This window comes from Brassica oleracea, chromosome C7, assembly GCF_000695525.1.
Source record: "Brassica oleracea var. oleracea cultivar TO1000 chromosome C7, BOL, whole genome shotgun sequence".
Classification (NCBI taxonomy): domain Eukaryota; kingdom Viridiplantae; phylum Streptophyta; class Magnoliopsida; order Brassicales; family Brassicaceae; genus Brassica; species Brassica oleracea.
The window spans coordinates 36,940,164-37,004,862 of record NC_027754.1 but is presented as its reverse complement, the minus strand read 5'-3'; the positions used below and the strand labels follow the sequence as shown (position 1 = coordinate 37,004,862).

General features: G+C 36.4%; 10 protein-coding genes across 18 annotated transcripts; 6 read left to right on the top strand and 4 right to left on the bottom strand.

Annotated features, from left to right (window-relative positions):
* Positions 1-6,983: 6,983 nt before the first annotated feature.
* Positions 6,984-8,623, top strand: LOC106306288 (putative protein TPRXL). The gene has a single exon (XM_013742850.1). The coding sequence runs from the start codon at positions 7,129-7,131 to the stop codon at positions 7,747-7,749; it is 621 nt and encodes a 206-aa protein (XP_013598304.1). The 5' UTR covers positions 6,984-7,128; the 3' UTR covers positions 7,750-8,623.
* A 7,237-nt stretch (positions 8,624-15,860) lies between these two features.
* On the top strand, positions 15,861-20,829 carry LOC106307062 (probable sucrose-phosphate synthase 2). 4 transcript variants are annotated; one of them, XM_013743913.1, is made up of 14 exons: positions 15,861-15,955; positions 16,114-16,321; positions 16,405-16,494; positions 16,654-16,895; positions 16,975-17,038; positions 17,122-17,814; positions 17,921-18,037; positions 18,153-18,284; positions 18,395-18,571; positions 18,831-18,884; positions 18,960-19,022; positions 19,119-20,027; positions 20,121-20,248; positions 20,382-20,658. In XM_013743913.1, exons 2-14 carry the CDS (start codon positions 16,124-16,126, stop codon positions 20,656-20,658), a joined length of 3,144 nt encoding a protein of 1,047 aa, XP_013599367.1. In that variant the 5' UTR covers positions 15,861-15,955; positions 16,114-16,123. The 4 variants fall into 4 exon arrangements, with proteins under 4 accessions (XP_013599367.1, XP_013599365.1, XP_013599366.1 ...); XM_013743911.1 differs by having other exon boundaries at positions 16,082-16,321; XM_013743912.1 differs by having other exon boundaries at positions 15,861-16,045.
* A 1,164-nt stretch (positions 20,830-21,993) lies between these two features.
* On the top strand, positions 21,994-24,883 carry LOC106301603 (probable glycosyltransferase At5g25310). Its single transcript, XM_013738051.1, has 4 exons — positions 21,994-22,535; positions 22,640-22,815; positions 23,636-23,984; positions 24,062-24,883. The coding sequence occupies exons 1-4, from the start codon at positions 22,290-22,292 to the stop codon at positions 24,728-24,730; spliced, it is 1,440 nt and encodes a 479-aa protein (XP_013593505.1). The 5' UTR covers positions 21,994-22,289; the 3' UTR covers positions 24,731-24,883.
* On the bottom strand, positions 24,806-28,415 carry LOC106301602 (ACT domain-containing protein ACR2). 3 transcript variants are annotated; one of them, XM_013738047.1, is made up of 9 exons: positions 28,190-28,415; positions 28,032-28,100; positions 26,851-26,947; positions 26,708-26,759; positions 26,516-26,630; positions 26,365-26,432; positions 25,575-26,285; positions 25,391-25,495; positions 24,806-25,298 (listed from the first exon to the last, which is right to left on the bottom strand). In XM_013738047.1, the coding sequence occupies exons 3-9, from the start codon at positions 26,919-26,921 to the stop codon at positions 24,930-24,932; spliced, it is 1,491 nt and encodes a 496-aa protein (XP_013593501.1). In that variant the 5' UTR covers positions 26,922-26,947; positions 28,032-28,100; positions 28,190-28,415; the 3' UTR covers positions 24,806-24,929. The 3 variants fall into 3 exon arrangements, with proteins under 3 accessions (XP_013593501.1, XP_013593502.1, XP_013593504.1); XM_013738048.1 differs by having other exon boundaries at positions 24,930-25,298; positions 26,851-27,493; XM_013738050.1 differs by having other exon boundaries at positions 24,930-25,298; positions 26,851-26,938.
* Positions 28,416-29,899: 1,484 nt separating this feature from the next.
* Positions 29,900-30,976, top strand: LOC106303221. The gene has a single exon (XM_013739553.1). The coding sequence runs from the start codon at positions 29,900-29,902 to the stop codon at positions 30,974-30,976; it is 1,077 nt and encodes a 358-aa protein (XP_013595007.1).
* Positions 30,977-35,964: 4,988 nt separating this feature from the next.
* On the top strand, positions 35,965-37,535 carry LOC106306112. The gene is made up of 5 exons (XM_013742587.1): positions 35,965-36,273; positions 36,357-36,456; positions 36,540-36,639; positions 36,754-36,830; positions 36,939-37,535. Exons 1-5 carry the CDS (start codon positions 36,183-36,185, stop codon positions 37,192-37,194), a joined length of 624 nt encoding a protein of 207 aa, XP_013598041.1. The 5' UTR covers positions 35,965-36,182; the 3' UTR covers positions 37,195-37,535.
* LOC106306111 (EIN3-binding F-box protein 2) lies at positions 37,231-40,045 on the bottom strand. Its single transcript, XM_013742586.1, has 2 exons — positions 39,822-40,045; positions 37,231-39,602 (listed from the first exon to the last, which is right to left on the bottom strand). The coding sequence occupies exons 1-2, from the start codon at positions 39,844-39,846 to the stop codon at positions 37,762-37,764; spliced, it is 1,866 nt and encodes a 621-aa protein (XP_013598040.1). The 5' UTR covers positions 39,847-40,045; the 3' UTR covers positions 37,231-37,761.
* Positions 40,046-41,705: 1,660 nt separating this feature from the next.
* LOC106303736 lies at positions 41,706-43,615 on the bottom strand. The gene is made up of 6 exons (XM_013740047.1): positions 43,404-43,615; positions 43,190-43,312; positions 42,615-42,868; positions 42,382-42,469; positions 42,024-42,090; positions 41,706-41,934 (listed from the first exon to the last, which is right to left on the bottom strand). Exons 2-6 carry the CDS (start codon positions 43,243-43,245, stop codon positions 41,881-41,883), a joined length of 519 nt encoding a protein of 172 aa, XP_013595501.1. The 5' UTR covers positions 43,246-43,312; positions 43,404-43,615; the 3' UTR covers positions 41,706-41,880.
* Positions 43,616-45,563: 1,948 nt separating this feature from the next.
* On the bottom strand, positions 45,564-49,486 carry LOC106302179 (phospholipase D zeta). 4 transcript variants are annotated; one of them, XM_013738711.1, is made up of 5 exons: positions 49,351-49,486; positions 49,121-49,227; positions 47,551-48,769; positions 46,530-47,237; positions 45,564-46,400 (listed from the first exon to the last, which is right to left on the bottom strand). In XM_013738711.1, the coding sequence occupies exons 2-5, from the start codon at positions 49,214-49,216 to the stop codon at positions 45,955-45,957; spliced, it is 2,469 nt and encodes an 822-aa protein (XP_013594165.1). In that variant the 5' UTR covers positions 49,217-49,227; positions 49,351-49,486; the 3' UTR covers positions 45,564-45,954. The 4 variants fall into 4 exon arrangements, with proteins under 4 accessions (XP_013594165.1, XP_013594163.1, XP_013594166.1 ...); XM_013738709.1 differs by having other exon boundaries at positions 49,121-49,234; positions 49,351-49,401; XM_013738712.1 differs by having other exon boundaries at positions 47,551-48,760; positions 49,121-49,234; positions 49,351-49,401.
* Positions 49,487-62,136: 12,650 nt separating this feature from the next.
* LOC106302209 (ethylene-responsive transcription factor SHINE 3) lies at positions 62,137-63,772 on the top strand. Its single transcript, XM_013738746.1, has 2 exons — positions 62,137-62,309; positions 62,995-63,772. Exons 1-2 carry the CDS (start codon positions 62,230-62,232, stop codon positions 63,482-63,484), a joined length of 570 nt encoding a protein of 189 aa, XP_013594200.1. The 5' UTR covers positions 62,137-62,229; the 3' UTR covers positions 63,485-63,772.
* Positions 63,773-64,699: the final 927 nt, after the last annotated feature.

Sequence of the window (64,699 nt, the reverse complement as noted above, 5' to 3'; positions counted from 1 at the left end):
TTTAACCATGATGATATATGTATATTGTTACATGTCCTATCGTGAAGCTGATGTATAAATAAGTTCCGTAGAAGTATGTGTTAACTTTGTGGACTTGTGCAAGAGGAAGAACAAAGAGAATATGTGGGTGGACCAAATCACGACTATGCAAGCATTTCCTAGATCTGAGTTATCGTTTATGAGTGATGTTGGCATCATACTCACTGGCGGAGAGAATGATTTGTTGAATGCTACACCGGCAGAAAATGATGTCTCGCTAATACATTATATATTCATGTGATATTATCTGCTAAGTTTTATATTATACACATTAATTATTTGTTATCCTTTTACATGTAATCACTCACAAAGACGTTGTCTCTAACACATATCTTACTTATTACTATAACACTTAGTGACGCTACAAAATGTTAACCAGGAATAAACCATTTGTCAGATTGTATATTAGTCCCATCAGTCATACATAACTGAAGAAGAATAATTCCCCGTATATATTTCCTCATCTATTTTCCTTATGTTTGACCTCCAATTTTATATGCTTTCGAAACTAATAGGACAACTTTATTCTTCATATTATCAGTTAAGTGACAAATTATAATCATGTCCTTTTTCTGTCCAATTAACTGGAACCGTAAACCAATATATTTGGCTGGTACTTATAATGTTAGATGAGATATAAAATGTTAGAGTCTAATGTTTGATGATATAATCAATGTTAGTGTCTAAATTTACTAGTAAACGATAACAATATAAGTAAGTATTATGGTATGTATTATCTTTTATTTGATATATTCGTATGTACGACCAAAGGCAACTGATATACCATATGTTAAATGATATATTTTCAGGTTAACACTTTGTAGTGTCTACTAAGTGATGTAGTAGTCACTAAGAAATGTGTTAGCGACAATGATTTTATAAGTGACTCACATGTAAGGAAGATAACAAATAAATAATGCGTACAATATAACTTAGCAGATAATAACATGATTAATTATGATGGTTGGTATTTATAATGTTACCTGATACACATAATTTTATAGGGTAAAGTTAGATAATATATAGAATATTAGTGTCTAAGTTTACAAATAATCTAATATGCTTCATTAAGGATTAGTAATATTTATATATGATTAGAAAACGCATTACATTTCAATCATATTAATGTTTAGATCTGTAATTGTTCTGAAATGTGTATAGCAAGGACTAACAAATAACAATTTTGTATAGTCCCCAAGCCAACTTGCAATCTCATCATATATAACAAATATGTGGTGTAGAAACCTACTGGGAGGGTGCGAGAATCAACCAAATTGTGTGGTGGGGAATGAAGCTATTGACAGACCTACAAAAGAACAGTGACATATATTTCTAGAAGAGATATCTAAGAAAATCTGCAAGTGATTAAGCTTTTTGACAACAACGTGGCTTAAGTATAGGGACATTATCGGTAGAACGACACAAATTTGGCTACAGCGATTTGAGTTTTTAGGCGCGTGAGGTATTTTCTTAATTTTGTCTTCTTTTGTGTATTTTCAGCAAATTGTCTCTACTTTAAAATTGACATATAATATAAATTTAGAACATATGAATTTTCTTTTAAGATACAAAAAATTGTAAAATGAATTATTTCATTTTATTAAATTAAAAGGTAATTTGATCTTCTGTGTGTTATTCTTATTTGCCTATTTAAAAAAAACTATTATAATTTGATGGAAAACAATACAATTTAGAAATACATAAATAGTTATATAAACAGATTATAGTTACAAATATAAGAGAATTATAGATATTAACTTTATTTATTTGAGAAGCTAACAACTGAAACATTAGATATTTTTTTTGCATATTTTTTAAAGTATATCTCATATATTTACCATATTCAGAGTGTTGCAAACATAAATAACAAAATATTTGAAAACGAAAGATTAAATTCGTATATTGTTGCAGTCATAATCTCTGAATGTTTTTCTTTCTCCTCCGCTAGCAAAGAAAACAAAAATACAAAAACAGAGTTTGGTCTTTATGACACCTCAAATGTCCAAGCACAACCTTCCACTAAGAAAATATTCTTCCACATGTTGTTACAAACCGGTGGTGCTCTTGATGGATTAGTAACCCTTGAAGGTTTTTTCTTACATTTTTGTGCCTCTAATCTTTTACCCAGCCACCTGCTTTGTCATTAATCTCCACGTTCCTCAATCTTCTTGCTTTCTTTTTCTTCTTACCATCACTCTTGTCTTTTACAACCACTGCCTCTGCCGCAGCCACAACCAACTCTGCTGAAACAAATAATTTTTTTTTAAATAATCACTCAGCAAAGACGAATCTGATACAAACAAATACTTGTGACATGAACAAAACTGTCTAACAATCACACCCACATTGCATTTCAAAATGCACCTTCAAAGATAGATTAGTCATAGAAATAATGCTAATGAGAAGACCAAATAGATAAACACTCAATTAGAAGTCGTAAAACTTTCACAAATAAACGATCAAACATAGAAATTAAAAATTAACCTAGGAGCAAGGAAGATGCATTCTTTACCTCAAAATTTCTAAAGAGCATTAATTTAGATGACACCCTTGTGTTCAAGCTCTCGGTTCCCTCAGCTGTGGCCAATACTCCAGCCATAGTGGTTTCCGAGATGTCACCCAGTTCTCTGACTAAGAGCATCGCCCGAGCTCCTGTTGTACATTAGATGAATCTGATTTAATATTACTATATATACTCATAAGACGTATCGAACATATGTAGAAGAGCATAAGCAGTTACCTTATAGACTTCTCAAGCAGTGGGTCACCTTCAACAATATTATGGTAAGACTTTGTCAAGACTGTGTACTTAAAATAAGGATTCGAGTCAAAGGATAACTCAAGTTTGAATCCTTTAGGCTTTTCGGTCATGCACCATCTAAGTGATTTGAGAGCCTAATCAGTAATCAGGCTCTGTGGCCTGACATCAAGGACATTAAGCTACAGTTATTGTCTTCGGAAGTGACATCATTGTTGTTCAAGGCCATCAGCCAAAAACGTGGAACTCCTTTCTCTGCAATGTGTAACACATGGAAACATGTTAGATAGTTTTTTTCTTCTATATATTTAAGGAAAAAAAGACACAGTATTCCTCAAGTTACCATCTTGAGTATCTTCCTCTCCTTGGCCCATAATCCATCTTCGTATCATCTGGAGTTGGTTTGACATCTGGAGTTTCATTCACTGTCTCGTAAGGCTGCGCATACCGAGACAGAATTCAAGAGAAAGTTTAAGATTATATATATATATATATATAACACTGCTGCAGATAAGTAAGATAAGGAAAATAAAAAATAGAATATACAGAGATGTTCATGGTTTTCCATTGCTTAGATATATTGGTTTTGAATTTAAGAGATGAAAATAACACGGTCCCACATAAAACTTTGAATTTCTCACTAACAATTACCTTGATATACAAAGCTTGATATATCTTTTCATACTTGGCTTCAAGAACAACACAATCAGGAGATATATCCATGTGTTAATGCAATTAGTTTGGGGTTTTGATTCTTGAATAGAGATAATATAGGAATAGAAAATAGAATCACTACATGTTCGTAGATGAGCCGCATCTGTACAGCAATCAGACACTTCCGTCTGCTGTGTGCAATCTCCCGAAAAATGGATGTGGTTGAAGATGATTATGGTCTCTCCCTACCCGTAGCAACGTCGTTAAAGACCACAATGGAGGGTTCTGTCGTCGTTGATTTTGATGTCTTGTTAGCCATGGATGCGATAGCTGATACTTATTCTTGTATGGGGGGTGAATTTTATTGTGGGAAGCTCAAGAAGGTGAAGAGGACACCTGTTTTGTACTGGAAAATTAATGAAGGAAGATTGATGATTATTATGGGAGAAAGCGTTTCGCCAGAGATCGCTAAAACTGTTGTCGTTAGGTCTTCTTTTGGGAAGGCGGAGAAAAAAAAGAATTTGGGTCACTTAATGGGTGCAGTGAGTCTAAGCTGGGCTTCGACATATTTTTTAGGAAATTCACATCTAGTAAAAATTGTGGATTTAGTTAATTGACATTCTGATGTGTACCATTAATTGGCTCTAAATATTTTAGGTGACGTGGCATAGTTTAGTAACTTCTAATTTAGTTCTTTTTATATAGTATAGTAGAGATCTCAAACTTAATTACTCAAAGATAATTTTTTCATAAAGTAATCATATAGTTATGAAAAGACTAAATTCTAAACGCATGTGACTCTTGACCCCAAGGCCTCGAGGACTGCTTTAAGACCAGCAGTTGGAACTTCGAAGCAATGTAAGAAGCTTAACCACTTTGCAATTAACTAATCTTTCTTAATTAACACTGGCAGGTAATAATGCACCGAATTGAAGCGACCGGATACTCCATGATTTGGGCTTCTAAAAAATGATTATATTTTCATTGGTCTAACTTGTTTTTCACATTTGTCTAGCTTGCACATATAAGTTCATTAATAATTAATTGAGTGGTAATAGCCAAACTAGCTATCTTATTTGACTAACCTTGCTAACCTATAGATGTTTGCTACGTAAACCAGCCTCAGTATCAATTAAGATCTGCTCACATTCCAACCTAACTCACTAGCAATGATTAGAGTATGTATAACTTATTTAATATCTCATATACAATAATATGCCAACCAGACACAAAAGCACTGCAACATTAGTATTCTTGTTATGTAATAACCCCAATCAAAATTGAGATTATTATAACCCGTTCATTTTGTTCTAAATTAAGAGACCCTCTGTATTTTGTTTCAACAAACATTTGTGCCATGACATCTAAAGACATTTTCTTTCTCTTGTCACAACTAATTAAATTATTCATGAATATAAATTCAAAAAGACATAATTATTAAAAAGTCAGTTTTCAATTCTTTAAAAAGGAATGATTTTTGATATTCTAAAATTCAGCTGACATTACTTTACACAAATTATGTGATAATGTCTAAATTAAAATCCCAAAAAGGACTGACGGTTAAGAAGATTAGAAAAGAGCATAAGTGGATTTTCCCCATAGTATTTTGGTAAAGAAGATTACGACCCAAAACCTGACAGGCTAACACATAGTGGTGTTAGAGTCACGCTCCCATCCCTCACAGCTGGGAACATTCATCTCCACCATGTGCTCATTTCACTCTTTCGCTAGACCATTACTTCACATTTAATATTCTGAAAATAACATTATTACTCTACTATTAAAAATGATGCTTAATTACTCGTTTACTTTTGAAGTAATTAATAACGAGCTAAGGAAGATGCCTCTACAACAAAGAAGATATTTTCATAAGAAATTGTATATAATAATGCTACATATTTTGATTTTGGTTTTGTATCATGGGGACTTACATACTAACGTAAACCGTTGGAACAACATATGATATATATATATTGCATAAATAAGCATGTAGATGGTTCGGTCTGTCAACCAAGAAGAAAACCCAGGACCAAGGCACAATTTCGAAGACCGACTCATAAGTTTGAATCTAGTTTAAATTCCAGAAAGGCGGTCTCTTTAGTTATTAATAAACCTACGTTCGTACTTTATTTGAATATATTTTCTAATTAGTTTATCATGGTCACAAATTGTCATTCAATATATTTCCTAATTGAGTTTATAATGGTCACAAATTGTCAACTTATTCTCGCGTCTTTTTATGCTGGATACGACTTTTTCTTTGCTGGGCTGGACATGGAAATGCCTAGTTGTTAACTTGTTATTATATTTAGGGTTTACAATTTGGAGACACCAAGGAAGCATCTACATTTTACCATAAAAATACTAAGAATGCAAACAAAGAAGGTTCTAATTATTGTAGACTGAGAGTTAGCACTCTTTTTTATATTTGTTTCGATGAAACTACAGACGGATTTAGGAAGCTAAAACATATACCCCCAAATGAATAAAGAACTTAACTTTTTACCAAAAAAAAAAAAGAACTTAAACTGAGTTTTAAGTTTTGAACGCATGCATTTTAATAATTCATACATTCAACCTAATAAACTTGAATATGAAGCTAGCTTTATTCATTTCATTTAGAAAAGGTTACTTCCTATAATTCAATACGTTTTGGTTTTGTTTCGTTATGCCAAACTCAATTTATTATCGGTGTGCAATTGCAACTCGAAGATGATTCTGAACATTATCTATGTTTCTTTGTTTTGTTTTTCCATACCAGCCAAATGTATATGTAAATCCACAGTTAGTTCAAAGAAACCGTGGGCGCGTTTTGGAAGCAAGTTTATATAGATATTGCGGGTCACACGCTCTCTATTGTGGTGGGGGTTGATGATTTTACGCGAGACAGGTGTTGTTGGATCTTTGTTTTGGTCGAAAAAGAAAATACCAAATAGCCAAATTTGCTTTGTTTTTGGTTTACTAAACATAAACATACAAATCAAAATCCCTCAAATGTAATTATTAAAATCTTATTTTATCAATCTGGAATTAGAGCCATTACATCAAGCAATAAATTGCGAGGAGATAAATATAGAAAAAAAATGAAAAAAACTATCAGCTTCAAGAAAAGGTTGTCTTTGTGGGACTCCTTGGGCCAAATGAAAATGAAAACTTGCACCTTGCGATTAGAGAGGACAATGGTAGTTACGTAATTTCCTTCATATTTTTTCTAAAGGGTAGTTTCGTAAATTGAAAGCTGACCTTTTCTGGAATCCGTCTACGTGGCGGCCACTGCAAGTGCCCACAAAAACACTCTGATGAATCATCTCAATCTCAGCCGTTGGATCAGAATCCGATTCTTTTCCGAGACGGCAATAACCAGGCAAGTTGATAAACAAAGAAAAAAAAGATATCCCAAACCCAATCTCTTCTTAACCATGGTTAAGTCAGTTAACCCGATAAACCAAATTTCTCAAAAGGTCACGAACTTTCTCAATAATTACAGAAACGCCATTCATCCTCTTTCAGCTATAAATTCGCATTCTGATACTCGCTAGGTTTGCCGAACCAACTGTCCTCCGGGAACCCCTAAAGAGAAAAAAAGCCTAAAAAAATCCTCATCTCTCGCCGCCTTCTTCTTCTTCAAGAAATCTCTTTCCTCTTTCAATTTGAAATTCCCAAAAAAAAAAATTAAAATGGTGTTTAATTCTTCTAAAGCCAGATCAAGCGGGCCGGTGCTACGCTCTGTATCACCGTCCGGTCGTTTCTACGGCGGCGTATCATCTCCGTCGTCATCAGGTTTCGCTTCCTCAACGAGCTCGAGCTTCTCGTCTACATCCTTTTTCAGCAACAGCCGTCAGCAGCATCATCCCCACCACAGATCCGCGTCTCCCACCCGCGTTAACCTCTTCACATCAACGCCGGTGAATCAGTCGTTCCGTTACTCGATCGATAACAGATCCGTTTCCCCCAATCAATCCGTCGCCGTTTCGAAGCCGAATAAGATCCCCGATTCGAGGAGGAGGTGTATGTGTTCGCCGACGACTCATCCCGGATCCTTCCGGTGCAGCTTGCATAAGAACGTGGCGAATCCGCACGGTCAAGGCTCGGCGGCGACGTATTCGACTAACGGTTTGAACATGCGTAGATCGGCGATGACGAATTCGCTGGTGAGGATCGGTGGCGTTGAAGGTGAGTGGGTGAGAAGAGCGTTGACGACGCTGATAAGGCCGTCGTCGCATCAGCTCAAGAGGCGATCTGCTTATCAGCCGAGGCCTAGCAGGCTATCGGCTATGTCGAAGGCGGATGGTGTTTGATCTGGTTATCAGGTTTGTTCTTGTTTCTGAATCATCCACAGTTTCTGGATAGATCCGGCGAAGAAGTCTGGATCTGAAGCGAGTTGGATCTGCGCGGATGGGCCGGGTCAAACCGGACGGAGATATGTAAAAAACGGAGACTGAAACGACACCGTCTTTTAAGACTTGTTATGTTGGGTGAAGATGAGATTGTACCTTAGTACTCATATGATTATCGAAGCAGATAATGTTTCCGTAACCAGAAAATATCTTAGAACAAATTAAAAAAAAAAAATCGAACAGCAGTGTTGAATTGCGTAATTAAAACTGGATATGGAACAAGGGACTTGATATGTTTTTTGGAATCCCGTTTGAGATTTGCGTTGTTTGCCTTCACCGTTATCTGTTCCGTCAACGTTCTCTACTGCCGTAGACCCGTTCCGTTTGCCGTTAACCGTCGTCGTGTGGCTCGTTACGTGTTACGTTATGATTCCCAGGTATGTTGTTCGTCGTGTGTGAGGTACGTATCGTTTATTCTTTTTTTTTCATTTGGTTAATTCCGTTTTTTTTTTTCCTTTTGAACGGTTGATCTGTTTTGTTGTTGTTGTGTTAACGTGTTTTTCAGGTTTTGTACGAAGGGGGAGAAAGAACATGACTTAGGCTAACCGTTACATTCAACACTAGTTTTTGTGGACTTTGAACATAAGAAGAAACTGGACTGTAAGAAAAAATCAACATTTTGACCTTGGTACATTTATGTGGGACAATAAGAAGCTCGAGAGAACAAAGAAAATTAGTATCGCATTTTGTGAATCATAGACCTAAGTTTTCGAAAGGAGATTCTTGAAACCACTAAGGCGGGTTAACATGGCACTAGAAAAACTATTCGAAGAAATCAATGTACAAATCTGAAATTCATATACAGCTCAGGTTATTATGGAAAACAGCACACAACATGAATTAAATTTAAGAAAAATAACTAGAATTAGAATATTAAGATATCAGCAAAAAGAAAAGAAAAAAAATGTAAAAATAGTGGCAGAGACGTCTTATATCTGGAGGGGGTATTTTAAGCATCGGTCAATCCATAAATCACCCTGATTAAGATTATAAATACTGTACTTGCTTAGCTTTGATTTGTTTGATCAAATCAATATTATTTTTCCATATCTCTCAAGTACGATGAGTGAGCTTCTTCTTCTTATCTTTTCACCACGGTAGATGAGGCCTTTCGCTTCAACAAGGGTTGTGAATCAGACACGTGAACTGAAAAGCTACATCATATTCTTGTCGATTTTTTTTAATATATTTAGTTTTGGTCTTTGGAACGGATTTGAAATCTGGAACCTATGCAATAGATATCGTTGTGTATAAGCACTGTGTTTAGACGAAATTGCCGATATTTATTTTAATATAATGAGACAACATATTAACATAAACTAATAAAAATGAATAGTTTAGGATTATAATAACAATGCAACCAATTCCTTATCAACATGAGAGTTGTATTCAAAGATAAGATCCAACCGACCTCCTAACAAAAGCAACAGTAGGTGGCTGATCATGTAGACTGGACCATTATCTTGTATTATGGACCTATATGCCAACATAATTTAGATGCGCCAAGGCTAAAGAGATGCAGTTACAGTACACGGGTCGCGGACGAAGAAACCGCGGTAGAGGAAATCTTGGACGCAGAAGCGGCTAAATGTATTTTATCCTACCACTTGTCTTAAGTGATTCAAAACTGATGTTTTCGATTGTTTATGGGTTTGTTATTATTCACTTGTTTCGTAAAAGCTTGTTGGACTTTATGATTTCGATCGTTTCCTGTAACTGTTTTAATAATAATAATATTAAAAAAAAAAATTAGATGCGCCATTATTTTCTTCCCAACGTATACATCATCCGTGGGTCTCTCTCTCCCTTTTACTTTGGCCTTTCTATCACAAGTTTTAACGTTGAGAGAGAAAGAGAGAACACATAATTCTTAAGAGGTCTTTGAAACATCAAATCATATTTTCATTGTTTTTTACTCCGAAAAGAACCAATATTTTGGTTGATTCTTTTCAGAAATTTTGCTTTATTAAAATAGTTAAGAAAATTAATAGTACATGATGTGGAATGGATGCTATCAGTTTCTAATCCACTAGATAACAGCTCAGCACAAACTAAGCAAACCACTACTTGTCTACTCACTTGTCCTAATAAAATGTACAGATTAATACTTCCTTCCGTTTCATAAAAAATGTCACACAAATTAAGAAATTGATTGAAATACATTAAAGTTCATATTAATTACACATATTCAACCAATAATATTTGAGATAAATAAAATTATTTATAAAATCAATGCATTTATAATTAATTTTAAGCTGAAAGTTGCATTGAAATTCTAAAATAACACTTTTTTTGTAACAAGAAAAAAAAAATGCTAAAGTGACATTTAATATGAAACAGAGAGAATATTTATTTTTATGTAGTATACGACATAAATTAGATGTACATATAAAAGTTATAGAGAAATTTTCTAGGATAGTCATTTTTAAGTTTTTGTCACAAAACTAGCATTCAATGAAGAAAATGACCAAAATAAATTTTATTAAAGAGTAAAAATGTATTTGGGGCAAAGATACACAGTTCTTAGGAGCACATTTAGAGTCAAAAATTTTGTTGCTCGTAAATTTTAATGTTAAGAATTAGAAGCACATAGTTGTAAACATGTTTTTTTGGTTGAATAAAATTTTACATTCATTCGAAAAAATGTATTTTTACCCTAAGATTAACTAATCTAGAATTAGGGTTTAGAATTAAGGGGTAGGGTTCTGGGGATAGGGTTTCAAATTTTAAAAAATAAAAATTTAAAATTTAAAAATTTAAAATAAAAATGGACTATTTTAGTCATTTTCTTTTTTGGACGCTATTTTTGTGACAAAAACTTTTTAAAAAAGCTATCTGAGAGAATTGTCCAAAATTATATTTCTTTGGTGACAGTTTTAGCACCTAAGAACATGTTTATCCGGGGTCTTTAGTGAGGTTCTTAGTGCGTGGACCCCTACAAAATCCTTAAGGATCGGTTACAAAAACTAATAATTAAGAACCGATTTAGTGAGTTTTTTACACTGTTTGCGGGCCCCACTGACTCGTGGCGGCCCACAATTAGTTTGCTTTTTAATTTTTTTTTTTTAAACAAAAAAAACCTAAGAGTTTCTTAGGGATAAATATGCTCTAAACGCCCTTAATAAGTACTGTCTTAGCTGAAAAATATTTGAACTGATGGGCTTGTCCAACCAATGATATAGCTTGCCCTGCAATAGATTATCGTGTTAATTGCTATCAGATTTTTGTTAACGTTCAACTATCCGAGTTTAAATTTGATATAATGGGTGTCCATACCCAAGGTAAAATAAAGGATAAAAGCAACCGAGTAATAGATATGATCGGATAATGTCGTTGATAATGATGTCAGGCGATAAGTTTTTGCTATTTACATACATTCATGTACTTTTTATTTGTCCAAACGAAAAACAAAGCAAAAACAAAATCTATTAGGTTTAGTGACGGAAAATAGGCGTTGGGATGTGAAAGGAGCCATGACCCCATGATGACCCACAAACCACAAGAGTTCAATGACACCACATGTGATGTCTGGTGAGGCCACAAAGAGATAAGGTTTATTGATTTTATTATGGTTGGGTTTGGCCATTTTCACCACCAAGAGTCAAATCCTTTGAACGTAACGTTTTTTCATGTTTTGGAGGCATTACTTTTAAGGTTTTATCCTTAGAAGTTATAAGTTACAACTCTTGCGTATGTATGACCTGCGTACAAATATTTATGATCAGGTTTAAACATTTCAATCACCTATTTTTAATCGATATATCATGTTGTTGACAATTCTATGTGACTATGTCATCCCCTATATATTAATCCTAGAGCATTACAACATGTTTTCGTAGCTACGTGTCATAACGATAATGATTCTTAGAATTGTTAGAAAAATAAATTGGTCCATATAAATCTATACTATGCTTTTTATTAAACTAACTATCAAATTAATTAATAGTGTAGAAAAGAATATTTTTTTCTTTTCTTAAATAAAAGCTACGGAATTACCTAATATAGTTAACATATATATGACAATTAATGATTATGAATAATACATATTTGATAAAAATATTTCTTACCTCTCTCTTTTTTGTTTAATTTATACTATTAAAAGAAATTAAACAATCACATTAATCATGTAATAAAAACAATTATATTTTTTTCTTATATGTTATATTTAAAAATTTTAAAAACGACTATTAATTACTAAAAATGGTAAAAATCTCACATTAAAAAATTTGTGATCAATGGTTTAACTTTTTTTTTGTTCAAGCAAGATACAAATGATCATATATCATAGGGTGGACGTTCGGATACACGTTCGGGTTTGTATCAGATATTTCAGTATAAAGGTATAGAACCCGTTCAGGTATTTCTACACTTCGAGTCGGGTTCGGATATTTTATGTTCGAGTTCGGATATTTTGGGCCGGGTTCGGATATTTAAATTTTGAAGAAAAAATAAATATATAATTCATTGTTTAAATTTTTTATATTTAAATTATATTTTAACTTAATTGTTTTTTAATTTTTAAAAGATTAAACTATTAATAGGTTTGGAGATAAAACTTTAAAAATAGAAAAACACTAATTTAGTTGTTGTTTTGAAATTTTAGATGCAACTTTTGTTAATGCAATAAACAAGAATTTGATATGTATTTTAAGTGAGTAGCAAATGATTTTGTCTATAATTATATGTATATTATCTAATTTTGAGCAATAAGAATCATTAATATAAATATTATGAATAAAATGAGAGAAATAAACTAGAAATATAGAGTTAAGTATACTTATGTTTGGTTATCTTCAGATATCTATTCGGGCTCGGATATTACCCGTTCGAATTCAGATATTGTCCGAACTGGTGAAATAAGTAATTTGTTTTGTTGTTATAATTGGATGATTTTTAGACCGAGCTGGTGAATATATACTCGACAAACATTTATATTTTGAGTCTGCACTTATATTCTATAACAACTTGATATATTAGATTTGAACACTAACCTGTTAATATAGTTTGCCGTTGATTTTTTTTTCAAATTTTGATTCTTAGATATGTATATGGTGTGAAACTAATTTTTACAGATTTCTATTTTTTTTAATTGACACTTATGTAATTCACTAAATCCATAAAAAGAAGTTAAAAAAAAGAAACTTAACTCGTATCAATGAAGTAAATAGGAGAACGAAAACACAATTCTATAGAGGTAGAAAATAAAATCACTTATGGAGAGTCAATAGTAAACAAATCGAGAGCAGAAAACCTAATCTCATTTCATCATTATACAATCGATGTTGCCTATTTGGTTTTGGTGATTTGTGTCAGCCGCAAAACTTAATTTCTTTTTATGCATATGAAGTCTTAAAAATAATTAAAATGAGATGTAATACGTTAACTCTTCAACAACGATGATATATTTAAGAGACAAATATTTTTATTCATCATTTTATAATCGATAAAGATTGTAGTGTTGCATCGTGTTAAAATCATTTCATAAAAAAATATTATAAGAACTCACCCATCCGCGCGGGTTATCATCTAAGTGCATCTTATAATAAAATAAAACTTGACATCTTTTTATTTGATAGTTAATTAACTTAAAACAGTTTTGGACCTTTTGGTTTATTAAGAAGTTCACGATCAAAACATTTGTTTAAATCAACACGTAACATTTTTGGATTTATTTATTTTTTAATAAAGTGAAAAGCTTATTGGGTATGTGTGTTGTGGAAACTCCAACGGATCACGGTAGTGAAAAGCCCATCTATAAAAAGATGTATCAGGAGAAAATTGTTGGACATTGGGCTTTTAAATTAACACGTATTTACAAGGAGCACTAATCTTAATCGAAATCAAAATTATAAATCCTCACCCTAACATCTTTATCTAATAAAAAAATAAAACAAAATCCTAACCTAATGTTATTTAAATAAAGCATCCCAGTGGGTTATAAATACAAATCAGGTTGATGGGAAAGACATACCAGACGAAAAACAATCAATAAAGCATTAGATCCCTAGTTTGTTGTTGATCATGGAACCCGGACTGATCGTCCTCATCGTCTCCATCAGCGTTATATGCTCTATATTAGTTATAGGTATGATATACGACTGCATAACGATCACGAAGAGTCGTCGAGTAGGTCGTGGATCTCATGGGAGTGGACAGGAAGTGCAATATGACGACGAGCTTGGTCTCGCTCATCAACCAAAACCCACCCAATGATTGAATATTATATTTCACTTTTGTTATTAGGGTTTCTCATCTTGAGTTTGTTTTGTTTCATTAGTTTTTTTTCCTTCTCATTGTGTGTTATTATTTTACTTAATTGAGAGATTATCGTTCTACTTAAAGAAAACATGTGCTTTTCTGTGCTTTCCCCCAACACATGAATAAAGATTGAACTATGAAGGAATGCATCTTAAATTTGCATTGTTCTAGTATTATTTTTTGGACTATTGTTTCAAATCCAAAGTAAATAGGTGGTTTAAAAATAGAAGTGTGACAGCTTATGTGATACCTGAAAAAGCGCAGACGTAAAAGTACTTAACAGGAGACGCACACTTTTTGCTTTTAAACTTTATACACCGAGTACGCAACGCAGTACTTAACTGAAAAAAAAACTCTTAAAACTTATATACATTACTCCCTCTCTTTCATTATAAGTGTCGTTTTAAATTTCGGCACACGGATTAAAAAACAATTAATTTTGTACATTTTCTATAAAAAAACATTATTACCTATACACATAAACATATTCAACCAATAAAAAACTAAATTTTGCATAAAATTAATAAATTTTGCATTGAAAATCGAAAACGACACTTATTTTGTAACGAAAAAAATTATCTAAAACAACACTTAATATGAAACGGAGGGAGTATTTCTTTTTCTTCAACGAAATAGTTAACCCTTAGTTATTAGTATGGAAATTGCATTCATTAACCAAACAAAAAAACTATAATTCACTAACTAATCAAAATAACATCTTCTCTTCCTATATATATATATTTTTTTTTCCGTCAATATGTTTTTAATATTAAAGGATACGGGCCAAACCCAAGAAAATTACAATAAAAGCCCAGAATAAAAACCCAAACTCGATAACCAATTGGGTCCATAACCCTCCGGCACAACTTGAGAAACCCTAATCTCATAACCGGATAGAGCCGCCTCGAATGTCCAGCTTTTTCAATGCGAGGACACGTGTTGCCATCCTCGACGACGAGGGGGCACGTGTCACACGGGCGTCTCATCTCCACCACTTCTCATCCTCGCCGGAGATCAGCCTTCAGATCTCTCGACCAAAAGGAGCTCCGCAGCTCCACCAAACCTCACCGCAAACATCTTTGGGCCTCTAAAACCGGAGAGAATCGATCGCCATGGCGAGATCTCCTCCACCACCGTTCACCGCAACCACCCAAAGAAAATATCACATGCAACATAACCGTTTCCACCGGAGAACTCCACTCTCCTCCGACGAGAGCATAAACAACAACCTAAAATTAAAGCGATGAGATAAAATTAAACTAAAAGGACCAAACCCTAAAGGACTAGGGGACGAGATTCGGCGACGCGAAGCTGTGATAGCCTTCACCCCCGGGGACTAGAGCCGACGACGGCGGAACTAAGGAAGCTTCCCCGCCACGACGCGCCGACTTCTCTTCCTATCTTTCTATCCTCTTTCTACAAAACTAATTTATTTATTTTCTTTCTTTGGCTATAAGTTATTTCGCAAATAAGCCTTTTTTTAGTATACAAAAAAACAGTTAACCCTAGCTGCACTCTCTTGAGTTATATTGGGTTACAGATCAAAGGCAAAAGCCCAACAGAAAAAAGAATTAGATACCTAAGACGACTACTAATTAGGAATTAGCAACCCTAAACGCCAAACACAAAAAAAGGAAGACGCGGCCCAGAAACAAAAGGCCCTAATTGTTTTTTTTTTTTAATTAATTTTAAAATCGAAGAGTATAAATGAAGGTAAAAAATAAAACTTTCTCCCTTTTTCCAGATACATCTCCCAATCACTCCCTCCCGCTTCTCACTCATGCGTAGGGAAACTCGAAGCTTCCACTTCCAAAAAAAACTGATCTCTCTGACTCTCTCGATATCCTCTGTAACTCCATCTCCCATCTCTCTCTTCCTACGATCGCTTGATCCATCTCCCTTTCCTCGTAACCTGCATTCATATTTTCGAAATCAAAGTGTAATTGATTCTGATCGGACGAAGTATATTCTGCAGGACCGGCTCTAGTTTTTCCATTTCTCGTTCAGATCGCGGAGAATGGTGGGAAACGACTGGGTGAACAGCTACCTGGAGGCGATCCTCGCCGCGGAGCCGGGGATCGGCGATTCCAAATACAGCGACTCCAAATCCTCGCTGCTTCTAAGAGAGCGTGGCCATTTCAGTCCCACTCGTTATTTCGTCGAGGAGGTCATCACTGGATTCGATGAGACTGATCTCCACCGCTCTTGGATTCAGGTATACACTTACACTACACTCTCGTCTCATCCCTCTCTTTTGATTTTTTTTTTTACTTTTATCGTTGGATTGGTTCTGCACAGGCTGCTGCAACTAGAAGTCCGCAGGAGAGGAACACGAGGCTTGAGAATCTCTGCTGGAGGATTTGGAATCTCGCTCGCCAGAAGAAGCAGGTTGATCATGATAGTTGTTTCAATCTTTTTGATTATTTGTTTCTGTGAATTGTGTTAAAGAGTAATCTGAGATACTGTTAGAAGAATCGTTATTGTGTTTACTCTTTCTTGATTTTTTTTTTTTGTCCTTAGTCAACATTTGTTGTGTGATTCACTTAGGTTGCAGGGAAGTATGCTAAGCGTACTGCTAAACGTCATCTCTTGCGAGAGAGAGCACGCTTGGAGGCTACTGCTGATATGTCAGAGGACTTATCCGAAGGAGAGAAAGCTGACGTGCCTGGTGAGATTCTTACTCCTACTGATAGCAGCAAAGGGAGAATGTCTCGGATCAGCTCTGTTGATGTGTTTGAGAGCTGGTTTGCTCAACCCAAAGAAAAGAAGCTCTACATCGTCTTAATAAGGTATATATATATGTTACTTGATTGAAATTTTCAACACATTAGAAGCTAATGGTGGTTTTATTTGGAGCTCTTCTTGCAGTCTTCACGGTTTGATACGAGGTGAAAACATGGAGCTTGGTCGAGATTCTGATACCGGTGGACAGGTTGGCTTTCTGCAATGTTTATTTCATTCAACTTGTATTTTTTTTTTTTTTCACACAGCGTTTAACGTTTTACTGGCAAACAGGTGAAGTATGTTGTGGAACTTGCAAGGGCTTTGGGATCAATGCCGGGAGTCTACCGGGTTGATTTGCTGACCCGTCAGGTATCAGCACCGGACGTTGACTGGAGCTATGCCGAACCTTCTGAGATGCTTAATCCTCTGGACACAGACACAGATCAGGAGCATGGAGAGAGTAGTGGAGCTTATATAATCCGTATTCCATTCGGTCCAAAAGATAAATATGTAGAGAAAGAGCTCCTCTGGCCTCACATCCCTGAGTTTGTTGACAGGGCGCTTAGCCATGTCATGCAGATGTCCAAAGCTCTTAGTGAGCATATCGGTGGTGGGAAACCGGTTTGGCCTGTTGCTATTCACGGGCACTATGCAGATGCAGGCGACTCCACCGCACTTCTCTCGGGGGCTCTAAATGTACCGATGGTTTTCACCGGACATTCTCTTGGTCGTGATAAGCTAGAGCAACTCCTGAAACAAGGCCGGCCGAAAGAAGAGATAAATTCTAACTACAAAATAATGAGGCGGATTGAGGCAGAGGAGCTGTGCCTTGATGCCTCTGAGATCATTATCACTAGCACAAGGCAAGAGATAGAAGAGCAGTGGCGTCTTTATGATGGTTTTGATCCAGTTTTGGAGCGGAAACTCAGGGCCAGGATGAAAAGGGGTGTGAGCTGTCATGGCAGGTTTATGCCTCGCATGGTGGTAAGTATCACCTCCATCCTGTCTTCTTAGTTACTCTCTGCTACAGGTGATTTCTGTTTCTGAACATTTCTTTGTGTTGATTGGTAGCTTTGTTGTCTTAATGTAGGTGATTCCTCCAGGAATGGAATTTCATCACATTGTACCACATGATGTGGATAACGATGGGGAAGGAGTAAGAGACGATGAGAATCCACAATCTCCTGATCCGCCAATTTGGTCTGAGGTTTGTAAAATCTTGGACCAATAAACACTTTTTGTTTCATCATGTCGTGACAGTGTTACCTGCAAGTTGTTTCAGTGCTACCTTTATATTTACTGTAAACTCTTCACTTGGGCAGATTATGCGTTTCTTTTCTAACCCCCGCAAGCCCATGATACTCGCTCTTGCTCGGCCAGACCCTAAGAAAAACTTGGTAACTCTAGTCAAAGCATTTGGAGAATGTCGTCCATTAAGGGAACTTGCTAACCTTGTAAGTCATCTTCTTTATCTTCTCTTTCGAAGAAATCTATGATCCGCTTTTAGTTTTCATGGGCAATGTTTCACTTTTGCACATTTTTTTTGTTTCTCTTTTAATTGCAGACTTTGATAATGGGAAACCGAGATGATATCGATGAATTGTCTAGCACCAATGCTTCGGTGCTCCTTTCAATTCTGAAACTGATCGACAAGTATGATCTTTATGGTCAAGTGGCAATGCCTAAGCATCACAAACAATCTGATGTGCCAGAGATTTACCGCTTAGGAGCCAAAACAAAAGTAAGGTTCTAGACTCATTTCAAATACAGTTCTTACCGATACTTTTCTCTTCATAGCTCATTTCTGTCCCAATTTATCCATCGTTGTGTCTTTTGACTCTTTAACTGATATAGTAATATGGGTTCTGAAAGTATAACTTTACTTCATAGTCCATTCAGCCAATAAAAATTTTCAACGTATAGGATGTTAGCTTGTATTTCTGCAGCTGTTACTCTAAAGCAGTTTGTTCATCCATCTTATCTCAAATCATTTTTCTCAGGGAGTTTTTATCAATCCAGCTGTGATTGAACCATTTGGACTGACTCTAATTGAGGTAACTGTCTTTGTTTTCTCTTAAGTGTTCTGTTCTCTGTCATTCTATCTTTTGACCAAGCGATGTGCCTAACAGGCAGGAGCTCATGGATTGCCCATTGTTGCAACAAAAAATGGAGGTCCTGTCGACATTAACCGGGTTTATATCTCCCCATATTACAGAATAACTTTACATTTGTGATCCTATACTTCCATGAAATAAACCTTCTGATAAAATGGTCTAATTAATTGACAGGTTCTTGACAATGGTCTTTTGGTTGACCCTCATGATCAGCAAGCTATAGCTGATGCTCTCCTGAAACTAGTTTCAGACAAAAATCTCTGGACAAGATGCAGACAGAACGGCCTAAAAAACATACACCTATTTTCTTGGCCAGAGCACTGCAAGACCTACCTGTCTCGAATAGCAGCGTGCAAGCAAAGACATCCTCAGTGGCAGAGCACTGATTTTGAAAACTCTGACCCTGATTCACCTAGTGATTCCCTCAGAGACATCAATGATATCTCTCTGAACCTAAAACTTTCCTTAGACGGAGAGAAAGGAGAAGGTAAGAGCACCAATTTAGATGCTGAAGAGAACTCTGGTGAAAGAAAATCGAAGCTAGAGAAAGCTGTTTCAACACTGGCGCCAAAGAGCACATCGACGGACAAGGTCTATGGAAGTGGCAAGATTCCGACACTTAAAAAACGGAAGTATATCTTTGTTATCTCCGTGGACTGTGACAAAGCCTCAGATCTTCTTGAAGTGGTTAAAACAGTTACTGATGTGGGCGGAAGAAACGGGTCTTCGATAGGATTCATCCTCTCAACTTCAATGAATATATCCGAGACTCATTCCACGATTCTTTCAGGAGGATTAAACCCTCAAGATTTTGACGCCGTGATCTGCAACAGTGGAAGTGAACTCTACTTCACATCATCTGCATCTGAAGACAAGAACAAACTACCTTATGCGCTAGAATCAGATTACCATTCACACATAGAGTACAGGTGGGGAGGAGAGAGCCTGAGAAAGACTTTGGTCCGTTGGATCAGTTCAGTACACGAGAAGAAGAAGGGGCAACATGATGGCGAGATTCTATCGGAAGATGAATCTTCCTCATCTAACTATTGCCTATCTTTCAAAGTCAAAGAGCCGACTTTGGTAAAATAAAACTCGATAATTATACAATATGTATTCCCTCAACTTTGAGTATTCCTAACGTGGTGGGTTGGCTACATATGATGCTCTTGGCAGGTACCTCCGGTAAAGGAGCTGAGAAAGTTGATGAGAGTTCAGGCTTTGCGTTGCAATGCAGTATACTGCAAAGGAGGAACTAAGCTGAACGTAATCCCCGTCCTTGCTTCACGATCTCAGGCCCTCAGGTATCTTCTGACTCTACTAGAAACATAGATGACTTCAAACGCTAATTTATGCATTGAAGTTTGCATTTCAAGATCTAGAACCTCTCTCATTCTGATCACCACACCAAAGAACTTACCTCTCTGGTTTCTTCAGGTATTTGCTGGTGAGGTGGGGAGTGGATTTATCGAAGATGGTGGTTTTTGTGGGAGACAGCGGAGACACGGACTACGAAGGGCTGGTTGGAGGAGTGCACAAGACAGTAATAGTCAAAGGTCTAGCTAGTGATGCAACCGCACGTGTGCTTCATGGCAACAGAAGCTACCCACTAGAGGACGTGACTCCAGTTAACAGTCCCAACATCACCGAAGCGGAACAATGTGACCGCGACTGCATTAAGGCTGCTCTTGAGAAGCTCGGCGTAAAAATCTGAGATATGAGGTTGCGTCCTTTGTATGATGATATGATGATAAAACATTAAAGGTACTCAAGTATTCTTCCTTTTTCCTTGACTAATAAAACAAGTACCGTATGTTTTTTTCTTTATAAAAACTCGAGGGATCATTGGAAATATAAGAGCCACTATATTGAGTTATTTCCACAATATATAGCAGCTTATACATTTAAATATTTATTATTTCTTCCGCTTCATTTAATTGTCCTTCTAGGTTTATGCACATAGATTAAGAAAACATATGATTTTGTATATTTCCAAAATAAAATCACACTTAGTTATACATCTAACCATATTTTAACCAATAGAAAAAATAAATTGGAGAATTTTATTAATAAATTTTGTATTGAAACTCTAAAACGATACTTATTTTAAAACAAATTTTTTTTCATACATTGACAGTTAAATCGAAACGGAAGGAATAGTAATTTGTATGAATACACCAATCCCCAATGATGTCTAAGGAGCTTTCGCTTTACGTAACTAATCTTGGGTAAAAAAAATCATATATCCTCTGTGCATCCCTCTGCCATGTGTGCTATTCATGAGAGCACATCTGCCGTTTAAAACAATTTATAGAAAAAACAGGATTTAGTGGGGAGAAAAACGGTGATGCGGGGAAAATAAAGATAAAACGTGCAATACACACAAGTCTTAAACTTTGTTGTTCCAAAACCAAAAAAAAAAAAATATATTTAAATGTTCTCATTATAAAGATCAGTACTTGGATAAAGATATAACTACATTAATTCTATGGAAACTTTCTACGAAATTTGTATTGTTTGGACTGTTTTCTACTTTTCTTTTAAAAGTTTTAGGGAAGGGTGTGTTGCTGAATGACTGAATTTTAAAAGTTTCAGATTAAAGTTTTAAATGGTAAACTGTGACGGTACAGACCTAATAGTAATCAAAATCTACACCGCACTTCAATTAATAGTAATCAAAATCTATATATAAATATATATTCATTTGGTTTTGCTAATATTAAAACCATACTGCAACAATTTTTAAGTTTGTACGAAGCTTTCAATAAATTACGTCCAAGTGACACTTTAGGTTCTTCAAATTTTTCTTAAAACTTTATATTAAATTCTTAAATAATAACATGTAGGATAAAACCACATTAAAAAGTTGAACAACACGTACAAGAAATTATGAAATGATATATAGAAATTAAATTCATTCCAATGTGAATTCTCTTAAGTTTCTCCCTAGATGGATAAAAGAGGGTAATAAATGCTAAGAAATCAAGTAGAAAATTATAAAAAGGTATAAAATAACACCTTATATATGTTTCTCTTTTATGCAGTCAATGTTAAGAGACCAATTAAAAAAAAGGGATAATAAGAACACATGAGATGAATCGTGTGGATTCATTCAAACGGTGCAAACTCGTATTATATAATTATAAAACACTTGTAAAAAAACTCCATTAACAACCAAAACCAAACTTCCTTCTCTCCGCGCCTATTCATCTCGTCACAAGGAGAGAGAGACTCACTCACTCACTCACTCTTCTTCTTCATCTCTCTCTCTTTCGATTTTCCCGGGAAAGGAAAATAATCGAACGCAGTATATGTCCTTCCTCTTTCGGAGAACAGAGAAGTAAAATGGATAAGCATCAGTACACGAGATTCTGTTTCCTATCGATCTGCGTCGGATCAATCGCACTCGTATTCGCGATCTCTCGCTGCTCGATCTCCTTCTTCGACTACTCTCTTCAGAAACTCGAGTTCTCTTTCCCGGAAAGCGAGCTGCGACGAAGCTTTTACAATGCGGGGGACGAAAACAGAGCCGTGGATTCTCGTGACGTCGTCTCTCAGCAGATCCTCTCCGTCAGATCGAGGAACGCCACTGTAAGCCTTCCTTCATCATCATCATCATGATCCGTTTTTTTTTGTTAAATTCGAATTATCGTTGCGGTCCGGTTTAGTCATGTGAATGTGTGTGTTTGAATCAGTTGCGGAGTAAACCGGAGAAGAAGAATAAGCTAAACCGGAGAAGAACGGTGGAAGTAGGACTAAGCAAGGCAAGAGCTTCTATACGAGAAGCAGCTTCTTCTAACCGTAACGCTACATTGTTCAGCGTTGATCTTCCCAACGCACAAGTCTACCGTAATCCCTCGGCTTTATCTCAGTAAGTTTATTATTATTACTATCTTTTTTTTTAAACTAAATTATTATTATTATATTTCATAAGTAAATATTTAAATTAGAGAAACTTTAGATTCAAGACAAAAGAAAAGGTCTTAAGCCTTCCAAAACTCTGAGTTAAAAACTTTGCTTTAACGATCATTTTTCTTGCTCACGGCTAATATTTTTTCTGGCTTTGGCGTAGTAATTATTAAAAATAACCCTTCTAAGTGACGCTAAGAGTCGATATGAGTGTGGACCAATGAAACTCAAAAATTCTAAATTTGGTTATTGTTTGTATCGAAAGAGTTCACACACCGCATAGACACCACTAGTTTTTGTATCATAGTCTCTGAAAAAGTATATACTAAAATTACTTATTATTTTCATGATGAAACCCACTCACTGATTCAAGAAACTCCTTTCACAAGCAAAATTCAATTCATTTTGAGAATATATATAGACTATATAGGATATGCTATACAAAACTTAGGCGGTGCAATTTAACTCTGCTACCGGATTAAGGTCTGTTATACGTCACTTTCTTTGCACATTTTGGCATTTTACCAATTGCGGCTCAGCAGCTATATTATTAGACTGCAGTTACAGTTTTATACTTATGTCATGACCTGCTTAATAATTGTATGGTGGTCCATAAACACTTTTAGTCAACACTTAGCTTTTTTTCAAAAAAAAAATTAACTTCAAATGCGCGTTCCAAGTGTCAGATAGCTGCAGCATGCAGTAGTATAGTAGTATCAAGGCAACAAAAACATTGATCTGTGAAAGATGCTGAATTTTAAAAAAAAAAAAAATTTAAACAGGAGTTACTTGGAGATGGAGAAGAGGTTTAAGGTGTATGTATACGAAGAAGGTGAGCCACCGTTAGTTCACGACGGACCTTGCAAGAGTGTATACGCGGTTGAAGGCAGATTCATTATGGAGATGGAGAAAAGTAGGACTAAGTTCCGTACATACGACCCTGACCAAGCCCATGTTTACTTCTTGCCCTTTAGTGTTACTTGGCTGGTCAGTTACTTGTACGAATATAACTTTGACGTTGAACCTCTCAGAACGTTTGCTTCTGACTACATCAGATTGATATCTAGTAAACACCCTTTCTGGAACCGAACCAGTGGAGCTGATCACTTCATGCTTGCGTGTCACGATTGGGTAATTTAACACTCTTATATATTCATGCTTGCGTGTCAAGACTGGTTGTTTTTTTTTAATCGTTGATCCTAATGCAGGGACCTCTCACTTCAAAAGCCAATGAAGATCTCTTCAACAAATCAATCCGAGTCATGTGCAACGCAAACTCATCAGAAGGGTTCAACCCCGCAAAAGACGCGACTCTCCCTGAGATCAAACTCTACGGTGGTGAAGTTCATCCCCAACTCCGCCTCTCTAAAACCCTAATGACTTCCCCAAGGCCACACCTCGCCTTCTTCGCAGGTGGAGTCCACGGTCCGGTCCGTCCCATTCTCTTAGACCACTGGAAACAACGTGACCCTGACATGCCCGTGTTCGAGTACCTTCCAAAACACTTGAACTACTACGACTTCATGAGAAGCTCAAAGTTCTGTTTCTGTCCCAGTGGCTACGAGGTAGCTAGCCCTAGACTCATCGAAGCCATCTACTCCGAGTGCATCCCCGTCATCCTCTCCGTTAACTTTGTCTTGCCCTTCAGTGATATCCTTCGCTGGGAGACTTTCTCTGTACAGGTCGACGTCTCAGAGATTCCGAGGCTGAAGGAGATTCTAACGTCCATCTCCGATGAGAAATACCAAAGTCTTAAACGTAACTTGAGGTACGTGAGGAGACATTTCGAGCTCAACGATCCACCTAAGAGGTACGATGCGTTTCACATGACGCTTCACTCCATTTGGCTACGTAGGCTTAACTTGAGGCTCACGTAAAGAGAGAACAGATACGTTAGCTCGTATAAAAAAAAACATTTTGTTAGCTTTCTTTTAACTCATGCTTCACAAGTGTAGTAGTACCATAACGTCTAGTATATATAACTGGAGAACATACATTTGGTGTTATTACTATAAACCAATGGTGAGTTTATTGCAAACTTTCTAATCTTTTATACCAAACTACTTGAACTATTAATCATTTGGTCGGGACGAAGTTGTGTGAAAGTCGCTCTATCTGCGACCTTAGGATCTCACCGAGCGAGAAACGGTGTACTTGTGGTTGCTGTTGAGGTGCAGCCAAGGCTAGCTGTTCACGTCTGTCTTCTGGTCTGTCTTCATTCTTAACCTCGAGGTGGATAGGTCTCATCTCTTTCTTCACTGACTCCACAAACTCCATATCGATCTTGTTCCCGGAAATGTCTCTGACGTAAAAAGCGTTGAGAGACTTCTGTCCCTGTGTCTCCACGTCTGCACGAACAACAGTCAAGCCGTTCTCACGTAGCACACGAGATATATCAGAGAGTAAGCCAACTCTGTTCTCTGCACATAGCTCCAACTTCACCCCCTGCATTACCCACACACACACCACACATACACACCACAACTTGTTTTACCATTCTTAACTAGAGAAGTCAAGAAGGTCTTTTCTCTTTTTACCTCGCAAACACGACGTTCTATAGCAGCTTCAAGGCATTTCATCACACGCTCCTTCTCTCCTTCAGTGTTCAGCGCACGTCCATCGACGTGTCTGATGAAGTACTCCTACAAGGTTTTCAAAAAACCAAGACATAATAAACATTCAAACCCATCTAGAGAGATGTTAAATGTTCTTTGTCCTAACCTGAAAAGCATCAGCACCATCAGACCGTAGAGCAGCGTGGAAGATAACGTACTGCATATCAATCAAAGTACATATCGTATCAAACATGAGTCTCCTCCGATCTTTAGACTTCACCGTCACTATCGAATACCCTCTATCTTCGCAACTCCCAATAGAAACACTCGTCGTCTTCCTCTCGCAGTACTCCACCTTAGACGAAAACAGCGACAGCGACGAAGCACCACAGAACGGCTCGTCGAAGTCTCTCACAGAGAGCATCAGCTGATGCAGCCGTCTCTCCACGTTGGAGTTCATACACCCTTTGCCTTGTCCAGCAAGAAACCTATCCGTCTCGTTCTCCTTGTGCCCCACGTGCGTCGAGTTGGAGGCGGGATCCGCTGTGGCGCGGATCACGGTGCTGAGGTGGTCCTCGATGGAAGCCAAGCGGCTGGGGTCGTCGATGGGGGCGTGAGTGCTGTCGTCGGAGACGTAGGCGATGCAGGCTAAGCGAGCGTTGTGGCTCCAAGCGTGAGCTTCTAAGACGTTGCAGTGTAAGTCGGCGAAAGCGGCGAATATCTCTGAGAAGAGGCCTGGTCTGTCTGTTCCTGTCATCTCTATCGCTGTGTGCTCACCATGATCAATCAATGGTGGTTCCAAAGGATTGTTGTTTGCGTTCTCATTGGCTTCACTGGCTTTTACAGAGTCTGACTCTCGCCTACTCGTGCCAATGGCCTACATTACAAAACCACTCAAATCATCAAAGACAATAATATAAGTTTAGTAGTGAAGATATATAAGTTTAGGACCGAACATGTTTGATGTGGTTGATGACGGTTTTATCAGTGAGTTTACTGCCGTGCTCGTCTTTAACATGGAAAACTGCAAAACGAAAGTAAGTTAATCTCTTATCAGACTAATCAAGATTACATAGAATGAGGAAATGAGGAAAACTGGATAGGTACCATCCATGAACCATCCGCCATCAGAAGAGATGTAACTCTTGGTGATGATAAGATTCATGTCTGTCAAGATCTGCACCACTTCTAGAAGAAGTCCTTGCTTGTTCTCACTATTCACCTATATTTCATTATTAAACCATTTCAGATCAATGTACCAATGGATCCAATATGTTGCATGTAACCTTGTGTGCGTACCTTCACAACGGTGCAATCTTGGATGCTGTCGTTGTCTATGTAGACCCTGCATCTGTAAAATTACACACACCAAAGAAGGAGACGGTGTTGAAAAATTGTTCTTTGTAGGATTTGGAACAGAAGGAAGAGAGCAAAGAGCTTACGGTGGACCGTAAATGCGTTCACCAAGATTGTCAAAATCAGGATCAAAGTAAGGCCAGCAAACTTTCTGCATTGTCTCTACCAAACAATCTGTGATTCCTGTATTATAATTAGGACAAGAGATGCAAGATGAAGAAGGAAGAGGTAACAGATTCTTTATATAACCCAGCAGATGCAGAGAGATGTGTGTATCCACCAGATATGATTTTGTATATAAGCGAAACCGTTTAGGCTAAAAGTGTAAAAGAAAAAGAAGAAGTTTGGTGTTTTAGACAGAGGAGGAAGAAGAGATGTCCACCTTCGAATACAAAGGATTTGACAAGATAGTCATTTTACTATGTTTAGGCTAAGGAGGGATTAGTATGTTATAACGTGTGGAAGAAGTTAGTTCTATTATAGATACATATGCAATGATGATAATGACAAAATCATTTCTCGATTCGGTTAAATATATATAGGGGTGGGAGTAGCAAAGAGTATAGGTCAAGAACTTGTCAAAGGTCAAATACAAGAAACGGTAAGAGACTTTAGTGAAAAAAAAAAAAACAAGGTGTTCCATGTTTTCTTGCTTCTTCTCCTCTCTTGTAATTTATCAACCGCCACATGTTTCCCTAAGTTTATGGAGCAATCAGAGCTGCAGAATCTCTGTTAATAATATACTAAAATCATTTTTCTAAATTTAGTAGAAGTGAGAGATCTTTAGCTCGATGTGAATAATCAAGAAGTCACACACACAAGAACGTGTGATCTCTTTACCCTTATCATTTGTACTATCTAATACTATGTAGTTAGCACTTCCACTGCATATATATATATATATATATACAAAATACTAACCTAAGAATGTCATATTAACATGAAATGTATTCATGATGAAACCAACAATCCAAATGGTTAATATACCCATCTCAAATAACTTCTCTAATCAAAAACTGAAAAACCATTACTTAGAAGAATCTGAACATGCCTTCAAATTATAACGTTGATGAACCACAGTATATCAGAGAAAACTGCAAAGAAAACAATGGGGGTGTGGGTGTCTATCATCTAATCTCTACTTAAAGCCAACAGCAAAAAGGACATCCATTACTTAAAAGAGGCCATGCACAGATACACAGCAGCCACTGACAGATAGTTCAGATCACATAACTGAAGAAGAATATAAGTGGAAGAGTATCCTTACTTGAAGCATAAAGGAAGCGTTGGTGTGAAGCAAGTGAAGGGCATAGCGATGTTTAAGTCCTGCGAGAATCTGCCATGAAAATTCACTTCAGTTTTTAGAGTAAAAGCAGCTTAAGGCAGAAAGTAGAAACATCAGTTCTTATACTTAAAAGGAGAAACCTTTATAGATCAGTCTCTTCCCCCAAGTCTTAAAGGAGAAACCTTTATATATCAGTAGTCTCTTTCCCACACAAAAGGCAAAAAGCCAGTGCTCGAATCAAATCGAAAAACAGAAGAAGCAAAGGCAGTGTGAACTTATTTATTACGTAGAATCAAACTCCGTTTCTTCTTCACACTTGAATTAATCTTTTGCCTTCTTTCAGGAGCTCTGGTTTGCTTTTCCGGTGAGGCGGTGACGCCGTGAATATTTAATTAAATAATGACGCCACCGATTAATTCTCACTCTAATGTTGGGCTTCACATTGTTCGGGCCCATTAGTAGCAGCTTTAGTGAAAACAAATAATACAATTTCAGGATTTAAATCGTTACAGTAAAGGAGCTCTTGAGAGAAATTAGGTTAAACAAATTGTTGTTAAGAATATTAAAATACTTAAAACGGTTCATAACATTTTATATACTGTAAACTGGGTCGATCTTTAGTTTGTTATACTTTTCGTGGACTTGTATAATTTCTTAGTGAGTTTATTCTTCTCCTGGTCTATTGTACTTTTTACTGGTATGTTCTTTTGAATAAAATATTATTTGAGTTTGGCGATGTGCAAGTCTTGTAACGGTGGATTCCATATATATATAAAGGTTGCATGATAACATGATAAGCTTTCTTCTTCAATACTATTTTAAGAGTTACATAAATATCTTGGGTTATTATTGATAACTCAGGATATCCGATGGTCGAGGCCCAATCGTTTAGTCTTCTGGAACATGTCCATTAGAGCATGTTTAATGAATGGTTCTTAGGATGAGGTTCTTAACGAAATATAAGAACCCGTTTCTTAATTTTTAACTAAAAAAAACTAAGAACCGGTTATTTAAGAACCGATTTTTAGTTTTTTTTAGTTAAAAATTAAGAAATAGGTTCTTATATTCCGTTAAGAACTTCACCTGAAGAACTCCCCCATTAAACATGCTCTTAGCGGCAGATAGATTTGATTGTTCGCAATGAAAATTAGATAATTATGTCGCTTGACCACCCAAACGGTAAAGTTGAATCCTGTAAGTTTCAAATCCAGAATGTTTAACACTTTTCCAAGTCCGCCGTGCATGTTTGATTAATATCTTGTGTTTTTCTTTGCAGTCATCACAATACTAGCAAGACCAAATTATTACAATAACATCTAATGTATCTCTGAAGATATGATACACGTAACAGATGACGAGATATATTCGTACTTAATTCCATTCAGTCGACCATCTTTAAATCAGACAACTTGAATTTTTTAGAACACAGCAAACTTTGTTTTATCCAACCTTAGATGCTCTCTTTAACAATTTATAATATTAGATTTTTGTTTTAATTTGAACACGTTGTAACACAGTTTTAAAGGATTACTGTTTGAAGCCAAAGATTAAATTCAGGAAAATTTATAAGAAAATAAAATGTGAGTAAAGTATCGTAAAAGAAAGAGTATGTGACAAAGGCCAAGGATCACGTTTTGGTAAACAAATGGGCCATGAAAAGAGCACAAATAAAGCTTCTCACATTACAAACAATGTGATGGCCATACCATCTACGTTTCAGTTTTTTTTTTAATGACAAGAAAAGAAAAATAATACTGTCACAAAAGTTTAGCTAATATAAATAAGCCAAAGTTAAAGATTCACTGTTACATACATCGTGGAATGGTAAACAAATAATTCTAACATAAAATATGTTGGCTTTGTATTTCATTCTACTTGTTTGCGTGCCCTTAGCTATCATCATGACCTTCACGGCACCTCGGCTAGCCATCACTGTCGCCGTTAATCAACCGGCCTACTTAGTAATACAAAACTCTAGTACGACCTATACACCTCACCGAGTAGTTACTTCTCAGCAACTAAATAACGATGAGTTGCTGCTTCATCAAGCTTCTAAAGTCAATCCAAAACCACCACCTAAACTTCCCAAGAAGCTCGCTTTCATGTTCTTAACAACAACTTCTCTTCCATTAGCACCACTTTGGGAGCTTTTCTTCAACCAAACCTCTCATCACAAGTCTCTCTGCAACGTCTACGTGCATGCTGACCCGGCTCAAAAACAAAAACCAGACTTCTTCCGTAACCGGATCATACCGTCCTCAAAACCGGCTTACCGTCACACCCCAACACTCATCTCATCCGCGCGTCGTTTACTTGCTCACGCCCTTCTCGACGACCCTTCGAACTACATGTTCATCCTTCTCTCCCCTTCTTGCATCCCACTCCACTCCTTCAACTTCACTTACAACACACTCGCCTCCTCCACAAAGAGCTTCATCGAGATTCTCAACAACGAGCCAGGGTGGCACGACAGGTGGGCAGCGCGTGGCCCTTACGCGATGCTCCCCGAGGTTCAACCTGAGGAGTTTCGAATAGGCTCACAGTTCTGGACGCTGACAAGAAGCCATGCACGGATGGTCGTGAGTGACGTGGAGATATGGTCCAAGTTCAACAAGCCTTGCGTAAGGAAAGACACTTGTTACCCTGAGGAGCATTACTTCCCTACTCTCCTCCACATGCGTGATCCACAAGGGTGTGTTTCCGCTACGCTCACGCACGTTGATTGGAGTGTTAGCGACCATGGTCATCCCCGAACGTATAAACCATCTGAGGTCGGGGCAGAACTTATACAAAAGCTGAGAAGTGCACGTCTTAGGTATGGAGACGGCGGCGGAACGAGGAAGGACTCATTTCTGTTCGCACGGAAGTTCTCTCCGGCGGGGATCAGTCAGCTCATGAACATTGCAAGAGACGTCATCTTAAATTGATTTATTTGAATCATTGTAAAACTCTCAAATGAAGTATATTGTAACGTTTAAACGATCATTTCATTGAATATATTAACGTTAGAATTAGATAACTTGGTTAACTAAATATGGGTTTAAGCAAAAGTTTTGTTAGAATATTTTTCAATAACCTTATATATTAAAAGATCAGCATTGTAATAAATGCGTTCACACTAAACTGGACACATATCACGTGTAAAAGCATTATAATAAATGCGTTCACACTAAAATGGACACATGTCATATCACATGTAGAGGGCTTTTCAGCCAAACTCTACATAAATATGTTCACACTATGTACTTTACGTTTTTTTAATACAAAACTCATATGCATGGTTCTTCTTTACGTTATTTTACTGTTTACGAATAGAGCTGGACAAATTATTGTTTTTTTTTTGTCAACGAAAATTGCATTACTAAAAAGGAAATAGGAGTTTAGCCCATAGGCTGGCCCATTACATGGTTTGGGTTTCTGAGAATGTATTTGGCTAAGGCATCAGCCTGTCCATTCTCAGCCCTTGGAAGATAGAAAAAGTCTAGATCGACAAACAGAGAAGAGATGCCATAGATCTCTTTCTCGAAACGCTTGTCGGTGATGGCCCTGATCAGGGTTTGGTTGTCGGAGAACATCCGAAGGTGTGTCACGTTCAAGGAGGACGCCGTCTGGAGAGCTTCTCTCACCGCTAGAGCTTCAGCCACAAGAGGAGAGGAGATGATTTGATGTATCATCGCTCCCCGCAAGTCGATGGATCGGGGGGGGGGGGTCTTCAATGATCCAAGCAATTCCGGCTGTGTTGGTCTTCTTATCCCACGCCGCGTCAGTTTTGCAGTTTGTAATGTCGGTGGAGGATCTGTGGGTTGCCTCGAGGACTAGCCTGCTGGTACTTCCTCTCATAGCCCTTACTGGTGATGCGTGTGAAGCCGGTTGAGCTTGAATCCATTCCCTAGCTAACCTGATTCCTTTTATGGATGTGTCTTCCACTGTGAAGGTTTTCTTTTCGAAGATTAGTGTATTCCTTGCTGTCCACATAGCCCAGAAGATCCAAGGAAGTATGTTGGTGGTGACTCCTAGGGGGGGAAGGCAGCGGGTTATCCTGGAGGCTACTAACGCCGTTTTGAGTCCTGTTTGAGAAGCGATGTCCACAGTTGGTGAAAGATCAAACTGTTGCCAAACCTTTCTCGCAAAATCACATTTGAAAAAGATGTGAGCTTCTATTTCCAGATCTCCACATCTTATACATTTGGCTTCTTGAGTAACATCCCTTCTCTGTAGATTTTCTCCAATGGGAATGGCTTTCTGGATCGCTGACCATAGGAAGGTCTTAATCTTGGGGGAGTAATCACCTGCCCACACATCTTTGATCCAGTCAAACCCCCCAGGTATGCTTCCTGTTCCCGTAATTTGTTGCGCAATACTTCGCAAGGAGTAATAACCCGACTTTGCTGTGTAGATGCCATTACTTATGGGGTGCCAGACGTATCCATCTTCAGCTCCTGTAGTGCTTGGTTTCAAGGAGAGGATCAGAGAAGAGAATTCTGGCATGACCTCCTCCACTCGTTGCCTGTTCCACTTCTGCTCTGTAGTTAGAAGGTCCGAGATTCTTAGATCACTTATATCTTCTGAGATAGGGCCACAAGGTATGATCTTCTGTTTTGGTGATACCCATGAGTCCTCGCCAGCCATGGGAGCAAGACAATGCAGCTGGAGTTTCCAAGAAACTTTTGTTTCTACAGTACTTACCGGTAAGAACTCTGGCCAATAAACAGTCAGGCTTAGTTAGGATCCTCCATGATATCTTAGCTAGGAGCGCTTGATTAAATTCTTGGATTTCTCGGAAGCGTAGCCCTCCCTCAGCTTTTTGGCTAGTTAGTTAGCTCCATGCTATCCAGCTTAGCTTTCTTATCTGGTCGTCACTATCCCACCAGAAGCGTGTTAACGCAGACTGGATTCTTTTGCAAAGACTTGCAGGGAGGAGAAAGCAGGACATGGAGTAGGTGGGAATGGCCTATAGGACAGACTTGAGCATGGTAACCTTCCCGGCTTTTGAGAGGCGTCGAGACCCCAGGCTTGAGGCTCGCTGTCTTATGCGGTCCACTATTGCTGTGAAGAGATCCTTTTTCCTTCTACCGAAATGCTCAGGAAGGCCAAGGTATTTGCCATTTCCTCCCTCTTTTTGAATTTCAAGTATCCTCTTGGCTGATTCTCTTTTCTCTTGGGACGTTTTTCTTGAGAATGTTATTGAGGATTTCAAAGAGTTTATCTTCTGACCAGATGCGTGTTCATACTCCTTTAGGATTTGCAGGAGTGTGGAGCAGCTCTCCTCGCTTGATTGGCAAAAGAACATAGTATCATCAGCAAAGAGGAGATGACTCACCCTTGGACTACCTCTAGTGACTCTGATTCCTTGGAGCGAGCCAGTCTGTTCCGCAGCCTTGCATAGTCCAGAAAGTACCTCACCACAGAGGATGAAGACATAGGGGGAGAGAGGGTCTCCTTGCCTTATTCCACGGTTAGGTCTAACATCTCCATATACCTTCTCATTAACAAGGAAAGAGTAGGATACTGTAGTGATGCATTGTAGGATCAGATTTGTGTACTTGTCGTGGAACCCTAGCCTTTGAAACACTATCCTGATAAAATTCCATTCCACCCTGTCATAGGCCTTGCTCATATCGGTTTTAACTGCCATGGCACACTTCTTTTCCGCTGTAGACATCTTTAAATAGTGAAGTGTTTCATGAGTTATCAACAAATTATCTGATATAGCTCTGCCAGGGATAAAGGCTGACTGATTCTCTGAAATGATGCAGGGGAGCACTGCCTTGAGGCGAATGGAGAGCAGCTTCGAGATAATTTTATAGAAAACGTTGCAGAGGGCAATTGGACGGTAGTCAGCTACGCCTTTAGCTCCTGTAGTCTTTGGGATGAGTCTGACGTGTGTGGTATTTAAAGAGCTTGGCAGGTGACCAGATACAAAGAAAGCTTGGATTTCTTTTACAATTGCTGGTCCTACCACGTCCCAATTTGCCTGAAAGAAACTTGCAGAGAAGCCGTCGGGTCTCGGGGCTTTGTCCGGGTGGATGTCAAACAGCGCCGTATGAATCTATTCCGGAGTAGGGTCCTTGATTAGTTCCTGGTTCATCAGTGCAGATATGCGTGGTTGGAGTGCTTTGCGCACAGCTTCGCTTCCATCTGAAGGGATCGAGGTAAACAACTCCTTGTAGTAGTCACAAATGGTTTTAGCTATAAGTTCTTCTTCATAAACTGGTTGCGCATCTTTCCCTTCAATAACCGAGAGTTTGTTCCTTGCCCTTCGCCCTCTGGTCACTGCGTGAAAGTAACCTGTATTAGAGTCGCCTAGGGAGAGCCATAGTTGTCGGCTTCGTTGCTTCCAGAACTCCTCTTCTGCTTTGTACGCCTTTAGGAGTTTCTCGTTTAGCTCATAGAGTAGCGTATCCTCCATCGTTGAAGAAGCCATGGTAGTGTCTAGCTGTTCTTTTAGATCCTCAATAGTCTTCCTACTATTTTGGTGGAATTCTCTGCACCATCTTATAATAGCCCTTCTGCACATAGATAGTCTGATCTCCACTGGAAGATGTGAGAATGTTGTCCATATATCTGAAATAATAGATTTCACCTCAGCATTGTCTCTCAACCTTCTGTCGAATCTGAATATGTGATTTCCCTTTTTCCTTGTAGAATCGAGAACAGACAGCAGAGGCCTATGATCTGATCCTTCATAACGGAGGTAGTGGCTTCTGCAGGTCGGGAAAAGGTCTGTCCAACTGCTGTTTCCCATTGCTCTGTCCAGCCTGCAGCTGGACAAATTATTCATAAATTTTTATTCGATTCGTTATGCGTTTTGATTCGAACCAAAAAATCCGGATATCCGTTACTGTACGAAGCAAATCAAATACTAAAATGCAATATCCGTAAAAAAAAAAGCAAATCACAAATATCAATATTTATAGGAACGAATATCCAATTTGATCTGTTATATGCATATATATATACATATATTTAAAGAATTATATATAAGTTATATATTATAGTTTATATAAATTTTACAATATTTTTGTTTTTAAATAATTTCATTTTAAGAATTTTATTTTTCATGTATTATTGTGAAAAAATGTCATTTAATATTAATTAATATTATATACTTTTACATACACGTACATGTGCACATTGACGTGAGCACCTTATAACTAAGTATTTACCACAACTAAAATATCTAATTTTTTTGGAAGTTAAAATATTTTTTTTCTTAATGTTTCTTTAACTGTCGACCAAATTGTAGTAAAATGATTTGTCTTAATAATTTTCTTTTCTTTTCTTTTTTTTTACTATTATCCGTTTAGAAACTATAATATGAAACTATTGGTTCGACATCACGACTATTTAAGATTCATAACATGAAAACAAACAAATAATAGTAATTTACTAATTTTTGATTATCACAGGAAATAAAAACCAAAAACATCAAATATTTTAACCTAACAAACCAAATAAATATTGATTTAAAATGATAGTTATATTTTAGGAGATTAAAAATAAAAAAACAACCTAAAACCGAACCGATATCCAGATTTAACAAACTAATGTATTTTTATTAAAAAATAACGAAACTAATAATCACATTCTGCGAAGGCGCGGGTTATTACCTAATATATAGTATATGAGTTGAGTGACTCGAGTCTCATGTATGCATGGATATGTACATTTCTATGTTTAAAAAGGTTCTAATTAATAAAGGGTTTTGCTAGACGTCATTGCTTTTTTAATGGAGAGTGGAGGTTAAAAATTACAAGATTCGATATAATTAGAAAAAGGAAATTCCAAATTTAGCAAAAGGATGCTTGAAAGAGAGAGAAGAGATCACAAGAAACGCGGCCGACCCTAACTTATTCCACAAGGAATTTCAGCAGTAACAACAAAACAAAGGAATAATAACAAAAACGCCCATCAACACCAATTCTCGTCGTCTGATTCGAACACCCAAACGAATCAGACAATAGGCAAACACCAAACTTTATCCTTTGATTCGAATCTCGATTAGAAAGGAAGCCCTAAGGTGCATTTAAATCCATTCTTAAACCAATCTTGAAACCTTAATCTACCAAAGAGGATGCTAATATCGTGTTCCCTAGGGTTTCTAGATTTTCATTGATCATTTACTCATAGAATATGAGCTTTCATCGCCGGACTTTTTCATACGATAAGCTTCCTACCGAACCTATTAGGCTCTCCGTTCTCAAACTAGATGGCTCTTCCTTCGGTAAATGCATCATCATCATCATATATATCTTTAATTTTTGGTTTGGTTAGCTTCGATTATAATTTTATATTTACCACGTGAAGATGTTCACGTAACGAGCTCGGCGAGCGTTAAGGATCTTAAGCATGCCATAGAGACTGCCTTCAGCCACGTCCCCAAGAAGGGCCCCTCCAAGATCTCATGGTACGTGCTTTAACATTGGTTAATTTTTTCCTACCCCATTATGGTTAATGCAATTTTTAAAAGAATGTATTTTAATGGTGAAGGCCACACGTGTGGGGGCATTTCTGCTTGTGTTTTGGGGATCAGAAGCTGGTCACCGATACGGAGTGCATCGGAAGTTATGGGATGAAGGATGGTGATGAGGTTTTATAGCTAACTTTCCATCTCAATATTTTTCATGATAATTGTAGAGGTTTAGGCAGAGGAGAGACGACGTTGGTGCATAACTCGACGTTATTGTTACGTAAAATGTTTCAGGTAAGGTTCGAGAACCATGTGTCAGGCAATGCCGTATTGAACAAGGGATACTCTAGAAAATCCAAACAAAAGAACTCGTAAGTCCTTGTCTTTTCTAAATTACGTTCTTGATGTACAATGTTTGTTACAAACATTCTATGTCGTTTTTTGGTACAAATTAATAATTGTTGTGCTACAAATTACAGAGAGAGGGTAGGGCCAAAGGATGAAGATGAGGAAGCTAATAGGATAGAGGAGATTGATCAAGGCTCTTGGGATGATCTCGAGAAAGGAAGCTTAGTTAGGTACAAAGACGATGGCTTAGAAACTTCACCAAGGGAACACAGGACTTGTATGAACACTCTCCGAGGTTGCTGCTTTGCTTTTGGTTTAAAGGAGCTTTTTCGGTTTGGCAATGATAGAAGCTATTACTCTTTAAGAGATACTTGGAGAGACGATTGATTGCTTTCTATTTGTAAGATTTTTTGTCACACAGGAGACATTTAATTTTTGTAATCAACAACAAAATGATCCAAGGATCATGTTTATATTACAAAGGATAGTATGTTCAGGGAAGCTTTATACAATGATAATCAGTACAGATAGTGCCTTAAAACAAAAACAAAAAAGTGGAAAAACAGAGATTTTGGCAGAAGACAACACATAAAAAACAACTCCAAAGAGTTGTAAATGGCGACTAAGAAGTTACACCGTCATTGCCAAAAGCTCTACACGAGGAAAGATGAAAGGCACTACCACATACCTAAAACCAGATAACAAGAACTCCCCACAAGAACACTAAACATAAAGAGACAACAACTCCAAAAAAGGCCAAGACCAAACCCTAACTAGATCACCAGAACTCAGTGACATGTTCTTAAGAACAACAACAACTGTAGAAACAGGCTCGCACCTGCTAAAAATTTGAAAAAAACAGCTGCTGCTTCCTAGGAAAGAAACTGAGTCCTAAGTGAGATCTATGGGGCTTAGCGACCAAAAGCTACAAGACGACTTCGACTTACTACTTATTTAATAAAGTATATCGCACCTCCATAGATGTTCCAGAAGGTTATCCACAGTGCTGCTGCTGATTCTACCGCATCTTTGTATGTTCAACCCCAAAAGCGTGCGGCCGAGTTTCTGTATACACGCCTTGCTTTTATCCGTGATCGCCGAGCAGCCGCCAACCGAAAGAACCTGAAGATTCAGGTGGTTAGGAGAAGACGCCAAAGCCTTGACCCCCTGATCCGAGACCAAAGTGTTTGAAACGTCTAGGTCGTTAACTGAGTAACAGTTCTTGGCAACCGCCACAAGGCTTGCATCGGTGATGTTCTTGCAGCCGTCAACGTTAAGAGACTCCAACGTGCGTCCGTGGCAGACGGAGATTGCAGAGACTGCGTTGTCTGAGACATTGATGCATCCGCTCAGATTCACCTTCACTAGACCGACACTGTTGCTCTGAACCAACTCGAAGACGCCTGCATCAGTCACTCCGTTCAATCCGCAGAGTTCGATGTCTTGAAGCTGGTGACAGAGCTTTCCTAAGAAGGAGAGACTCGCATCTCCAAAGCCAGGGCAGTGACGAATAGACAGCGAACGCAAGGAGCTGCAGCTGGTTGATGATGGCAGAGGAGCCTCTGAGATTCCTAAACAGTTTGCCATAGAGAAAGACTTCATCGTTGAGCCACAGTTCATGAGAAACCCCAAGAAACCGAACTGGTTGACCCTGTGGCATTCCTCAAGTTTCAAACTTTCCAACGAGGAAGCAGATTTAGCCAAAGCGACGAGTCCTTTCCCAGAAACAAGCAAGCATTTGTTGAGACATACATGCTTCAGATCAGGGCAACCGTTTCCAACAGCTTCGAGCCCAACATCAGTCATCCCTCTGCACGACGTCACCGAGAGAGACTTCAGTTTCTTCATCCCTTTGGCGTTTCCCATAACCCAAAACCCTTTCTCATTCACACCTTGAAGACCATGAAGGACAAGATCAGTAACCCCCGATCCGTAGTGTCCAAGAACTGCAAGAGAGAGACCCGTCACATTCACCATCTGAAGCTTCACCTTCGTCAAGTAAGAACCGGCTTGCGCCAAGAGGAAAGAAACTCCTTGATCTCCAATACGTGGACAGCTCTTGATAGAGATAGATCTCAGATTACCACACCCTCTCGCAACCGCCCTCAACCCCTCGTTGCCAACGCCAGAGCACGAATCAATCGTGAGCTCGCTTAGATTCTTACAATTCTCGGCGATCGCAACCAAGCCCTTGTCGGTTATCCCAGGACACCGCGAAAGGTCAAGCTTTTCGATCAGAGGACACGACCTCGCGATCTCAGAGACACCAACATCACTAACAGCAGGCAGATTCCACAGAGACAGAACCTTAAGAGAGGCACAGCCTCTAGCAACAGCTCCAAGTCCAGCGTCTGTGACTTTACTCTCAAACCCACTCCCACGGATCTGAAGCTTCCCCAACCCGCCGCGAGCAGACGTCCCGACAGAGATAGCAGCCAGCCTCAGATCCGTCGCCTTGTTCCCTTCCAAGCTCCTCGACAAGAACCCTTCACTCTCCACCTCCTCAACAGACTCGTTCCTAGCGATGCTGCTCAGAACGCTAAGCCAGTGCTTGGAGACGCAAGCGCACGCGCTCCTCTCTCGCCCTGAAGAAGGCAAGCGCCTGAGGATCTCGAACAAACACTCGTCAGGCAACACTTGGATCGAAGTTTGCTTCTCCTCGAAGGAACTGTAAAACGACGTCGCAGCAGCAGAGGCAACGCGTAGTCTCTTGCGTGCTGGGAGGTATACGCCGGGACAGCTCCCCGGCGATAGATGCATGGATGATCCTCCTCCAGTGAAAAACTCATCATCACCTATACGAATAAAGTTCCATCATTTCTCTAATTCGAAACCCTAGAATCTAACCAGAAAGTTCCTCATCAGCAAATCTATAAATAGAAAGTAAAGATCCATCATTTCTCTAATTCAAAACCCTAGAAAGTTCCTCATCGAGAAATCTATAAATAGAAAGTAAAAATCGAGATTCTAAATCAAACCCATGATTAGGGATAGTATGAGATTCAAGAACATACCACTAATTCTGAAGATCCCAGACATGATTCGATCAACGTTTGAAGAAACTCGAAGATGATAAACAGACACAGATACATAAAACGAGAAGAACCCTAGAAGATTAGGGCAAAAAGGGTGACGGAGATTTACGGAGAGGAAGAAGAAAGATTAAAACTTTGAGAGATATGAGAATGGAGGAAAAATTGTGAAACTGTCTTTTAAGAAGAAGGAGAAGACGTTGGGGAGCTTACGGTGGGGGTTAATGTAGGGGATAAAAACTCTTAGGTTCAATGTATACACGCGAGAAAGTCGGATTCCTTCTCTTCCTTCTTTGTTCCTTGAACCCACCGAACCCCCAACTGTTATTATTTTAATTTTCTCACGACATAAACATTATTATAAGGAGAAAATATAAATATAAATTTATATTCATAAAGTTTTGAGAGCTAAAGGTTGACAGAAAAGGCTGAATACGTTGAAGGGAATGGCGAGGAAATGTCGAATACATGCATTGTTGACGAAGTATAACATTGAGAAGGTCGACTTGGTTGGTGGTTTTTTTTTCTATTATATTATTTAGTTGTAGAAAAACATGACTGTAACAATGTTAGTCATTGTTTATTTGGAAAAATAATATCAAATCTTGGATATCTCGTAACGTGTTTTCCTAGTGATGTTATATATGGTGATTTCATAAGCCTTTGTTCAAGAAAGATATATGAAGATACCACAATCCAAATCCATGCAGATCTTGTATTTGAGAAGTCCAATTTGAAAAGCTCCTCTTGGCTTCGATTTGTGAATCATATGAATATGTAGAATATGATGTTTTTAAAAAAACATATTTGTTTAAAAACATATTTGTATTTTCAAGGAGATTATTTAATCATAGATTTTACAAGAAAATATTTTCAGACAACATAATTCATTCTTATTCAATAATGACTACAAATTTTGCATTAATACTTGGTGTGTTACAGTATTAGATATGACATTAATGTGCAATCAGGGAATTAATTAGGCGATTGATTATATAAAACCCGACAGAAAGTATTCGTTATAGCTCATAATGACGCTACTTTTTCTGAGTGAAATGATTATAGACTGTCTTTGGTAATTGGTACTACTTTTTGCCTATTTGGTGTATATACAAAACCTATATTATAGTTCTCTTAACCAAACTGAACCGGTTTATTCACTAATATAGAAAACCCCAATAAACATCCATCATGTCTACTTGTTACAAATTTACAATTTAGTCACAGTTAAACAATTAGCCAGTTGAGCTGTCTGTCATATGCTGTTCATGTGTTTAGATGTGTATAGTTTCACTAGTTGCAGCATCATTAATTAACAAGTTATGAAAACAAAATAAAAATGTTGGTCAGGTTTAAAAAAAGAAGAAAAGCAAAGAATATTATTTGTTTTAAAAGGCAACGAAAGTGATGGTTAAGGCTGACAAACCAAAAAAGATCGAATACATTGAAGGAAAGGACATTGTTCAAGTACATGCATAGTAAACAAAGCCTTTTTTTTCTTGGTAGGATGAAAATTGTTGACAAAGCATTGGAAGGTTGGGTTCTTTGAACTTTTATAGATTTTCACCGTTGAAGGAAATAAATAAAAACACACATAATTGTGACGACATGAATTATTGCTTGTTCTAAAGAATCAGTCCAACTGTTGAGTATGTCGTTACATTGTTTATTTATGTAACCTTCTTGGATAGTAAGACGAATCAACATTGGTAGCAACTTAAAACACACAAAACTAATTAGTCACAATAGCAACCAAGACAAGTCATTATATTCTTTTCGAAAAACTACCAATGGATGATGCTGAGAGTGACGTAGAAGACAACGAAGAAAGTCATTTTGACAATGGTCAGACATGTACAACTTGAAAGATAAATTTACTTTCTCGGCAATAATTTGATTTTGGTAGGATTTTTCTTCAAAATCAGTTCACACCATTAATCATTTATACGTACATAATAAGACTAAAGATGCCACAATTCAGATATTACACACATATAAGAAAAAGAAAAAGAGGAAAGTAAGTTTGAAAGAGTTTGCAAAATCAATCATACAAGCCCTCTTGCTCCCACACATCCACCAGAAAATCCACCATTTCCTGCCAATAATCAAATAATCATTACAGATCAACAAACCCTGAAACTCACATGTAAATAAATCTGGAATAAGGAAAAACAAAATGCTTACAGGAAGAGGTATTGGACGTGAGAACCGCTTGTTCACACCCAACAAGCTCTCATATGTTGCATTCCAGCTGCACAAAAAAAAAACGAAATAATCACCTATTTGATATGGCTAAGATTTATCTACCAAGAAAATGTATATACTATAATTGCATTTTAACAGAGAAATTTATGTAAAGATCAAATTATTTTGAGAAGATGAATGACCATCTAAACTACCGCAAACTAACAATTTTGTTTTATCTGTGAATGCACATTAGTGAAAATCAAATTATTTTCAATATTTGATTCTTGTTCCTAATAAAATTCTGTGAAGAACAACTACACTCATAAAGAGAAAAAGAAAGCTAGCTTTCACCAACCTTATTGTAGGTTCTCGAACTTTGGCCTTTGTTTGAGAAGATCCACTTGCAAGCCACTGTTGTCTTGTTTGGTTCCAGAGGTTCAATCCTAGCCAGGAAAAAAAAGAACAGACACAACACTTTTTAAAGGGAAGCGACACCACAAAGAACAAGAATAAGAAAAGACATAGCAAAGAACCATGTTGTAAATAAAACAAAGCACTCTACTTGCAGTAATAACACATTCAACTCACCGGTGTTTACAAATTCATTGGGGTTGCTACTACTACTTGCAGAAGTAGCAGTGTTGTTAGTGAAGCTAATAGAAGAAACGCTTCTCTGTGACTGCATCGTGCTGTTGTTATCCATATCGCAGGTGCTCGTGCTCCAGAAATCGTCTGATACGCTCGGCTTCTTCACTAAACGACCTTGAATCCTTAACCCTTTAGAAGGCTCATCCACTGCAACTATAAGCGGTGGTGGTTTATTACAGCTCCCAAAACAACCTCTGTACTGTTGCAAAACCCCACATAAACCAAAAACAAAACGCCAGTGAGAAAAGACTTGAAACAAAAGATAGCAAAACTAAAACTTGAGAGATGCTTTGAATCAATATTCTTTTGCTTAAAATGCAAGCAACAACCATATATACATATGCATAGTTTCCATACAGAGAGATAGATAGTAGTAGCTAAGCTAAGCTAACCTAACCTACAGATATAATGAAACAATATAGCCACAAGATCTCAAAAGATTGATGGGTCAGATTCAGAAACAATAAAGATTTCAACTTTACTCCATTAGAAGAAAACTTTGGATCCAGACTCACCCCATGCAACCAAATAACTGGAAGATCCAAGAAGGAATATATTCACGGATATGCATCTACAGCAACCAAAGTAGCGACCTTCTAATCAAGATCCTGATCCCAGGCAGCAGAAGTTTCACAATCCTGCAATTTCAAAAAAAAAAAAAAAAAATTCCAATTTTTCCATATTTGGCCAAAATCAATCACTCAATTGAAAAGAAATATGGAAACTAACCTCAGAAATGGCATATTCGGGGGAAATTGAGATTAGTGTTTTGTTCAGCCACCTCCCCAGCAGCTTGATTGATTACACAACAGAAGTGTCTTCTTCTTCGTTCTTTATTCCACTTTTTTTTCTTCTCCTAACTCGTGTTCTGCGTGTGTGTGTGTGGTGGTTCTGCAAGAATAGAAAAATTCTGTTTTTTCTTTTCACAAATAGATTTATCAGTTATTCTTTACAACTGTACTTTTATTATAAAAAAATCATTTTTAATGTATGGAAAATACACTTTTTCTACCTACCATTTAAATAAATCAACCAGCTCCTGAATATGATTTTTAATCAGAACTTTTTCCTTTTCATAATTCTATTAAAATTATTTTTTCTTTAATTATAAAATTTTGTTTGTTGAAAATATTAGAAAGCAATAATTTCCAAAAGTTTTTTTTTTGTGTGCTTTATTGAGTATAGAAAATAAAGATATTCGTGCATGTGACAGCCAGCAACTGTGATTACTGATGAAGTGATGAGGCATACTTTTTCCGTCAACGCACATTTTATTTCCTTTTGTTATTGTCACGATTTCATTATTAATTCGAGAATTTCCAAGCTAAGTAATCCCTCTGCAGTATAAAGAGATGACGTGGCTTAGTTCCTTTTTGGTTGATTTGTGGATGAAATATAGCATAACAATGTTATGAATAGACATTTATAAACAAAATAAAAAGAAGAGAAAGTATTAATTAATGAGTGAACATGGTATATGAATTGTATTGTGTCGGCAATGTGGATGGATAAGTTGATTTATGTCGCCATCTCGATTATTGATGATGTGAAAGAAGAGTTTTCATTACGTTTGATTAAAAGACTAATGAAGGTATTAAAACAATGGGTCAGAAAGCAACAACGCATTGCGCTCTCTAGGTACCAAGCTCAAACAACCCTCAAGGGTCATCAAATCTCTGAGTCAAAATAGAACAAAAAGACAAGATAAGAGTACGGTCCTCACAGCTAATCACCCGGCTTTGCACAACCGATTTGATGCTCTCCTAGGTGAGGATGAGTAAGATGTCATGCCAGCTGTGAGGTCACCAGAATGTTCTTTCCATCATTATAAATAGCAAAACCTACCAAGAATTGTAATCAAGTTTTGAGATTAATAAACTTCAATAATATTCAGAAAAAATCTTTACTTTCTCTCAAGTTTTCTGCTTACCTTCAGAAGGATCTAGACTTACTGACTTCAAACAAAAAAAAATTGTTCTAAAAAACTCTCGATTAGATTTTCCGTAAAATCATAGGTCCCATAATTACACACATATAACATATACATATATATACATATATGTTTAGAACTCCAATGGATAGAATTCCCATTGGAAGTGCTCTCATTAGTTAACACAAAGCATGTATGCATCTCCAATCGTAGTTGTTTTTTTTTTTTTGGTAAAATGTAAAGATATTATTACCATTTTTCGTTTTGACAGAATTACAGAGAATAACGCGAAGCAGAAAAGAAGAAAAAAAACTAAACAACGACTCAATATAGAAGCAAAAGCCAGACAAATACACTACCACAACTGCAGTCCGGAGACGAATAATCCGCACCAACAACTTGCCGCAAAAAGATGAACCAAGTTCAACCGAGAGTCGGAATCCGATAATTTTGGCCTCCCCGAAGAATCCGCTCTTAAAGATAATGGCCCACCTGAGAACAGCTCGCCGATAGCGTCAAATCACCTGACCACAAAACAAACAGCAACAGCAGCGACCTAACACAGCTTCAACTACCAAACCGAGCTTTTATTTTGTCCGGATGCGACATGTAAATGGTGCCGATCCGAGGAAAACAGGCTGCAACCTCTGTACTCCATAATCTGAGCCCAACCTGCACACAATTGCCTCGCACACCACCACAAGAAGCTCAAGTAAGCCCATGTAGTGCTGGGATGTGAGCGAAGACCGGACGCAAGCTGTGACAGTCAAAGACACGAGAACCATCACACGTCCGTAGCCGTCAGAGAACCGACGAACTGAAACTGGAGCTGCTAAAGCCATCGCTTGCACCAGCAAGTATGGAATGAAGAACAAGGCTAATTTCCAACCGAAACCCACTGAATTCGACAACACTACAAGAGGTGCCGACTTCGGATAGAATAAAGCCGGGAAAACAGATCATGAACCGGGAAGAGGAGGTTCGAGGTGAGGAGGAAGAGCACACGGCCACTGAGACAGCATAGACGACCATCCTTTAAACCGCGAGCTAGACCTTGCGCGAGCCAGCCACTGAGCTTGAGCACCAACCCTAGTGCGTGTTGTTTTAGCGGAGATCTCAACTTATGCTAAATTGAGTTTCTTCTGCTAAGTATTTAACTAATGATAAACTAATCTTGATGATGTGACATCTATATTAATATAGGCATGCATGTGTATGGTTTAATAGAAATTCATATATTTGGGACACAACATAATAGAATGCAGAAGATTTTGCTTGATTAATCAATATTTACTAACTGTAAACCGAAATTTCACATTCTGTTAGTATGCGACACACGTGTTAGATCATCTAAGTAGTTAGGATTGGAGGGAGATAATTAGTTTTTTCGCCTAGAACCTTTGCGTTAGTATCAGGAAAGAGCTCAACGCCCGCAAGACTTGTTACTTCCCCGTTGCTACCAATGCTAATCGGATAACTAAGCAAATGGCCCGGTAGATCGTGATCCCGAGGGTAAACTTGTGCTGAGTATAGTCCCCATAGCTCGTCTGCCTTTGCATTAACCATTCTTATACACTTTTCGCTTTCGGGGAACTGAAACGTGTTGGTTACAATCCGTAGATGTTCAAGCCATAGTGATATCCTAAAGCTGAAAACTTGGCCCCTCGGCCTCATTTGATTGGTAGCTAGCAAATGGTTAGGTTGGTATGCTCCCATTGCGATCTCTGAGTCTCGACCTCCATCCATAGACCTTTGGTTGATATTGGCTGATCCTAATATTACGTACTCATCATCAACTGCATAGAAATAGGAACTTAATGATTATTGGTTCGGTTTTGATGGATCCATGGGCCTTTGGCCCGCTTAAAAACCTAACGTTGATTGTAATTTTCTTGTCAAGTAAGTTAGTTTTTTTTTTTACTTACCAATCATCATTTTAGAGTGGACATAGATCATGAACCGACGAGATTCTTGAGCTCTTGCGTAATCAGAATTAGCCTCTGGTTTTTCCGGAGGCGAATACTCACCGGCCTTGTTAACTTCCCTGTTCCCGAGGCAGAAGAACGTTAAGTAATCTCTAGGGTTTACATCTAAGCCTTTCTTACGAAGAGCAATGATAATATCTGTATACATCATCTCCATTGTTCTCCTTTGCCAGTCTAGTATTGCTTGAACCGAGGCAGACCCCGGTTTACCTTCAGGCCATAAAGGGATCACTACATACACTGAAAACCTCTCACCTGCCTCGATCTTGCTCACGATCTTGAGAGATATCTCTTTGGGAATGAGGTGTAACGCGTTGATCTCGTTTAAATTAACGTCTCTTGAGTTCCATCCAAAGGAGCTTCCTAGGAAGTATTGGTTCTCAATGTAGATAAAGTGTTTGGCTCTCCTTATGGCGTTAATGTAAGCGTCTTGTATGCTTCTTTCGATGACGTTGTTTTTTCCGGTTACAAGTCCTACGCTCGAAGCTTCACGTGGATCCTCTGGGAACCCTTCAACTGCACCGTTATCTATCGACCGGAAAACTTGAACCGTCCAACCTTCGACATCGTCTGGTCGTACTATTGGTAGTGGCGGAACTGTGATCTCTGAGAACCGTTCCATCGATACTAGGTACCTTCTACCATTACCTGTAAGCACACAAAATTAGTTTATAATGAATGATCTTTGTTTATAACACATATATTGTTCTGATTTACATGCAATTCTTTTTCACATTAAAAAAATTGATAAGATATTCTTAAAAAAAATTGATAAGATATATTCTGAAAAAGTATTTGTAAGCGCCAAATTCAGATAAAGCTTTCTCATAGTTGTAATATAAAACAAATCATTTTTAGAAAAGTTTAAACGTTATTATAACATGTTTGTTTGGGTAAAGTCGTGATAAAATGTAATTTAAAAAAATAAACCGTTGAAATCTAGTTTTAGTTGTTTCAATACCTTGTTTCAACCATCTCTGTTCAAAATTGTACAAAACATCCCACGCCGCAGGACCATCCAGCCTACAGTGAATATCGTGCCAAGGCTCACGTGGACCGCCTTTTTTAATTGATGCGCCATCAAAGTTCGGCTGGTGAAAGTCATTCGAATGAACATTGTTCAAAGTACCAAACAAAGGATGCTCCTCAGTATCATATCTCCCATCACAAAGATCAATACCTCCAAGAAAACTTACTATCCTTCTCCTAGTTTTCAAACCATCCACCTCAGCGTCCACCACAATAGTTTTCTGATGGTGAGTAAACATCGCAGCCACGCCAAACCCTTGAACAATGCTCTCACCGTTATCAGGGTTCCTCGGACAGAGAACGCAACGCACTTTCGTGTTCTTGAAGTAATCGTAAGTTTTTTGATCATGTGTCATCATCAAACCGTCTCTCTTAAACGCTTTGTTAGACGTTCTATCGTCCCACACAAGCATCAGAACGGTCACGTTTTCTTCAGCTTTCTTCTTCAGCAACTCCCCTAGCTTTAGGTTCCCTCCTGGTCTCGGCCGTTTAGGATCCCTAATCAATGTTATGTCGGGGTAGACCGACCAGCCAGTAATATATATCAAATGTTTTGCGTCCCATATCGCATCGAAGATATCTTCCCAACACCGATGATGTATATAAATGGCTTGTCCTCCCGCGACAGTAATGTCCGGGTACTCACCAAGAACATGAGCGTCTTGGTAAAGCGTAACCTTGCAACCTTCTCTTTGGTTGAAAAACGCGTTAGGAACTCCTTTAAAGGGAGGTGATGATATTATTCCTTTGTTCCAATCTACGTCCTGTGTTACGCTAGTGAACTTCACGCGTACATGGATTTTCGAACCTCCTTGGATCGGTCTCTTGTTCTGGTCTAAAACATCGAGCCATCGGTCGACGGGCTGTCCGGAGATGACTTCAGTGGCAGGTAAATAAGCTCGGCCGATCAAATTTGCACCGATGGGTTCATCGTCTTTGATTGTGAATATGATTTTGGAGATTGAATGTGCCGCGTAGACATGGAAAGATTGGAACCATTTAGTATTACGTCTCATCATGGTACGAGCCACCCTTGATCTGTCTAGGTCAATGGTTGCGTAGAGATGTCCTCCTAGTAGATCTGTGCATGAGGCCGCTAGTCTCTTGATTTGGGTTTGAATCTTCTTCCCCGCCGTAGGTTCCTTGTCACCCTAGTAATCATTGTGAGTTTTTATTTAACAAGTTAAATAACCTGTCATATTCGTTAAATTATATCTTGGTCGCATTTGTAATATCTAAGACATGTACTAATATATAACATTCATACTCTATTAGTAACAGAAGATGTTGATTTTTTAAAATATATCGGTATATATATATATATATATAGCATATTGATTATATATTTAGGTACTAAAAGAAATTTTGTAACAATAACAAAATACACAATCCACTAAAATAAAACAATACACAATGAAAATTAATTTGTAAAGTTTCAGTTAACGCTATAATTAATCATATTCAAATTGGGACTATATTGATTATATATTTGAATTACGTACCTTGCCACGTAAATTGAATCTTGCACGTTGATGCAACTTATCGATCCTGTATATCTTTACTTCAAGAGTTCCATGAAGCAACAACTGTTCCGCCATATTGTTTTCACCTACAAACTATTCAACTTTCAGCTTTCTTTTAAAGGTTTGAATCAATTTCGTGGAAAGTAGTTTTTTTTTGTGGATGAGTTTATATACTATAAATATACTATAAAATACAATAATAAACAAACCACAAGGAACCAAAATAATCTCCCTTTTGATGATCTTTTTGAAAATGCTCCAGACCGCTTAGCAATTATGTAAACATAAAGTTAGAAACAGAATATATAAGGATAATAAATCGAATTTTAAAATGAAACCTTTGGATTAGGATTGTGGTTTACTTAAGGAAACTGTATAGGGATTACTGATTAGTAGAAGAAAGAGGTGAAGTCTCTTAATGGGTTTGAGACAATATATCTTCTTAAGTAAACCACAATATACCTTTTCTAGTAGGCCAAACCGAACGCAAGAGAAATCCAGAACAGAATATTCTTCTTTTGGACAATTAATCTGACGCCTCGTTTCTACAGTTTCTTGATCTATTATGTATACAAATGATTCCATTTTTATTCTAAATCTATGTTTACGGAAAGGAAAGAGACCATTAAACTGTTAAAGTAGACGGACTTCCAACCTAAAACCAATTGAAGATGAAGACCTATCTAGACGATGAGATTGTCGTGTTTTTGATAATGTATTAAAAGTTCGTCTGCTACTTCTGAAACGGGAACACCTAATCTACCTTATTCTATAATAAAACTAGTTTGATATGGCTAATGTGTCATCAATGATGATTATCCTCACGAGCTTCTGTTGCAGAAGAATCATTAGTTTCTCATTATGATTTTGTCGTATTCTTCTATGATGTAATATGTTTCAAATCAGTTCAATAAAACAAAGTGTTAAAAAAAAAGACGGGCTTCCTACCTAAAACCAATTGGTTATAAGAGCAACTCCATTGGTAAGAGTCCATTAAGGGTTCTAATGAATAGTTTAATAATTAATTTTGTGATATGAAAAGTTTAGAACCCTTGTTAATATAATTAAAATTTTTATGGTCCAATGGGAGAACCTATTTGAGGTTCTTAAAATTTTTTATTATTTTTTATTTTTTTTAGAAGTTGAATGATTGTATTTTATAACATGAAAGAAAAGCATACATAAAAATTTAAATAAAAATGACATAAAAGCATATTAAAAATATAAATACAAATCATAAACCAGAAAAAACCGATTAGTTGAAATCTTGATTTGAAACAAAATATTTTAGGTGAAATGGTAACTATCACTTGTGCTTCATTTGAAATGGTAAGAGAAATGGTAACTCATCACTTGTGAAATGGTAAGAGAAATGGTTAACAAAATAATCTTATAAAGCATGTAAAGAAAAAAAATGCTTCACTCGAAAGAGAAATGGTTTTCATAGCATCAACTCATATTGCAAAGCTTATAAAGAGAAATGGTTTTCAACCGTGATAACCAATAGATCCGACTCTCTTGATAACCAATATTGCAAAGCTTATAAAGAGAAATGGTTTTCAACCGTGATAACCAATAGATCCGACTCTCTTGATAACCAATATTGCAAAGCTTATAAAGAGAAATGGTTTTCAACCGTGATAACCAATAGATCCGACTCTCTTGATAACCAATATTGCAAAGCTTATAAAGAGAAATGGTTTTCAACCGTGATAACCAATAGATCCGACTCTCTTGATAACCAATATTGCATAAAGAGAAATGGTTTTCAACTAGATAATGTATTTGAACATAATTAACTGTAGTAAAGTAGTTTTGCCATGATTTGTAAGTGGTGCAAACTAGCACACTGAGTGATTCACATCATGATCTTGCCTATGAATTAGACACGTTTAACAAAAACAAAAGTTTATGATGAAAGTCTAGCTAGAAGTAAGAAATGAAATCAGTCTAGCACTTGGATGCTGCAGCTCCAACGAGCGCCATGAATTTACAATATATTACCATCATCACACATGCCTCCACTTTTTAGCAAGTACAGATGTTGATGCGGCTTGTTTCGTCGGAAGTAAGGACAAGATGCTGCCTAGAACCTCTTCAGGAAGCCAGATGATTAAATCTCTCAAGCCAGCGTCTTCTTCAATAGGGCCTGAAACATGAAGGAAGGAAAATAAGGTAAGGCAACCAGATTCTTGAACACCGATAGAGATAGTCCGCGTTTAACACATCGAGAAATCACCCGAAACATCATCACACACACATATAAGCATCAATAATGAGAATGTTTTTTTAATGAGTTATGTTAAGTAAAAACTTACATCAGCAGAAGCAGGAGTAAGAATCAGATGACATGCCGGACATATCTGTAATCACAGTCTCAAAGTTGTAGTAAACTGATAGTTTCTTGATGCTCCTACTGGATATGCAGAATGGAATTCTTTCACAATTCACGTGACGTACAGACAGCTCCTCGAGTACTGGACAACCAGGAAGAAGCACATTACACAGATCTCCATAAGTGAAAAAGATGGTGTTGATGAAGAGACTCTTGAGCGCTGGAAGAGACACACCTGAAGGAATGTTCCCAAGATCAATATGTGATCCGAGTGTCAGCTTAACCAGCGTCTTGCTCGTGAAGAGCGCACAAGGCAGAATTTCAATTTGGATTGGGACACAACAATAGACAGTAAATCTCAATTTGGATTCGTACAAGAATACAGTAGAGCAGCTTGGGTTCATTTGATTTGCAGAATTTGCAAAAACCAAGCATATAAATAAAGGTTTGAAGAGGAAAAATTAAGTTTTTAAGTGATTGTGAATAAACTGATACCTCTTCTGACATGTTCTTCCACACAATGAAACATATTCTGCTAGCATCAACCATGTTCCCATCGTAGCTTTTCAAAATCCTCTCTAAATAAAGGAAGATACTACTCAGAGAAGTAACACAGGAAGGTTTTAGGTACCGTACTAGAAGAAGACAAAAGGTGATCTAGGTTCATCTTCAAAGCTTGGTTTCGATATATCATCATTGATATTTCCACTCGAAACGCACTTGAATCTCTTCACTTCCCTTCGCGATCATAACTCCACTTTCTTCACTGGAATCAAAGCCCAAAACAGAGTATCACGAATCTAGATTGAACCCTAAGAAAACTCGAATCTACGAATCAAAAAAAAATTAAGACTTTAAGAGAGAGGTGAGAGCAGTACCATTTCTCAAAAGCGCTTCCATCAGCAGCACGACGAACAGCTTCAACTCTTTTACGTGTTCTTGGCCAAAAGAGAAAGAAGAACCAAAGAGAGAGAGAGAGATGAGAATTTTTTTCCCCTTTTGAATAGCCAATACAAAATGGTCAAGTATGGGGTGTTTAGTGATTCTTAAAGTCTCATGTTTAACACCGGTTCTACTCCTTTAATACATTTTTGATTTTTTTTTTTTGTGTTTTTCCTAAGAACCTCTTTATTGGATACTCCGATGGAGGTGGTCTAAGTGGATTGGCCCATCTATCTTATATATTACTAAAGATCCCTTCCAACTACCGATGTGAGACATTTGTCCCTAATACGCCCCCTCAAGATGATGATTCTTTAAGAGTCAATTTCGGAATGTTTGGGCAATGATCGATGACCAACTTTGGACCGGGTCGATGTGGATGGGTTGGACTGCGTGGATCGGGCTCTGAAGTTATCCAAAAAAAAAAGTTATCCAATGATAAAAAAAAAAAAAGCATTATTGGGCTTTATTTACTAGAGATTATTTGCGTGTATTCATCCATGGACTCCCACAATTAGGAGAATGCGATACTTTCTGAAACTAATTTTCATTCCGTTTTTGTCCATGCATGCTCTTACATCCCCTGCAACTGTAAGATTTCATGTCAGAACACGCCTTTAACCTTTGTCAAATATTTATCTAATAATAACCTTCTTTTCAATTAATTAACATATATCTTATCCTTCTCTTCTCTCCTATCCTCTCCTATTTTCTCATCTTTCTCCAATCTTTCTATCATTAATCTCCTCTCGCCTTCTCTTTTTTCTGCTTATATTCTTTTGTTTATAATTTGATTTTAAAATATGAAGATCTTTGTTATTGAAAAAATGGGTGGAAACCCATCTCAGGTACGTTTGAAATATGTCTTGCACCTTTTTTCTCTTTTATATTTTTGATCTGATTATGTGAAAAGATTTTTAGCAAAGAATTCAAAATAGATTTTCTTGATTCCTTTGAATTTACTTTCTGGGTTTAATTTTTTTCTGTAAAAATTTGATATTTGATGATATATCTTCTTGGTTTTGGTTTTTAGATGTGTGTTTATAGCGCATGTGAAAGTTATGTTGGATTTAAATTTTGAGTAACTCAAGAATGTCATTTCCAAGATTTGTAAGCTGCTAAAGAGTGAAGTTTTTTTCAATTGGGTCATGAAGTTTTCTTGAAGCTTTTTTCTTATGCGGATAACTTCTATGTTTGTCGTTGATTATAACGATTATCTGATATTATTTAGATATTAACAATTTTTTAGTTTTATTTCATTAGAGAAGATACATATTTTGGTAGATGTTACAAATAGGTACCACAAATTGTAACAATTAATAAGTTGTGAAATAATTATACACATAATTTGTTAGTTGATACATTGTTGGAGACATGATTTATTAGTTGATATGTTAGTTATTATCTGATACATATTTTGTAAGACAATACACGACTTAGGACTAAAGACGAGTATTCACTACTATGTATGTTATTGATTTTTTTTAACATTACACAAATAGTTAGACCGTGTTAACAAAACATGTTGATGTTACATGGTTTGGATACATGAGTTGTTAGATGATACATTGTTTTGGATATATGGTTTGTTAGTTGATACCTTAATTATTACCGAATACATGATTTGTTAGCTGATATATGGTTTTACACCAAAGAATAAACATTTATTGATATGTATGTTATTTATTCTTTTAACATTCTACATATACCTTAATTATTGGATGAAAACATTAAGTTAGCATGTTATGAAATTAATTAATTATGAATGTGTATTTAAACGCAGTTAACTTCATCTGTAGCTATTATTTTTATTCACTAACGTATTTTTCGTTATATATTATCTTTTTATGATTATGTGTACATTTAACCTGAATAAATGTATTATTTTGGTAAATATTTTTGTATCGTTATTGATTACATATTTAGTTAACACATTTTATTAGTGATATTTCTAACAAAGAAGTTAACCACTAACAATTAATTTAACAATAATATTAAAATTTAGAATGAATTGTAGATTTCAGAGATGTTGAGATCTTGCAATAGGTTGTAATCTCTTTTGTCAATCCTATCAACCAATAAATTATTATACCTATTAAAATATTTTGTAATTATATTTTTTAAAGTATTATAATTCGATAATAATATATTTAGCACTTGAAAATTGAGCAAATGTGTGGACGGGGAGTGAAGTAGGTGGATGCCTAGAAGAGGGAACACAAAACTACTCTGACTTCTCTCCAAGTGTTGAACATTGTGTGAGATGGAGAAGGGCGTTTTCGTCCAATGTTGAACACAATTGTGTGTCTTGGGCTTCAACCGTCACTGAAAGTGTAAGTTTTCAATTCGAGTCTCATGTGTGGGTAATCCACTTCTCCTTTTTTACTATAACCCCAAATAGAACTTTCTTCGTTAGTTTGCTATTAAAGCTAACTAAAAAAAATATTTTTCTCGTTTTTTTCCTTTTGAATTAAAAATTCTTCATTTTTCTGATCTTTTTGAATGTGTATACTATCAATATAGAAGTAAATCAATCTGATCCGCAATTCCGCATATTAGTGCTAACATCCGAACAATATGGAAAAATGAAGATTTTAATATTGTTCTGATAGTAAATCATTTATTAGGAATATCGATAATAATATTAGATTTTCTGTTGATTTTCTGGATATACGAAATTTAGTTTTTAAGATTATTGGATTTTGGAAATCAATATCAAAAATAGAAGAGACTAGAAGTTTTAATTTTTTTTTCAAATCAACAAATTCTGAATAACCTAACATAAAAACTGTTGACATGAAGCAGAATTAAGCAGCTAGACTTGAGAATTAAGCTGCCAGACTTGAGAATTAAGCTGCCTGCAAGCTAGATTCGCCGTTATTAAAAATCCATCTAATTTATGGGATAAATCTAAGATAACAAATATTATGAGAGCATGTATCATACTCCATAATATGATTGTCGAAGATGAACGACGTACACAGACTCAAGATGAGACGTTTCAAGATGAGGATATTTCTTTTTGCGTCAAGATGCCCACCGAGCTTTTCAATACACTTGATCGTCGGGCAAAAGTTCGGGGTAGACCAATCCATAGACAATTAAAACTTGATTTGATCGGACATATATGGGATCAATTTGGGTTTGAAAATTAAGATTTCATGTTTAAGTTTCTATGAATTGAATAAAAAAGATGCTTTTATGCATTTTTTTTTTCAACTTTGTAATCTTTTTTTTTCAATTTTTGTTCAACTTTGTTATTTTCTTATGTTTAATGTTATATGTTTTGTTATAAAGTCCTCCCAAAAAAATTTACAACATAAAAAAATTATTACTATTTAGCTAAGAACCAACAAAAGTATCTACCAATAATCTCCACTTTTAATCAAGTATCTTAACAAAATCACTTAATCTAATTATATTAATAAACTAACCTAAGATATGCAATTAAAGTCCTAGCAATGAGGATGGCCTAAGCTGTCAGATCTTTTGGTTTCTTTTCTTCTCATGTCGATCATTTAATTTTTGTGATGTAAGGAATTCTTTTAAAATGGCTGATAAGCTTGAATACAATGATAGAAGTTTGCATTATGCTATTTTTTTATGTTGATTCAGTCCCACTGAGCTGGCTATGATAGCTTCAGAATCTTCTTAGGATTAGAATAGCCTTTTGTTGAAAAAAAAATTAAATCATACCAACCCAAACTTTAGCTTTATTGTTCGGCTAATTGTATAATCTGAAATCGATACGTACTGAAAGTATACACTTATCGACAGTGGGCTTAGGAGAAGTCTTCATCTTGAGATTGGATCTAGGCGGAGAGCATAATAGAGCTAAAGTATACTTTCAGAACTTTTGGACCCGGTTAAAAGTTCCTAACGTACTCTTTGAATAAGGATCAAGCTAATCTTAGTTCATTACAAAGAACACATGTGCCTCGATGAAGACATGTGCTTGGAGAGAGGCGATCGTGCCGTAGATGAAAGACAATCGTGCCATGAGAAGCGAGTGTCTAACATAGATTATTTGTCTGGTTTTCTGTGTTTTTCTGTATATCCCCTCCTAGGCAAGCTGTCTCTTTCCTTTTCCTTCTAGTGTTTTCGGCCGACATACTTTTCCTTAGTGATTTTCCAATATTTTAATGGGCCGAGTTCATTGTTTAATAGGACTTGTTCAGAGGCAAAGCCTATCTCCAACAATAAGCCGCCTCCCCCCAGTTCGTTGAGAGAAATGAAATGGATATATATCTGCGAATTTTACGAAAAGGGTTACGAGAAAATGAACTCGGTGCTTTGTGCCTATGACGATCTAGGCAGTTTCTGTAAACTCATTCCTAGATGAAAGCAAATTTACTGTGAACTCATGCTTAGATGAAGGCGAGTTGATTTTGACCTCATTGCTAGATGAATGCAAATTTACCTTCATATTTGATCAACTAGGCGAGTAACTAGAACTTCCATGATGAGTTGAACCATGCCTAGATGAACATATTGGCTAAGTGTCTGATCAGGACATAGCCAACATTATCAATCAAATATATTGGCTAAGTGTCTGATTAGGACATAGCCAACATGTTGCGAACTCGACCCTAAGATAACATATTTTTGAGCGTTACTTTAACTCGGCATAGTGTGTAGTTATATCCTCCAAGAAAACCAACTATCCACCGAGTTTACTACGTCACATATATGAGTAATGAGGTGGACATGATATGCACATATCATTCGCTTTGGCAAGTCTAGTGTGATATTGATGTATCTTTCAACTCAGCCTTATTATAAGGGAGAATTGGAAAAAAAAGACACTTTCAATTTTTATTTGTCACAATAGGACTTTTGATATTTTTGGTCATTTTGGATAGGTTTTACCCTTCTCTAATGGCAAAAATAGTAAACTAAGTTTTAAAAATATAAAAAAAAAATATGAAAACCATTGGAAACTTAAGTATGATTATTTATATGTTACTTTTTTTAAAAAAAATACTGGAATCATATTTTATTTTATGTTCTAGCTACGGATAGAATACTCATTCTAGTCATCTACTTAGTTCAGAAATCGGATACTAAGTATTATACATAGATTTATCCTAAATATATAACGCAAACAAAACTTTCTTGTATATTCTATCTTAGTTAGAATTTGTTAGGTTATATTCTATCAAGATGTCGTTAGTCTACCTGTAGCTTTATTACAACTTATAGCCACGACTCTATAATTAGCCTTTTCTTGTTTATGTGTCATAACATGTTCTGCTAACCTTATGTTACGCCTTCGGAAGAATAAATTTTACACCCTATCTACATTGTTCTGCACAACATAGGATACATATTATAACCAAATCACGAAAATATGAAAGTTTCCATATTTTCGGTTAATATTTTTCTTAAATCTACACAAAATCCAGAAAAAATATACCCTAAATCTCGTACAGTATCTTCTCTTCCATGTCAAAAAATCATCAAAACTGCTCTTTCCTTCACTCGAACCCGAGTTATTCAAGAGAAAACTACACACATGCCACTAGACCACACATGATTCATGATGCTTTGATACGTATACTAGTTTATATACTATCAAGTATGATAAAAAAACTTAATATTAATCATTGATTAATCCACGATTAATTTCTGGGTTATTGTATATATTGAATTTTCACATAACAGGGGGTCAAAAGTGCACGTTTGGAAGTTTAAGACGAAAATAAGGATATTTCTATAAATTTGGAAGAATTGGGGAAAACATTTAAACAACAGAAAATTCAGGGACCAATGTTAAAAATAAGAATACTGGCTGGTCTAGATTCACAATTGAAAGTTTTGGAATTAATTCTAGGAGCAATATGTACAAACATAAAATTATGGGACAAATCCGTGATTAGTCAAAATTTTGAGGACCTGTCTTGCAAAATTACCCAAACGGCCATTGTTGCTCTTCGACAAGCTTTCCTTCGATCCGGGACGGTAAGAGCTGATGATTCCGACATAACGGAGATAGTGGAGTGAGGTAGAGAGCACGACGAGATTGGAGCCTTCGGATACGAAAACGGAGGAGTGACATCACGAGTTGATGCCGTGGAGGAAGCTTGGTCTCAGCGATTGAACAGAGCATGACCACGAATTCGACGAGACAAAGTCGACACAGAGCAGAGCACAGTGGTGAGGAGCTAAAGAAGACGATTAGAGGTCGGGATGAGCCATACCTCTTTCGTGGATTTCTCTTTTTTTTTTCCCTTCTGTTTTTACTTCTTTTTTTTCCTTTTTAATAAAACATAAATCAATTACTAAATATTAATATTAATTAGGTTTATTGAAGGGTATAATGGTATTAAAGGAAATATAAATCTTAGTTACCGAAATAATCTTTTACAAATCCTATTGGGACAAATCTAAGTTGAAAGTGTCTTTTTTTTCTCTAATTTTCCCTAATTATAAAGACTATTTGAATGTGACTTATTTAAGTTATTCAATCCGGTGTATAAGTCGTACCTGTCAAGTTAGGCTATACCCAACTTGCGAATGGCATTATTCAAAAACTTATTTGTAACTCGTATCATCTGTCAGGTGTTGACATGAAGCAGAATTAAGTAGCTAGACTTGAGAATTAAGCAGCCAGACTTGAGAATTAAGCTGTCAGACTTGAGAATTAAGCTGCCAGACTTTATAAAGTTTTATAAGGCTTTATAAGGGTTTTATAGGCTCGATTTTATTGAAGAGAAGAAGAAGAGAGAAAAATATATTTTATTATATTGTGTACTGAGGTCACTTGTTTTTAAATACTTGTACCCAGATCTACAATTAAATTAAGGAAACTATTCTCTCATTCTTTCTCTTACATCTTGAGATCTACTTTCTCTCTCTCTATGTTCTTCATGTTCTTCATTCTCCATAAATAAACTCTCAATAATTCTCTCATTCTAACAAAAACATATTTATAAAGTATATAATCTCTAGACATAAGACCAACTAATAAAGGATATTTTCTGTATCACTTCTATTACATATATCATTCTAAGACTGCAACTGATTTTAAGTTACATGAATATGAAAAATACGATGAATTCAAAAAAATGGAATACAAGTAAATGGAATAGTAGTTTTTATAAAAATAAAAGGAATGAAAATTTAAGTGTATATGTAACATGAATGGTAGTTATTTGCATGAATGTAAGGGAATGAAATAGATTTAGTTTTTTTTTTTTTTGACGCCGAACGGCTGAAATAGATTTAGTTTAAATTAAATAAAAACTTCTAATTAATATAAAACTCTTATTTTATTTTTCATTTCTTTCATTCCTTGCGAGACTTTTTGTTTCTGAATGTTTTTTAACTACATTTCATTGATTTCCCAATATTCCATTTCATTTCATTTTTTACATTTTATTTTTGATTCATCTCAAATGGTAACATTTTTATGGAATCTTTGTGAATGACTCATTCCACACAATTCTATTCTAAAATATGTGTATCTAGTTACAGCCTAAGTTTTGTGAAATTATACGGTAAGCATATTTAAGTAATTTAATTTTTTTTAAACAAATATATAATAAGACTCGAACGATATGTTATAATGCATAAACATTGTTTTTCCTCAAAACATATATATCTCAAAATTGCAGAACCGATGAAAATTCACATCTAGTGGGTCTGTCAGTGGATGACTCTGTTTATATGTCACATCCTAAAATACTTTTTTATTTGTTTCATAATATCACATAACTGGTACATTTGGCACAGGTTGGTAAATTCATTTATTTAAGCCTAAGGTTTAGTCGTTACCTGTCGTCCATATGTTCATAACATTTAATGCACAACTAATACTCCATCGTTACCTGTCGTCCATATGTTCATGACATTTAATGCACAACTAATACTCCAAATAGGCGTGGACTTTAGCGAGCCACTCACCGACAATTCTTTGGTTTTTCATTAATTAATAATTGTTACTTGATGTCAAAAAGAAAAAAATTTTTGTCACTCTCAGAATAAATTTTTTCCAAAGATAGCAAAGGTTATTCCTCTTACCGTGTTAGTAACGTTTTAACAGAAAATTCAGACGAATTCAGAAAAAAAGTAATTGATCAACATCCTAAGATTATGGTTATCGTGTCTTTTTAAGAGTAGTAATTCGAGGGAAAGAGCCAAAGAGGTGCGGTTTCCATAATCCTAAATTATGATTAGTTCTTTTTTTTTCATTCATATATTTTCGATTAAATTAGGTGTAGAAATAGCAAGACATCTTTTTTTTTTGTAAAAAGCTTTCATATTAAAATGAATAAATGGTATAAGTATGAGTTTTCACTCATAAGTTTGAGAAAATTTGCAACAAGAGGAGGGTTTTAGCACAACCCGAGTGAAAGATTTACAAATGAAACCTAATAGAAAAGAAAATAAAAACCAAACTAGTGGAAATGGTTTCTTCGGCCACGTCGACTTTTTTTACCCTTTCCTCTAACATTTGTTCATTCCATTTCTTGAACCTTTTGTGTTGGTTTTATTGGTCTGCCTCCTCTAGTTAAGTTTTCCTCCTCTAGTTAAGTTATAACTAGAGGTTTCTCCGCGTCTAAACCAGTTTCTTTCCCATAAGCAAGAGGAGTCTCCGGCATGTGGAAATGATGATGGTTGGGAGTGAGAGGCGAGAGAGTTGAATACACATGAGACATCATTATCAAAGAAGACTTTTGAGAAGATGCTAGAGAAAATAGACGAATTAATGTGCATATGATTTACAAAGCTGGGCTTCCTAATTGGTTGTAAACAATGTTCTTTCGATCTCTAGCTTAAAGCTTTAAACATGTATTTGAGGGATGTGCATATGGTTTACAAAGCTGGGCTACCAATCTGATGTGCATATGGTTTACCTACATCTTTCCTATTTTGGAACAAAATTATTCTTACTAATATCCACATAAATCGAAGAAAATAGACGAATGGTAGATCTTAGCGCTTCGTAGGCAATAAGCAACATGACCAGGTGGTAGTTGGTACCACTCGTTGGCGTGGAGACAACAAATCGTTTTTTTCTTTCAATAACCAAAATATTTTTACACCTGTTTCAGAACACATGTATACCTTTTTTTCCTAAAACCCTTAATTGATACTTGGACTGTAAATCATGTCTACTAAATCAAGAATGATTCAGAGCATTTTATAGTTAAAAAATAACATAAATATAAAAGAGAAAGAGGATTCATTTGAAAACTTCTAAAATACTCATTAGAATTTCAAATGCTATATATATATATATATATATTTAAACAATAAAAACTAAGATATGGTGTATGACTTACCGGCTTAGATATCCAAGCCGGAGACATATAATCGACATAGAACATTGCAGAAGGGGAGTTTCTTGCACTTCGTGCAAACTTGTCCGCCACTCAATTGTGAATTCTTGATATATGTCGGATCTTGAAAGTGGAAAAGAAAATCTTTCTGCGTCGGAGTTCTTCCAAGTGTAGCAAAATCTTACTATTTATATTTTATTAGTAATTCTATTTCAAATTAAAATTTAATTATATATATATTTATTTCTAGATATTCATACTTTTACTTGAGATATTTTTGAGCGTCTTATCAATAAAAGGTTAAAAGTACTCTTCTAGATTGGAATTACAAAATTATAGATGGAATATATATCAGAGATTTATACGATAGCATGGGAAGGAAAGAGAAAAGACAATAAATATCATAGAATGCGTAGAGAGGACGTGCAGAAAGCAGAGAGTTTAAGTAAGTAGTTGAAGATATCAGAAAGAAAAGAAGAATCTCTCTCGCAGAAAACTTAAGAACCCTAATAATTTATAGCCTCAAAATGGTACATTCGAAGAAATTCCGAGGTGTCCGCCAGCGTCAGTGGGGTTCTTGGGTCTCTGAGATTCGTCATCCTCTCTTGTCAGTTCTCTCTTCTTCACTATTTAACACACATAGTCATATATACAATATATACATATATATATATATATATATATATATATGTATAAACTGTTTTTCAGCATATGTATCCAAATATCCAATTAACCATCATCGATCATACTTTCAAAGATTGATGCAACTCTTACGGACATGTGTTTTCATTTAAATCGTTTTCCTCATTTTTCGTCCAATTAGCTAGAGAGACCACATTCATGAATGGCTTGTTTATATTTGTAATTTTTTCTATACATTAATTGATAAATAAATGTATAAAAATACAATTGAATCCATGCGTATGTATTATATCTATCGTATAATAAAATCTTCTTATTGTTTTGTTAGCATTCACATTTTTAGTGCTCTTTTTGGGTAAATCTGTTTAAATATAGTAATAACTAATAAATCATACTAGGTATATGGTGTACCCTTTCATTAATAACTGAAATAACCTAACTAGCAAGGAATTTGGTAAGTAATGATATACTATCTAATATCTATTATACACCTTTCTCAAAAAGAAAAAGAAGACTACTAGAAAAAGTATTAATTTTCATGTTCTATGGTCAGCAAACATTATATATAGTTCATATGATGTGTATTTTTTTAATATATAGTTTTTTATACTCTAGTTTCGTTATTAATGCGTAAGTGTTTGTGTGGTCAGTAAGAGAAGGGTGTGGCTAGGAACATTCAACACGGCGGAAGAAGCGGCTAAGGCCTACGACCAAGCCGCGGTTATAATGAACGGCCAAAACGCGAAGACCAACTTTCCCGTCATCAAATCCAACGACTCAGATTCTTCAGACATCAACTCTCTGTCAAGGTCGCCTAAATCGTTATCAGAACACCTAAACGCTAAGCTAAGGAAAAACTGTAAAGGCCAGACACCATATCTGACATGTCTCCGCCTCGATAACGACAGCTCACACATCGGCGTCTGGCAGAAACGCGCCGGGCCAAAAACGACTCAGAACTGGGTCAAGCTTGTTGAACTTAGCGACGGCGTTAACGCACGGGCCGGTGATGTTGGGATTAATAAGATGAAGAAAAAAATCGACGACGTTGAGGAAGAAGATCAGATGGCAATGCAGATGATCGAGGAGCTTCTCAACTGGACTTGTCCTGCTTCTGCATCCATTTCAGGTCTTCACTAGATATTATTATAAAATAAGTTATAATTAATTTATGGAGCTTTGAAAAAAATACAGAGCTTTAGTCAAATACATTTCGAATATATATATGGTAACCTATAGGCTATATAGATCGAAATAAGCAGACATATACGTAAACACCTTTTCAAATGTATACAACTTTTTTTTCTTTTTTAAATGTATACAACTTGGTCTGCATGTATAATGTATACTACGTTATAAATAGTATTCTACTTGATTATAAAGAGTTTATTATCTCAGTTGTATTCGTCGACATGATATAATTACGTAGAGCAGACCGACAAGACATGATACAATTGTAAGGAAGATAATTAATTCGTTGATTAAAGAAGAGTCAAAAGTAAATGACTAAATGTGAAAGAGACTTGTCAATCTTTCTAAACCCATATTCATGTGATTCGAATGTTTAGTCTTACGTCGACCAAGAAAGCTTATACCATTTAACAGGCTACTACGTGATAATCCGCGCTCTGCGCGGAGCGAGTAGATTTAAAAGTATTATAATTTAATATATAGACATAATAAAAGTTAAAGTCATAGTAAGAAAAATATATGTAAGAAAGTACGGATTATAACTAAACATTTTAGTATGTCAATATAAATTTATATGCGATGGACTTTAAAATTAAATTGTATATTTGTTTGCATAAAGGTAAATTATAAATATAAGATTAAATGAAACATAAACAATAGTCTAATAAAATAGAAAAGGAACAATGTATCAGAAAACAAAAGAAAATAAAAAATAGAGACAAAATAACTGCTGTCAATAATGTCTTCAGAAGTCTTCGTTTGCAATCATATTATGAGCAATAGCAAAGAGATCATCTTGAGAAATTAAAAACATTATTTAACAAAAAATGTGAATGCATGTATTACATCAATCGTAAAGCATCAATTTCTGGAACACCAGTGGGGTCGAAGACAATTTTGGAAAACCCATCAATGTTAGTAACCTTCTTAAGTCGGCCTTATTATGAAAGATGAAAAATATTAGCAAGATATACATATAATATCAGCTCCAAAAGATTTATTATATACAATAAATACAATAGATTACTTTGTCCCCAATTAATTGCCAACACTGTAAAACACATAATACTATGTCTGCATCTATAGAATTCCATAAATCATTGAAAACATGAGCAAGTGCACCATAAGCGACACACTTAATGACGACGTTACTGTAAAAAAAAA

Coding starts and splice junctions, on each gene's coding strand:
- LOC106306288 (XM_013742850.1), top strand. CDS start 7,129: ATGGTGTTTAATTCTTCTAAAGCCAGATCAAGCGGGCCGGTGCTACGC.
- LOC106307062 (XM_013743910.1), top strand. CDS start 16,124: ATGGTGGGAAACGACTGGGTGAACAGCTACCTGGAGGCGATCCTCGCC. Junction 16,495..16,653: donor TCGCTCGCCAGAAGAAGCAG/GTTGATCATGAT, acceptor TGATTCACTTAG/GTTGCAGGGAAGTATGCTAA. Junction 18,572..18,830: donor GCTTAGGAGCCAAAACAAAA/GTAAGGTTCTAG, acceptor CATTTTTCTCAG/GGAGTTTTTATCAATCCAGC.
- LOC106301603 (XM_013738051.1), top strand. CDS start 22,290: ATGGATAAGCATCAGTACACGAGATTCTGTTTCCTATCGATCTGCGTC. Junction 22,536..22,639: donor TCAGATCGAGGAACGCCACT/GTAAGCCTTCCT, acceptor TGTTTGAATCAG/TTGCGGAGTAAACCGGAGAA. Junction 23,985..24,061: donor TGCTTGCGTGTCACGATTGG/GTAATTTAACAC, acceptor ATCCTAATGCAG/GGACCTCTCACTTCAAAAGC.
- LOC106301602 (XM_013738047.1), bottom strand. CDS start 26,921: ATGCAGAAAGTTTGCTGGCCTTACTTTGATCCTGATTTTGACAATCTT. Junction 26,631..26,707: donor AAGATTGCACCGTTGTGAAG/GTACGCACACAA, acceptor AATGAAATATAG/GTGAATAGTGAGAACAAGCA. Junction 26,433..26,515: donor TGGCGGATGGTTCATGGATG/GTACCTATCCAG, acceptor TTCGTTTTGCAG/TTTTCCATGTTAAAGACGAG.
- LOC106303221 (XM_013739553.1), top strand. CDS start 29,900: ATGTTGGCTTTGTATTTCATTCTACTTGTTTGCGTGCCCTTAGCTATC.
- LOC106306112 (XM_013742587.1), top strand. CDS start 36,183: ATGAGCTTTCATCGCCGGACTTTTTCATACGATAAGCTTCCTACCGAA. Junction 36,457..36,539: donor GGCCCCTCCAAGATCTCATG/GTACGTGCTTTA, acceptor TTAATGGTGAAG/GCCACACGTGTGGGGGCATT. Junction 36,831..36,938: donor AAATCCAAACAAAAGAACTC/GTAAGTCCTTGT, acceptor TACAAATTACAG/AGAGAGGGTAGGGCCAAAGG.
- LOC106306111 (XM_013742586.1), bottom strand. CDS start 39,846: ATGTCTGGGATCTTCAGAATTAGTG. Junction 39,603..39,821: donor TGGGATCTTCAGAATTAGTG/GTATGTTCTTGA, acceptor TTATTCGTATAG/GTGATGATGAGTTTTTCACT.
- LOC106303736 (XM_013740047.1), bottom strand. CDS start 43,245: ATGCATATCCGTGAATATATTCCTTCTTGGATCTTCCAGTTATTTGGT. Junction 42,869..43,189: donor CAGTTATTTGGTTGCATGGG/GTGAGTCTGGAT, acceptor GCAACAGTACAG/AGGTTGTTTTGGGAGCTGTA. Junction 42,091..42,381: donor GTTCGAGAACCTACAATAAG/GTTGGTGAAAGC, acceptor TTTTTTGTGCAG/CTGGAATGCAACATATGAGA.
- LOC106302179 (XM_013738711.1), bottom strand. CDS start 49,216: ATGGCGGAACAGTTGTTGCTTCATGGAACTCTTGAAGTAAAGATATAC. Junction 48,770..49,120: donor GATTCAATTTACGTGGCAAG/GTACGTAATTCA, acceptor AATGATTACTAG/GGTGACAAGGAACCTACGGC. Junction 46,401..46,529: donor CCACTCTAAAATGATGATTG/GTAAGTAAAAAA, acceptor ATTTCTATGCAG/TTGATGATGAGTACGTAATA.
- LOC106302209 (XM_013738746.1), top strand. CDS start 62,230: ATGGTACATTCGAAGAAATTCCGAGGTGTCCGCCAGCGTCAGTGGGGT. Junction 62,310..62,994: donor GAGATTCGTCATCCTCTCTT/GTCAGTTCTCTC, acceptor TTGTGTGGTCAG/TAAGAGAAGGGTGTGGCTAG.